We start from the raw sequence: 72,089 nt of genomic DNA, 5'->3' as shown, positions 1-72,089 counted from the left end.
TAGAGTCCAGTGTGTTGGTTAGAGTCCAGTGTGTTGGTTAGAGTCCAGTGTGTTTGGTAGAGTCCAGTGTGTGGGAAGAGTCCAGTGTGTTGGGTAGAGTCCAGTCTGTGGGTAGAGTCCAGTGTGTTGGTTAGAGTCCAGTGTGTTGGTTAGAGTCCAGTGTGTTGTGTAGAGTCCAGTGTATGGGAAGAGTCCAGTGTGTTGGGTAGAGTCCAGTCTGTGGGTAGAGTCCAGTGTGTTGGGTAGAGTCCAGTGTGTTGGGTAGAGTCCAGTGTGTTGGGTAGAGTCCAGTGTGTGGTTAGAGTCCAGTGTGTTGGTTAGAGTCCAGTGTCTTGGGTAGAGTCCAGTGTGTGGGAAGAGTCCAGTGTGTTGGGTAGAGTCCAGTCTGTGGGTAGAGTCCAGTGTGTTGGTTAGAGTCCAGTGTGTTGGTTAGAGTCCAGTGTGTTGTGTAGAGTCCAGTGTATGGGAAGAGTCCAGTGTGTTGGGTAGAGTCCAGTCTGTGGGTAGAGTCCAGTGTGTTGGGTAGAGTCCAGTGTGTTGGGTAGAGTCCAGTGTGTTGGTTAGAGTCCAGTGTGTGTGGGTAGAGTCCAGTGTGTTGGGTAGAGTACAGTGTGTTGTGTAGAGTCCAGTGTGTTGGGTAGAGTCCAGTGTGTTGGGTAGAGTCAAGTGTGTGAGTAGAGTCCAGTGTGTGTGTAGAGTCCAGTGTATGGGAAGAGTCCAGTGTGTTGGGTAGAGTCCAGTGTGTGGGTAGAGTCCAGTGTGTTGGGTAGAGTCCAGTGTGTTGGGTAGAGTCCAGTGTGTTGGTTAGAGTCCAGTGTGTGTGGGTAGAGTCCAGTGTGTTGGGTAGAGTACAGTGTGTTGTGTAGAGTCCAGTGTGTTGGGTAGAGTCCAGTGTGTTGGGTAGAGTCAAGTGTGTGAGTAGAGTCCAGTGTGTGTGTAGAGTCCAGTGTGTTGGGTAGAGTCCAGTGTGTGGGTAGATTCCAGTGTGTTGGTTAGAGTCCAGTGTGTTGGGTAGAGTCCAGTGTGTGAGTAGAGTCCAGTGTGTGGGTAGAGTCCAGTGTGTTGGGTAGAGTCCAGTGTGTGGGTAGAGTCCAGTGTGTTGGGTAGAGTCCAGTGTGTTGGGTAGAGTCCAGTCTCTGGGTACAGTCCAGTCTGTGGGTAGAGTCCAGTCTGTGGGTAGAGTCAAGAGAGTCAGAGCAAAAAGGATTCAATGCAGGTAGTCCGGTCAGCCATTTGCAATTTAGCAGTCTTGTTTAGCAGTCTTGTTTAGCAGTCTTGTTTAGTAGTCTTGTTTAGCAGTTCTTATTGCATGGGGATAGACGCTGTTCAGGGTCTTGTTGGTTCCAGACTTGATGCACCAGTACACCTTGCCTTGCGATAGCAGAGAGAACAGTCTATAACTCGGATGGCTGGAGTTTAAAACATTTTGGGTCTGACTCTGACACCGCCTGGTACAGAGGTCCTGGATGGCAGGGAGCTCAGCCCCAGTGATGTACTGGGCTGTACTCACCACCCTCTGTAGCGCCTTGCCGGTCGGGTACCTTGCAGTTGCCATACCAAGCGGTGATGCAGCCAGTCAAGACGCTCTCGATGGTGCATCTGTAGAACTTTTTGAGGATCTGAGGGCCGATGCCAAATCATTTCAACCTCCTGAGGGAGAAGAGGTGCTAAGGTGCCGTCTTCACAACTCAACCCTTAGGTTTTATAGGCACCTTGCTTACTGTATACTTGCAACATGGTTTCATTAGAATATATATACAAATATTGGTATTCGACCATCTAAGTATGTTTATATTTAGTGTCTCACACTATTGGCATAATGTACTAAGGGACAGACATGAACAGACTTTTGGAAATTATCTTCTATGTTGGCACTAAATGTTTTACTTAGCAAAGAGCATTATAATTGCCAGCAGCATACCACCCTGCATACCACCCTGCATACCACTGCTGGCTTGCATCTGAAGCTAAGCAGGGTTGGACCTGGTCAGTCCCTGGATGGGAGACCAGATGCTGCTGGAAGTGGTGTTGGAGGGCCAGAAGGAGGCACCCTTTCCTCTGATCTAAAAAAATATCCAAATACCCCAGGCCAGTGATTGGGGACACTGCCCTGTGTAGGGTGTCGTCTTTTGGACAGGATGTTAAACGGGTGTCCTGACTGAGGTCATTAAAGATCCCATGGCACTTATCGTAATAGTAGGGGTATTAACCCCGGTGTCCTGGCTAAATTCCCAATCTGGCCCTCAAACCATCACAGTCACCGAAGAATCCCCAGTTTACAATTGGCTCATTCATCCCCCCTCCTCTCCCCTGTAACTATTCCCCAGGTTGTTGCTGCAAGTGAGAATGTGTTCTCAGTCAATTTACCTGGTAAAATAACAGATAAATAATTTCCTTTCCCTTTGGAATGTTTTTGTCTGAGACCGTTCATTGCTGGTGAAACAACCGGGTCTCAGAGCATTTTGTATTATTCTGTAAGTAAATCTGAGACACTCCATTTAGTATGATATGTTACATTTCGTAAGGTATGTATTAATTTGTGGTTGTACATTCCATTTTCGTTTGATATTTTATGAATTACAATTCGTATTTTATGTTACGAATCTGCAAAACATATGATATGGTACCCATTTTCCAAACGTACAATATGTTACGAATTTTCCAAACGTAAAATATGTTACGAATTTACAAAACGCACAATATGTTACGAATTTACAAAACGTACAATATGTTACGAATTTACAAAACGTACAATATGTTACGAATTTACAAAACGTACAATATGTTACGAATTTACAAAATGGATTATATGTTATGAATTCTAGCTAGGTGGCTAAGCAGCTAACGTTAGCTGGCTCACTAATGCATTACCAGAGGCAAACTACCCGCCCTCCAGGACACCTACAGCACCCGATGTCACAGGAAGGCCAAAAAGATCATCAAGAACATCAACCACCCGAGCCACTGCCAGTTCACCTTGCTATCATCCAGAAGGCGAGGTCAGTACAGGTGCATCAAAGCTGGGACCGAGAGACTGAAAAACAGCTTCCAACTCAAGGCCATCAGACTGTTAAAACAGCCACCACGAGCACATTAGAGGCTGCTGCTTATAGGCATAGACTAGAAATTACTGGCCACTTTAAAGTATGGAACACTAGTCACATCAATAATGTCTGGCATTTTTCATCTCATATGTATACTGTGTTCTATACTATTATACGATATCTTAGTCACTTAATGTTTATATGTCTGGCATTACTCATCTCATATGTATACTGTATTCTATACTATTATACGGTATCTTAGTCACTTAATGTTTATATGTCTGGCATTATTCATCTCATATGTACAGTTGAAGTCTGAAGTTTACATACACTGAGGTTGGAGACAAACTCTTTTTCAACCACTCCACAAATTTCTTGTCAACAAACTATAGTTTTGGCAAGTCGGTTAGGACATCTACTTTGTGAATGACAGAGGTAGTTTTTACAACAATTGTTTACAGACAGATTATTTCACTTATAATTCACTGTATCACAATTCCAGTGGGTCAGAAGTTTACATACACTAAATTGACTGTGCCTTTAAACAGCTTGGAAAATTTCAGAAAATTATGTAATGGCTTTAGAATCTTCTGATAGGCTAATTGACATAATTTGAGTTAATTGGAGGTGTACCTGTGGATGTATTTCAAGGCCTACCTTTAAACTCAGTGCCTCTTTACTTGACATCATGTGAAAATCAAAAGAAATCAGCCAAGACCTCAGAAAAACTATTGTAGACCTCCACAATTCTGGTTCATCCTTGGGAGCAATTTACAAGTGCCTGAAGGTACCATGTTCATCTGTACAAACACTAGTACTCAAGAATAAACACCATGGGACCACGCAGCCGTCATACCGCTCAGGAAGGAGACGCATCTCCTAGAGATGAACGTACTTTGGTGCGAAAAGTGCAAATCAATCCCAGAACAACCGCAAAGGACCTTGTGAAGATGCTGGAGGAAACAGGTACAAAAGTATCTATATCCACAGTAAAACGAGGCCTATATCGACATAATCTGATAGGCCGCTCAGCAAGGAAGAAGCCACTGCTCCAAAACCGCCATAAAAAAGCCAGACTACGGTTTGCAACTGCACATGGGGACAAAGATCGTACTTCTTGGAGAAATGTCCTCTTTTCTGATTAAACAAAAATAGAACTGTTTGGCCATAATGACCATCGTTGTGTTTGGAGGAAAAAGGGGGTTGCTTGCAAGCCGAAGAACTCCATCCCAACCGTGAAGCACGGGGGTGGCAGCATCATGTTGTGGGTGTCCTTTGCTGCAGGGGGGACTGATGCACTTCACAAAATAGATGGCATCATGAGGTAGGAAAATTATGTGGATATATTGAAGCAACATCTCAAGACATCAGTCAGGACGTTAAAGCTTGGTCGCAAATGGGTCTTCCAAATGGACAATGACCCCAAGCATACTTCCAAAGTTGTGGTAAAAAGGCTTAAGGACAACAAAGTCAAGGTATTGGAGTGGCCAATACTACCAAATACTAATTGAGTGTATGTAAACTTCTGACCCAATGGGAATGTGATGAAAGAAATTAAAAACTGAAATAAATCATTCTCTCTCCAATTTTTCTGATATTTCACATTCTTAAAATTAAGTGGTTCTCCTAACCGACCTTAAACAGGGAGTTTTTTTACTAGGATTAAATGCCAGGATTTGTGAAATACCTACAGATTGAAGATCTACTCTCTCAGTAGGGTGTTTTTTGCAACTAGTTCTCACAGTCTCACATCAGAACTAGACGTTCATCCATGTCTCTCAAAACGTCCAAATTGGAAGTTGTTCCGAACATTACATTTCATGTTTAAGGTTAAAGTTCAGGCATTAACTCCAAATTCTAAAATGTTAAAGTTTGGGAAAAAAAAACTGAGTTTAAATGTACTTGGCTAGGGAGTATGTAAACTTCCGACTTCAACTGTATATACTGTATTCTATACTATTCTACTGTATCTTAGTCTGTTCTGTTCTGACATCTCTCATCCATATTTGTATATAGTCCTAATTCATTCCTACTTAGATTTGTGTGTATTTGGTATTTGTTGTGTAATTTGTTAGATATTTCTGTACTGTTGGAGCTACACAACACAAGCATTTCACCGCACCTGCAATAACATCTGCTAAATACGTGTATGTGACCAATAAAATTTGAATTGATTTGACTAATTGGAGTCTATCAGATTTACGTACAGAATTATACTAAATGTTCTGAGATCAGGTTTGGTGAAAAGACTAAAATAACTATTGTAATCGTATTTATCAGTGACTGGATTAGTGGCTGTTCACTCCGTGCTGCAGTGGTTATGCATCCTCTCTGCTATAACAGTGGTTATACATCCTCTCTGCTATAACAGTGGTTATACATCCTCTCTGCTATAACAGTGGTTATACATCCTCTCTGCTATAACAGTGGTTATACATCCTCTCTGCTATAACAGTGGTTATACATCCTCTCTGCTATAACAGTGGTTATACAGCCTCTCTGCTATAACAGTGGTCATACATCCTCTCTGCTATAACAGTGGTTATACATCCTCTCTGCTATAACAGTGGTCATACATCCTCTCTGCTATAACAGTGGTTATACATCCTCTCTGCTATAACAGTGGTCATACATCCTCTCTGCTATAACAGTGGTCATACATCCTCTATGCTATAACAGTGGTTATACATCCTCTCTGCTATAACAGTGGTTATACATCCTCTCTGCTATAACAGTGGTTATACATCCTCTCTGCTATAACAGTGGTTATACATCCTCTCTGCTATAACAGTGGTTATACATCCTCTCTGCTATAACAGTGGTTATACATCCTCTCTGCTATAACAGTGGTTATACATCCTCTCTGCTATAACAGTGGTTATACATCCTCTCTGCTATAACAGTGGTTATACATCCTCTCTGCTATAACAGTGGTCATACATCCTCTCTGCTATAACAGTGGTTATACATCCTCTCTGCTATAACAGTGGTTATACATCCTCTCTGCTATAACAGTGGTTATACATCCTCTCTGCTATAACAGTGGTTATACATCCTCTCTGCTATAACAGTGGTTATACATCCTCTCTGCTATAACAGTGGTTATACATCCTCTCTGCTATAACAGTGGTCATACATCCTCTCTGCTATAACAGTGGTTATACATCCTCTCTGCTATAACAGTGGTTATACATCCTCTCTGCTATAACAGTGGTTATACATCCTCTCTGCTATAACAGTGGTTATACATCCCCTCTGCTATAACAGTGGTTATACATCCTCTCTGCTATAACAGTGGTTATACATCCTCTCTGCTATAACAGTGGTTATACATCCTCTCTGCTATAACAGTGGTTATACATCCTCTCTGCTATAACAGTGGTCATACATCCTCTCTGCTATAACATTGGTTATACATCCTCTCTGCTACAACAGTGGTCATACATCCTCTCTGCTATAACAGTGGTTATACATCCTCTCTGCTATAACAGTGGTCATACATCCTCTCTGCTATAACAGTGGTTATACATCCTCTCTGCTATAACAGTGGTTATACATCCTCTCTGCTATAACAGTAGTTATACATCCTCTCTGCTATAACAGTGGTTATACATCCTCTCTGCTATAACAGTGGTTATACATCCCCTCTGCTATAACAGTGGTTATACATCCTCTCTGCTATAACAGTGGTTATACATCCTCTCTGCTATAACAGTGGTTATACATCCCCTCTGCTATAACAGTGGTTATACATCCTCTCTGCTATAACAGTGGTTATACATCCTCTCTGCTATAACAGTGGTTATACATCCTCTCTGCTATAACAGTGGTTATACATCCTCTCTGCTATAACAGTGGTTATACATCCTCTCTGCTATAACAGTGGTTATACATCCTCTCTGCTATAACAGTGGTTTTACATCCTCTCTGCTATAACAGTGGTTATACATCCTCTCTGCTATAACAGTGGTTATACATCCTCTCTGCTATAACAGTGGTTATACATCCTCTCTGCTATAACAGTGGTTATACATCCTCTCTGCTATAACAGTGGTTATACATCCTCTCTGCTATAACAGTGGTTATACATCCTCTCTGCTATAACAGTGGTTATACATCCTCTCTGCTATAACAGTGGTCATACATCCTCTCTGCTATAACAGTGGTTATACATCCTCTCTGCTATAACAGTGGTCATACATCCTCTCTGCTATAACAGTGGTCATACATCCTCTCTGCTATAACAGTGGTTATACATCCTCTCTGCTGTAACAGTGGTTATACATCCTCTCTGCTGTAACAGTGGTTATACATCCTCTCTGCTATAACAGTGGTTATACATCCTCTCAGTGATTGGAGAGGGAGGTAGTGTTAATGAGGGTCTTAGAGTAGAGCAGCCACACACACACACACACACACACACACACACACACACACACACACACACACACACACACACACACACACACACACACACACACACACACACACACACACACACGCTCCGTAAATAATGCCGTTGCTGACCCTGAGGGTGTTGGTTGATGATCCCAGTCCGCCACAGTCACCTCCCTCCATAAATCCTCCTCATTAACGTTGGTTTGTGACACCTTGTGAACTGAGCCAGCCAGGGGTTGAACTCATTATCAGGATGCCTCCCAAATGGCATTCAAAGTCCTATCGGCCTTGGTCAAAAGTAGTAAACTAAATAGGTAGTAGGGTGGCATTTGGGATGCGTAAACATCCTATTTTCTCCACCTGTGAGTGTTTAACTCGGGGCACCAATGACACACAGCTGAAAGACTATTGATTTTTTAGAATGGGTCTCTATAGAGTCTGACATTGGTTAGATGTTACAAGCAGTTCCCTCACCTGTAACACAGTTATTTCAATTTGAATTAAATTTTTGTTAAAGAGTCTTAGCTGAGTCCTAGCTGATACACATTGCTGATACCAGTAGTGATTCTAGCATGTAGATCTTGGTGGGAAGGAAAAAAAATACAAGTGGGATGCATGCCAGCAAGCCTCTACAGAATGCAGCAATAAGCAATACATGAATTGCACTATAACGTTGACAAACAGTGCCCACAAACTGTTAAAGCCAACAGCAGTCCCAACATCTTACCACTGTAACATTTGGTTATCAGCGGAGCCTTGTCTGGCAGCGAAACAGTTCATTCAGCCTTATTTTCTGCCTTAAAAAAACAAAGCTGATATGGCTGACTTGCTTAAACACATACGGTTTCTAAGGACAATTGAGATGGCATAAGGGAACGACAAGCGGCTCAGACGCAGTATGGCTCCTACTCCTACCTCGGAGGCATTCACCTCCAGGGTCGGATCAGGTTGGCGAAGGACAGGAGCTGAGGTGAAGAGGCGTTTCAAGTTTTTGAACGCAGTCAGGGCGGTATCAGCCCATTGAAGGGTCCGGGTCTTTTGGCTGGTAAGGGAAGACCCCCCCCCCCTGAAATGGACAAAAATGAATGGGAACTTATTGGCACCGTACGAAACATATACACGATGTACAATACCACTCAAATGGACGCCATTTCATTCAAAACTTATTGAAAATGTCATATAGCAAATGCCAAGTGTCACACAGCAAAAATCCAATAGATGGCGAGCGCGCTCCACAGTAAATTTTCATATTGCAAAAGCACATCAAGTCAAGACACAAGGGTCAAATTTTGAAAATGTGATTTTTTTTCTTCAAAAACTTAAAAAAGTGCATTTTGGACTGTTTTTCGAAATCCTTTAGATTTTTTGTTGTTGTAAATTATCCATGTATAAGAGCTGTATGAATATCATTTTGTCATATTTTATTGTCTTAAAAAAAACTTGTCCATAAGTTATATGTTTTGTCCATTTGCAATATGATTTCATAGGAAGTCAAAAGTCCAAGTCAAAAATCAGTGAACCATTACCAAATGCCATAAGAAATGTTCAAATGCAATATGAAAGTATTGAAAGTGCCAAATCAGGATGTTATGTTCATTTGCCATGTACAATCATAGGAAGTTGGTTTCCAAACCCAAAAGTCAGTGAACCATGTCCAAGTGGCATTTATACTGCTCAAATGATATATAGCACTATGTTAAAAGCCATGAATCAACCTAGATGGTCTAATTGTCATGTATGATGAGGGATGTATGATGTTGTTTTTAATGATTTTTAAATTCCAAAATGACCAGGTGCGCCCCCTATTGGATGGGCACGGGTGGAGGGTGCTCCATACTCAACCATAGACCCCTTACTCCACCCTAAAGGCATTAAAAAACCTTTTAAAAATGTGCTCCTGGTAACTCGTTCCAATCACCAGGCGCACGGCTGTCCATTTGCAATATGTTTCAATGGGCATTTACCATCATGAATTTGACATACTCAAAGGACGGGGTCCTTGAATGAGCTATCGGACAGAAACGTTAGGGTCCGTCACTATGGGCTGAGGCGGTTTCAATGCACCTATTCTTGCGACTCTGGGACTTTTCTAAATGTTGTCATTTTCGTGATGGTCAAAATGAATTGAAGTTATTGCAAATGTACTTGGCTGTTTCTCCATCTGAGAACCTTCTAGAGCCACATAACTCACCATGCACTATCGACTTGAGCTCTAGAACAGATTTTCAACGTTTCAGAGCTCTAGGTCTGACGGTTATTTGATTGTTCGAACAAAGGTAACTATTGCAGGGTCTGTGTGTCTCTAAGCCCCACACTGTGTCAGTCCATCCTTGCTGTGTGTGTGTGTGTGAGTTTTTCTTGTAAATATTTTGGAAGAAACCACTGAGGGTTGCCTAATTGCACATATACAATTTTGGAAAGAGCTGACCTTTTGACCCATCGAAACAGCCCCTATGACCCCAATTTAAGGCACTTCCGCTTGACACAGGAAGCTGAAAGTGAATACATATCCTCCTTGGGGTAGGCTCTTACAGAATTTTGAGGTTTACGACTTTACGTTAAGAACTGATTGATTTACAGAGGGTTGAATGAGTGTGTGTGATTTCAGAAAATCACAGAAATTCACAGAAATCTTGCAGAGCTCCGAAGCCTACCTTAACGGATTAGTCTGAACACACCGCAAATGGATCTGTAACTTTTTTGGAAAAAAACCTAATTTCTTTGAACATCACCAATTGTACATGGTACGATTTCTCTTAAATTACGATAGATAAATGGCTGGTTCTTTATTTCCTGACACCGCAGGTTCATGTAATTTGATCTGAAGTGATAAAATTAGCACTCTATTTTAGTTTTTTACCTTTAATCCCAGAAAAATGGCCTTAACTCAAAAGCGTTGAGGCCTCGACGCCATCTTGTTTCTAGGCTAACAGCCCATTAGTCCAAACCTAAGCTCACCAAGTTTCGTCTTCAAAGTCTTTTCCATTTAGGAGAAATGGCCATGTTGTGATTGGTGATGTTTTGTACATTTGCAATAAGATTCCATCAATTCGCCACCGACAAGAGCGGGGTGGGTTTAGACAACACTGTCTTCTCATATTTTCAAAATATGCTTTTGAACCATAGCAATAGCAATTCATTTGTGTAAGAGTATGCAAAGCTAGCTTAGCATTTTGAGTAGCATTTAGCACGCAACATTTTCACAAAAACCAGATAACCAAATAAATAAAATAATTTACCTTTGAAGAGATGTTTTCAATGAGGTAGACTCTCAGTTACATAGCAAATGTTCAGTTTTTCCTGAAAGAATCTTTGTGTAGGAGAAATCGCTCCGTTTTGTACATCACATTTGGCTACCGAAACGAACCGAAAATTCAGTCACCAACAACGTCAAACTTTTTCCGAATTAACTCCATAATATCGACCGAAACATGGCAAACGTTGTTTGGAATCAATCCTCAAGGTGTTTTTCACATATCTCTTCATTGATATATCGTTCGTGGAAGCCTGCTTTCTTCTCTGAATTCCATGGAAAAATACTTGCAGCTGACCTTTGCGCACCAATTTCGGCGCAGGACACCGGGCGGACACCTGGTAAATGTGGTCTCTTATGGTCAATCTTCCAATGATAAGCCTACAAATACGTCACAATGCTGCAGACACCTTGGGGAAACGACAGAAAGGGCAGGCTCATTCCTCTCGCATTCACAGCCATATAAGGAGACAATGGAAAACGGAGCCTCAAAAATCCTGCTGATTTCCTGGATGCCGTTTCATCTTGGTTTTGCCTATAGCTCACGTTCTAGGGCACGCACAGAGAATATCTTTGCAGTTCTGGAAACGTCAGAGTGTTTTCTTTCCAAAGCTATCAATTATATGCATAGTCGAGCATCTTTTTGTGACAAAATATCTTGTTTAAAACGGGAACGTTTTTTCATCCAAAAATGAAATAGCGCCCCCAGAGTTTCAAGAGGTTAATGGGGTTGTGCTCCATGTAGTTGCTGCATTGCATCAGAAATCCCTGACATTTCCCAGGTGAACCGTCATATTTCCCAGGCATGGATATGAATGGAGGAGGGCTATGGGTTACGATACCTGGCATCGGAGGAGTAGGGATAGGCTGGCGGAGAAAACTCTCCTCTTGCTGGGTCAGGCGCCGCTGTAGCTCTGCTGAATCCATTCTGTTTCAAGGTGAGGTATTCTGACAACTCAGGGAGAAAAAGGGGTAGAGTCACGCTCAGAGTGCGGAAGGTGTTTATTTCGCCCTCGCAGAAGGCAGGAATCGTGGACACAGGCAAGCAACACAGGTTGGCAAACAGGCAGGTGAATCAAAACTAGGACTGCAGGCTATAACTGGTTCTCACAAATGAACTAGGAAAAGGCTTAGTAGAGTCAAAACGAACAATACCTCACAAAGACAGAAACAGAAATGAACTGAACTAAATAAGGAGATGATGAGAACAGGTGAGTACCTAACACAGGTGAAATCAATGAACAAAAAATTAAAGACAGGGCTACATTCAAGAACAAAATAAAAACGGAGCTCCACTCAAAAACACAACGAAGCAGAACACAAGGTTGACTAGGTTTCTGCCTCGGAGTGTGGTGTCAGGAAAATAACCTCACACTCAACGTCAGCAAAACTAAGGAGATGATTGTGGACTTCAGGAAACAGCAGAGGGAACACCCCCCTATCCACATCGATAGAACAGTAGTGGAGAGGGTAGTAAGTTTTAATTTCCTCGGCATACACATCACAGACAAACTGAATTGGTCCACCCACACAGACAGCATCGTGAAGAAGGTGCAGCAGCGCCTCTTCAACCTCAGGAGGCTGAAGAAATTCGGCTTGTCACCAAAAGCACTCACAAACTTCTACATAGGCACAATCGAGAGCATCCTGGCGGGCTGTATCACCGCCTGGTACGGCAACTGCTCCGCCCTCAACCGTAAGGAGGGTAGTGAGGTCTGCACAACGCATCACCGGGGGCAAACATCCTGCCCTCCAAGACACCTACACCACCCGAAGTTACAGGAAGGCCATAAAGATCATCAAGGACAACAACCACCCTAGCCACTGCCTGTTCACCCCGCTATCATCCAGAAGGCGAGGTCAGTACAGGTGCATCAAAGCTGGGACCGAGAGACTGAAAAACAGCTTCTATCTCAAGGCCATCAGACTATTAAACAGCAACCCCTAACATTGAGTGGCTGCTGCCAACACACTGACACTGACTCAACTCCAGCCACTTTAATAATGGGATTTGATGGGAAATGATGTAAATATATCACTAGCCACTTTAAACAATGCTACCTAATATAATGTTTACATACCCTACATTATTCATCTCATATGTATACAAATATACTGTACTCTATATCATCTTTATGTAATACATGTATCACTAGCCACTTTAACTATGCCACTTTGTTTACATACTCATCTCATATGTATATACTGTACTCGACACCATCTACTGTATCTTGCCTATGCTGCTCTGTACCATCACTCATTCATATATCTTTATGTACATATTCTTTATCCCCTTACACTTGTGTATAAGACAGTAGTTTTGGAATTGTTAGTTAGATTACTTGTTGGTTATTACTGCATTGTCGGAACTAGATGTCACGCCCTGGCCATAGTTTACTTTGTTTGTTTCTATGTTTTGATTGGTCAGGGTGTGATCTGAGTGGGCATCCTATGTTGGATGTCTTGTTGGTCTATTTCTGTGTTTGGCCTGATATGGTTCTCAATCAGGGGCAGGTGTTAGTCATTGTCTCTGATTGGGAACCATATTTAGGTTGCCTGGGTTTCACTGTGTGTTTGTGGGTGATTGTTCCTGTCTCTGTGTTTTGCACCAGATAGGGCTGTTTTCGGTTTTCGTACGTTTGTTATTTTGTTAGTTTATCGTGTATAGTTTACGTATTTAATAAAATGAATCACAAATCCGCTGCATTTTGGTCCGCTAGTTCTAGTTATAGCTAGATTATAGTCGACAGAGTTATAGCCAGGTTATATTCGACAGAGTTATAGCTAGATTATAGTCGACAGAGTTATAGCTAGGTTATAGTCGACAGAGTTATAGCTAGGTTATAGTCGACAGAGTTACAGCTAGGTTATAGTCGACAGAGTTACAGCTAGGTTATAGTCGACAGAGTTACAGCTAGGCTATAGTCGACAGAGTTATAGCTAGATTATAGTCGACAGAGTTATAGCTAGGTTATAGTCGACAGAGTTATAGCTAGGTTATAGTCGACAGAGTTACAGCTAGGTTATAGTCGACAGAGTTATAGCTAGGTTATAGTCGACAGAGTTACAGCTAGGTTATAGTCGACAGAGTTACAGCTAGGTTATAGTCGACAGAGTTATAGCTAGATTATAGTCGACAGAGTTATAGCTAGGTTATAGTCGACAGAGTTATAGCTAGGTTATAGTCGACAGAGTTACAGCTAGGTTATAGTCGACAGAGTTACAGCTAGGTTATAGTCGACAGAGTTACAGCTAGGTTATAGTCGACAGAGTTACAGCTAGGCTATAGTCTACTTCATCAAACTGTCTTCCTCTCATATGGCCATTCTCACAGCCCACAGTTTAACATTTTTATTACATATATTTTTTACTCTAAAAAGCGGTGTTTCAGCTTTTTAATAATTGAGTTGAAAAACTAAATAGGCTGCTGCTAAATAATATTGCCTAAACCGTTTTTATAATTAATTAATTAGTTAATTAGAAGAAAGGTCTGCATCCTAAATTGCACCATATTCCCTATGTAGTGCACTACAAAAGTTGGATAGGGTGCATTCAGTCCACTTTTCTCCATATACCTGTTATTATGTAAACATGCCATTCAGCACACAATCGTTTTTATGTTGATCAGCCTGTTAATTGTTTCTACTATCTGCAGTGTGTAATTGCGTGTGTGTGTCTGGTTGTGTGTGTCTGGGTGTGTGTGTGTGTGTGTCTGTGTGTGTATTTGCGTGTCTGTGTCTGTGTGTGTCTCCGTGAGACTGTGTGTGTGTGCGTACGTGCGTTTATGCTTGCTCTGAATACTCTGAATGCGTGCTGTGTGTGTTATCTAGGGTGTTATCTAGTGTTCGGCGTAACATTTACCATTTCTTCCTGGGTAGTTTCATCATTGTAGAGCCTTTAATTGCCTTCCTGATAATTACTCTTGATAACAACAAATGAAGCAGTTTCTGTTTGTTATTTGGTTATTTTCTTCCAAAACTAACAAGCTAATCAATCGGAGAGGTGTTGAGGGCAAACTTCTATACTGATTGATTTAAAAATGGAACATTGTGCAGAATTTTTCCAGACGGACTAATATAGGAAGTTTTTAATCTAACTTTTGTAATTGGATTGTCTGAGAGAGTTTGTTGGATTTGGATTCCACCTGTTAGAGTTTGACCACCCAGATCAATGTACCACACTGTGAAGGCAAACTCCAATCAATACCAAGTTTCTCTGTTTCATTGTTGTTGCTTTTGTTTACCTTTGTTATTTGACAGTACTGACCATTATCCCAGCAGCATGAGGTAAAGCCTGTTTGTGTCTCAGGTCCCACTGGGAAGGAATTATAGATGTGGTAATGCAGCAGCAGATATAGAAATAGAATGAATAGAACAGTCTTGGAACCTCTAACCCTGGTAAATAGAATGATTAGAACCTCTAACCCTGGTAATATAACTGGTAAATAGAATGAATAGAACAGTCTTGGAACCTCTAACCCTGGTAATATGATTGGTAAATAGAATGAATAGAACCTCTAACCCTGGTAATATGACTGGTAAATAGAATGAATAGAACCTGTAACCCTGGTAATATGACTGGTAAAGAGAAAGAATAGAACCTGTAACCATGGTAATATGACTGGTAAAGAGAACGAATAGAACCTCTAACCCTGGAAATATGACTGGTAAATAGAATGAATAGAACCTGTAACCCTGGTAATATGACTGGTAAATAGAATGCATAGAACCTCTAACCCTGGTAATGTGACTGGTAAATAGAATGAATAGAACCTGTAACCCTGGTAATATGACTGGTAAATAGAATGAATAGAACCTGTAACCCTGGTAATATGACTGGTAAATAGAATGAATAGCACCTGTAACCCTGGTAATATGACTGGTAAATAGAATGAATAGAACCTCTAACCCTGGTAATATGACTGGTAAATAGAATGAATAGAACCTGTAACCCTGGTAATATGACTGGTAAATAGAATGAATAGAACCTCTAACCCTGGTAATATGACTGGTAAATAGAATGAATAGAACCTGTAACCCTGGTAATATGACTGGTAAATAGAATGAATAGAACCTCTAACCCTGGTAAATAGAATGAATAGAACCTGTAACCCTGGTAATATGACTGGTAAATAGAATGAATAGAACCTGTAACCCTGGTAATATGACTGGTAAATAGAATGAATATAACCTGTAACCCTGGTAATATGACTGGTAAATAGAATGAATAGAACCTCTAACCCTGGTAAATAGAATGAATAGAACCTGTAACCCTGGTAATATGACTGGTAAATAGAATGCATAGAACCTCTAACCCTGGTAATATGACTGGTAAATAGAATGAATAGAACCTCTAACCCTGGTAATATGACTGGTAAATAGAATGAATAGAACCTCAAACCCTGGTAAATAGAATGAATAGAACCTCAAACCCTGGTAAATAGAATGAATAGAACCTCTAACCCTGGTAAATAGAATGAATAGAACCTCAAACCCTGGTAAATAGAATGAATAGAACCTCTAACCCTGGTAAATAGAATGAATAGAACCTCTAACCCTGGTAATATGACTGGTAAATAGAATGAATAGAACCTGTAACCCTGGTAATATGACTGGTAAATAGAATGAATATAACCTGTAACCCTGGTAATATGACTGGTAAATAGAATGAATAGAACCTCTAACCCTGGTAAATAGAATGAATAGAACCTGTAACCCTGGTAATATGACTGGTAAATAGAATGCATAGAACCTCTAACCCTGGTAATATGACTGGTAAATAGAATGAATAGAACCTCTAACCCTGGTAATATGACTGGTAAATAGAATGAATAGAACCTCAAATCCTGGTAAATAGAATGAATAGAACCTCAAACCCTGGTAAATAGAATGAATAGAACCTCTAACCCTGGTAAATAGAATGAATAGAACCTCAAACCCTGGTAAATAGAATGAATAGAACCTCTAACCCTGGTAAATAGAATGAATAGAACCTCTAACCCTGGTAATATGACTGGTAAATAGAATGAATAGAACCTCTAACCCTGGTAATATGACTGGTAAATAGAATGAATAGAACCTGTAACCCTGGTAATATGACTGGTCAATCGAATGAATAGAACCTCTAACCCTGGTAATATGACTGGTAAATAGAATGAATAGAACCTCTAACCCTGGTAAATAGAATGAATAGAACCTGTAACCCTGGTAATATGACTGGTAAATAGAATGAATAGAACCTGTAACCATGGTAATATGACTGGTAAATAGAATGAATAGAACCTGTAACCCTGGTAATATGACTGGTAAATATAATGAATAGAACCTCTAACCCTGGTAATATGACTGGTAAATAGAATGAATAGAACCTCTAACCCTGGTAATATGACTGGTAAATAGAATGAATAGAACCTCTAACCCTGGTAATATGACTGGTAAAAAGAATGAATAGAACCTCAAACCCTGGTAAATAGAATGAATAGAACCTCTAACCCTGGTAATATGACTGGTAAATAGAATGAATAGAACCTGTAACCCTGGTAATATGACTGGTAAATAGAATGAATAGAACCTCTAACCCTGGTAATATGACTGGTAAATAGAATGAATAGAACCTCTAACCCTGGTAATATGACTGGTAAATAGAATGAATAGAACCTCTAACCCTAGTAATATGACTGGTAAATAGAATGAATAGAACCTGTAACCATGGTAATATGACTGGTAAATAGAATGAATAGAACCTCTAACCCTGGTAATATGACTGGTAAATAGAATGAATAGAACCTCTAACCCTGGTAATATGACTGGTAAATAGAATGAATAGAACCTCTAACCCTAGTAATATGACTGGTAAATAGAATGAATAGAACCTGTAACCATGGTAATATGACTGGTAAATAGAATGAATACATTTACATTTACATTTAAGTCATTTAGCAGACGCTCTTATCCAGAGCGACTTACGAATAGAACCTCTAACCCTGGTAATATGACTGGTAAATAGAATGAATAGAACCTCTAACCCTGGTAATATGACTGGTAAATAGAATGAATAGAACCTCTAACCCTAGTAATATGACTGGTAAATAGAATGAATAGAACCTGTAACCATGGTAATATGACTGGTAAATAGAATGAATAGAACCTCTAACCCTGGTAATATGACTGGTAAATAGAATGAATAGAACCTCTAACCCTGGTAATATGACTGGTAAATAGAATGAATAGAACCTCTAACCCTGGTAATATGACTGGTAAATAGAATGAATAGAACCTCTAACCCTGGTAATATGACTGGTAAAGAGAACGAATAGAACCTGTAACCCTGGTAATATGACTGGTAAATAGAATGAATAGAAACTCTAACCCTGGTAATATGACTGGTAAATAGAATGAATAGAACCTCTAACCCTGGTAATATGACTGGTAAATAGAACGAATAGAACCTCTAACCCTGGTAATATGACTGGTAAATAGAATGAATAGAACCTGTAACCCTGGTAATATGACTGGTAAATAGAATGAATAGAACCTGTAACCCTGGTAATATGACTGGTAAATAGAATGAATAGAACCTGTAACCCTGTTAATATGACTGGTAAATAGAACGAATAGAACCTCTAACCCTGGTAAATAGAATGAATAGAACCTCTAACCCTGGTAATATGACTGGTAAATAGAAACGAATAGAACCTCTAACCCTGGTAAATAGAATGAATAGAACCTCTAACCCTGGTAAATAGAATGAATAGAACCTGTAACCCTGGTAATATGACTGGTAAATAGAATGAATAGAACCTGTAACCCTGGTAATATGACTGGTAAATAGAATGAATAGAACCTGTAACCCTGGTAATATGACTGGTAAATAGAACGAATAGAACCTCTAACCCTGGTAAATAGAATGAATAGCACCTGTAACCCTGGTAATATGACTGGTAAATAGAATGAATAGAACCTCTAACCCTGGTAATATGACTGGTAAATAGAATGAATAGAACCTCTAACCCTGGTAATATAACTGGTAAATAGAACGAATAGAACCTCTAACCCTGGTAAATAGAATGAATAGCACCTGTAACCCTGGTAATATGACTGGTAAATAGAATGAATAGAACCTCTAACCCTGGTAATATGACTGGTAAATAGAACGAATATTACCTCTAACCCTGGTAAATAGAATGAATAGAACCTGTAACCCTGGTAATATGACTGGTAAATAGAATGAATAGAACCTCTAACCCTGGTAATATGACTGGTAAATAGAACGAATAGAACCTCTAACCCTGGTAATATGACTGGTAAATAGAATGAATAGAACCTGTAACCCTGGTAATATGACTGGTAAATAGAACGAATAGAACCTCTAACCCTGGTAATATGACTGGTAAATAGAATGAATAGAACCTGTAACCCTGGTAAATAGAACGAATAGAACCTGTAACCCTGGTAATATGACTGGTAAATAGAATGAATAGAACCTGTAACCCTGGTAAATATAATGAATAGAACCTCTAACCCTGGTAATATGACTGGTAAATAGAATGAATAGAACCTCTAACCCTGGTAATATGACTGGTAAATAGAATGAATAGAACCTGTAACCCTGGTAATATGACTGGTAAATAGAATGAATAGAACCTGTAACCCTGGTAATATGACTGGTAAATAGAATGAATAGAACCTGTAACCCTGGTAATATGACTGGTAAATAGAATGAATAGAACCTCTAACCCTGGTAATATGACTGGTAAATAGAATGAATAGAATCTCTAACCCTGGTAAAGGAGGGGGTTCATGTGGAGCTAGGCTCCCAGAGAGTGGAGGAGGTGCCCAGTACGAGTAACGAGGTACTGGAGGGGGTTCATGTGGAGCTAGGCTCCCAGAGAGTGGAGGAGGTGCCCAGTACGAGTAACGAGGTACTGGAGGGGGTTCATGTGGAGCTAGGCTCCCAGAGAGTGGAGGAGGTGCCCAGTACGAGTAACGAGGTACTGGAGGGGGTTCATGTGGAGCTAGGCTCCCAGAGAGTGGAGGAGGTGCCCAGTACGAGTAACGAGGTACTGGAGGGGGTTCATGTGGAGCTAGGCTCCCAGAGAGTGGAGGAGGTGCCCAGTACGAGTAACGAGGTACTGGAGGGGGTTCATGTGGAGCTAGGCTCCCAGGTAGTGGAGGAGGTGCCCAGTACGAGTAACGGGGTACTGGAGGGGGTTCATGTGGAGCTAGGCTACCAGAGAGTGGAGGAGATGCCTGGTATGAGTGATGAGGTGCAAGTGGGGAGTGTTGAAAGGGATGTGGTAGAGGGGAGTCAGTTGTCTGTGGTCTCAGCTGAGGATCAGGAGAATGATATGGAGATCTCTTCAGATATGACAGCTGCTGGTGATGACTCAGTTTATGATCTAGATGAGGTAAATGAGTTTCTGGATCAGACTTTTGAGAAATCTGTCAAATTGGCAGATTATTTTGATGTTGATAAGTTTGTGAGGTCAGCTGTGATGTTACAGAAGACGGTGGGGTTAGACCAGCTGAGTGAGAAGAAGCGGTTTCGCTTGAGGAAATTTATTACTGCTGTTGCAGCAGCAAAAGTTGGTGGGAAACGTGGTCAGGTTAAGAGAAGAAAAAAAAAATAATGATGATGATCATGCTTCATAGGGTGTATTTTTTCTCGTTGGTTTCTCTGTGGTTTCTTCTGCTTTTCTTTTCTCTTTTCTATATGGAAGTACTAAGGGTCGGTCTCTCAATATGAATGGGGGAAGGGACAGGCATAAGAGGGCGGGTCGGTCTCTCAATATGAATGGGGGAAGGGACAGGCATAAGAGGGCTTGGGTATTAGAAGTCATAAAACAGAAAAGGCTGATGAGGACAATGAGGAAAATGAGGTTGACTGGGGAATGTGGTGGGAGGGGCAGCATGTACTCAGTCATGGTACTAATTTCAGTGCTGGGGTGGCAATGTTGTTTTCCTCAGGTTTAGGGGTGACTGTGGTATCTACAACAGAGATTGTCAAGGGTCGGGTTTTATTGGTCAAGGTGGATGGTATGTTTTTTTAGTTAAAAAAAAAAGTTTATGCTCCTAATGAGGGTACAGAGCGTATTGCTGTATTTGATCAAATAAAGGAAACCTTAAGACAGTGTGACCAAGAGGGGTGTATGGTTTTAGGGGGGGGGACTGGAACTGTACAGTGGATTTTACTGTTGATCGCACTGCTGAAGAACCTCACCTGCGGTCAGCCACTTGCCTGTCTGGGCTATTAATTAACTGAGTTTGAGCTTTCTGATGTGTGGAGAGTAAGTAATGCAAAAGTTAGGCAGTGCACATGGTTAAACATTAATGAAGGTCATGTCAGTGCGTCAAGGTTAGACAGGTTGTATGTATCTGAGCAATACTGTAGTAGGGTTGGAAAGTGTGCCATTACTCCTGTGGGTTTCTCTGATCATCATATTGTTACTGTTGATATTCACTTGTCCACGAAGGTCATCACCTTACTGGTATTTTAATGTTAAATTGTTACGTGATGTCATGTTTTGTGAAAGGTTTTTGTTGTTTTGGGAAAAATGGAGGGTTACAAAAGGGAATTTTGAGTCCTTGAGACAATGGTGGGAGGTTGGGAAGGAACAAATACGATTATTTTGTCAACAGTATACTGCTCTGTCTCGTATTGAAGTTAAAGAGACTATCAAGGCCCTTGAACAGGACATCAAGTCTATTGAATTGAAGCTGCTCACTCAGAACGACCCTGGACTAGTCATGAACTTACAGGACAAGAGACATGAACTGAAGTTGTTTCTGCATGAAAGAGTGAAGGGTGCCTTGATTAGGTCTCGTTTCACTTCCCTCAAGGATATGGATGCTCCTAGCGCTTTTTTGAAAACTTAGGACAGTCGACATTGCAACGTAAACAGATGGTCTGCCTTCGTCTCCCTGATGGGAAGGTGACCACGGATGACATTGAAATGCGTCAACATGCCGTGGATTTCTACTCGTCTCTTTATAAGGCGGAGGATTGTGACTCTCTGTGTACTGAACAGTTGTTACACGGTCTTCCTCAATTGGGACCTGAGCAGAGAGTCGCATTGGACTCTGACATTACACTGCAAGAGCTGTCCACAGCAGTTATGCAGCTCTCAACAGGCCGAGCCCCTGGCATCGATGGTTTACCATCTGAGTTTTATAAGCACTTTTGGGGGTCTATTGGGGAGGATTTTTATGAAATGGTGTGTGAATCTTTTCATGAGGGTTCTCTTCCTGTATCCTGTCAACGTGAGGGTTCTCTTCCTGTATCCTGTCAACGTGAGGGTTCTCTTCCTGTATCCTGTCAACGTGAGGGTTCTCTTCCTGTATCCTGTCAACGTGAGGGTTCTCTTCCTGTTTCCTGTCAACGTGAGGGTTCTCTTCCTGTATCCTGTCAACGTGAGGGTTCTCTTCCTGTATCCTGTCAACGTGAGGGTTCTCTTCCTGTATCCTGTCAACGTGAGGGTTCTCTTCCTGTATCCTGTCAACGTGAGGGTTCTCTTCCTGTATCCTGTCAATGTGAGGGTTCTCTTCCTGTATCCTGTCAACGTGAGGGTTCTCTTCCTGTATCCTGTCAACGTGTGGTGCTTTCACTGTTGCCAAAAAAGGGGGATTTGACTCTCATAAAAAATTGGAGACCTGATGCTTTGCTGTGCGCTGAATACAAAATTGTTTCTAAGTGTCTCTCAAACAGGTTGAAAGAGTATCTGGGATTGCTGATCCACAAGGACCAGTCCTACTGTTTACTGTGTACCTGATCTCGCTATTGTTGACAACTTGTTTCTGATAAGAGATGTTTTAGACATTTGTAAACTGATGTAAATGTGGGTTTACTTTCTTTGGATCAGGAGGCTTTTGATCGTGTGGACCACCAGTACTTGTTTAAAGCAATGAAAGCCTTTGGGTTTGGGTATGTTTTTTTGTCTGTATGGTGAAGGTGGGGGGTGGTTTGAGTTGCCCCATCCCTGTCCAAAGGGGCATCAGGCAGGGATGCCCAATTTCAGGGCAGTTATATCGTCTGGCGATTGAACCAATGCTTTGTTTTTTAAGAGCGAATCTTACTGGTTTCTCTGTGCTAGGTGTAATGAAGGGTCCCACAATAGCACTGTCTGCGTATGCAGATGACGTGATAGGTTTTATTACAGGGTGTGAGGATGTTAAGGTTCTCTCAAACACTTTAAAGGTGTATGAGGGGGCCTCCTCAGCTAGAGTCAATTGGGGAAAGAGTGAAGTGCTGTGGGCAGGTCAGCTTCAGATGGGGTCCACTCCAAGGTTACCAGGGGGGCTTCAGTGGGGCAGAGATGGGATGAAGACTTTAGGGGTTTTTCTAGGCTCCGATGTCTTTCAGAAAAAGAACTGGGAGGGTGTAGTGGAGAAAGTGTGTGCCAGACTGTCAAGGTGGAAATGGGTGTTGCCCCAGCTGTCTTATAGGGGAAGGGTCCTCGTAGCTAATAATCTTGCTGCTTCTACCCTGTGGCACAGACTAATGATTTTACAGCCACCAAAGGGTCTGATACAAGAGCTTCAGAGGACCCTTGTCAAATTCTTCTGGTCTGGACAACACTGTATTAAAGCTGCAGCCCTGTACCTGCCACTGCATGAGGGTGGGCAAGGCCTAGTGGATATTTCCTCTAGAATCAAGCAGCCCAGAGATTGTTGTACAGAGACGGTTCTAGCTGGGTTGAAACAGCCTACATATTGATGAGGAGAGCGGGCTGTTTGGGCTTAGACAAGCACCTTTTCCTATTAAAGCTGGAGGGGGTGACTCTCTTCTCCATTTTATGAGTCTGTTATGCAGGCTTGGAGAGTCTTAGTCAAGTCCCGTAAGGCCTGCACGCCACCAGGGATGTGGCTTTTTGAAGAGCCTCTTTTTCACAACACTGCCATCCAACACTGCCGTCCCGTGTTCTGGGTTTAGCTAGCCTACGTTCATGCCTGTTAGGCGTGGGGTGTACCAATCTGGGTCATCTGATGCGGAGCAGGAGCAGATTGTTGGAGGAGCTGGGAGAAAGAGCGGGGATCAGATCATCTCGCCTACTGAGAAAGGTTGTCGCTGAGGTCTGCGACTCCTTGCCAGTGCTTCATCGGCAGTATGTGACTGACACTTCCAACTCTGATCGGTGGAAGGAGGGTCTGGATGACGTGTTCCCTGCACTGATTGTTAGTGCTGCGATGGGGGCATTTGAAGAGGACGTGGGGATGCTGCTTTCCTTCCATACCCCGGAGCTGGGGGAGTTCAGGGAAGGGGGAAAGAAGGCCATGTACAGAACATGTGTAAAGGTGTTCCATGCCTCTTCCCTGGAAGGGGTAAAATCGACAACGTGGGCGGGTGTGCTTGGTCCAGGTGCCTCTCCAAAAGGCTGTTGGCGATCATTATACACACTGCCTACTGATAAGAGGACAGCTGACCTCCAATGGAGGATAATACATGGAGCTATAGCCACCAACATGCATCTGCTACACCTGGATCCTCCTGTTGGGTAGGGGTGTCCATTCTGCATCTGGTACACCTGGATCCTCCTGTTGGGTAGGGGTGTCCATTCTGAATCTGCTACACCTGGATCCTACTGTTGGGGAGGGGTGTCCATTCTGCATCTGGTACACCTGGATCCTCCTGTTGGGTAGGGGTGTCCATTCTGCATCTGCTACACCTGGATCCTCCTGTTGGGTAGGGGTGTCCATTCTGCATCTGCTACACCTGGATCCTACTGTTGGGGAGGGGTGTCCATTCTGCATCTGGTACACCTGGATCCTCCTGTTGGGGAGGGGTGTCCATTCTGCATCTGGTACACCTGGATCCTACTGTTGGGGAGGGGTGTCCATTCTGTCTGAATCTCTGGCACATCTGTTTTTACTGTGTGCCAGGTTGGTCGGGATGATTGAACTGATCACTGATTGGTTCTCAACGTTGGGAGAGGTTTTCTCTTCCCAACTGTATATATTTGGGCCAAAGTACAGGTTCAGTCAAAAGGGTGTAGTTGTGTTGCTTCATGTTGTGTTAGGGGCAGCAAAATTAGCGATATGGAAGACCTGAAAGAACAGTATTCGGGAACAGGGGTCTGTGGAATGCTGGAGGGAATGTTGGCAGTGAGACTGAGGGTTGAGTTTGCCTATTATAAACTTGTCAGCAATATTGATCTGTTTTTGAGTATATGGGGTATTCAGAGGCTGTTGTGTTTAGTTACTGAATTGTGTTTTTAATTGATGTGTAACTGTGGTTTTGTATGAGTATTTATTGTGTGGTGGGCTCCCAGACCCAATAAAGATGATTTAAAACTCAAACTCTCTCTCTCTCTCTCTCTCTCTCTCTCTCTCTCTCTCTCTCTCTCAAATTCAAGCTGCTTTATTGGTATGAAAAAATTGTGTCAATATTGCCAAAGCAACAATGTATACAATATACATTGTAACAAAATTATAAATAAACAAAAATATAAAATGGTGGTAAATAATAATACAAAATTAAATACAAAAATAATAGCAATAAAAGGGTAACAGTCAATAGTAGAAATGTAATAAATATAAAATCAAATTATGAAAAATGAAACTATAACTAACTTATAACTAAATAACGGTCATCTTCTCCTTTATATCAGTACAACAACTACAATCATCATTACTACGACTACTACTACATTGATAAACATCAATAGTAATAGTAATAACAATAATAGCAATAATAAGTAAGTTACTGCTTACTATGCAGATGTTATTATTCAGTGTCCCTCAGGCTATGGCAGGAAAATACATATTTGGCTGCAAGAGGAGTCATTGCTCCTTCGCCCATGAGTATTCTTAGTTTTTCCTCTGGGTTCAATTTGTAAAAATTTGGAATATGTGTAGTCATTTCTGTGAATAATGAATCTCTTTGTGAGGAATATTTATCACAGTAAAGGAGAAAGTGCATCTCTGTCTCTACCTCCCCTGTTGTGCAGTGACCACATACACGCTCCTCTTTGGGTAGCCATGTCTTTTTATGTCTGCCGGTTTCTATTGCCAATCGGTGGTCACTCAGCCTGTACTTGGTAAGGATCTGTCTCTGCTTCGTATCTCTGACAGAGTAGAGATAATCAGCCAATTCATATTCTCTGTTTAGGGTCAGATAGCAATTTAGTCGGCTTTGGGATTTTGTTTCATTTTTCCAATGTTGTATATATGATTCCTTTGATTGGTTCATGATTTTGCTTATTGGAATTCTTTCTTTTGAAGAAGTGCTGGTGTCAGCTTGGTTGGTGAGGTCCAACACCAGCTGACTGAGAGGGCTCGTTTCTGGGCTCAGCTCTTGGGTTTGAAGTGATTTAAATTGCAGACTTGAATTTGGACTTGAATTCAGATGTAGCTAAAATTTTAATGATCTTTTCTGTATTTTCATTATTACTGGAAAACGACCCAATTCTGCCCTACATGCATTAGTTGGTGTACTTCTCTGGACTTGTAGGATTTTCCGACAGAATTCTGCATGTAGGGCTTCAATTGGATGTTTGTCCCACATTTTAAAGTCCAGTTTATTGAGTGGCCCCCAAACCTCACTTCCATAAAGAGCTATTGGTAGGATTACACTGTCAAATATTTTTGTCAAAATTCTAATTGGGATGTTGATTTTGAATAATTTCATTTTTATTGCATACATTGCTCTGCAGGCTTTTTCTTTGAGTGCATTCACTGCCATATTAAAGTTTCCCGATGCAGATATGGTCAGACCAAGATAGGTGTAATTTTTTGTGTGTTCAATTCAGGTGTTGTTCAGGGTGAATTTATATTTGTGTTTCTGACATCTGTTTTTTTGGGGAAAATCATGATTTTAGTTTTTTGGAAATTTACTGCCAGGGCCCAATTATGGCAATATTGCTCCAGAATATTAATGTTCTGTTGACGACCTTCTTTGGTTGGTGATAGAAGTACCAAGTCATCAGCATATAGCAGGTATTTCACCTCTGTGTCAAATAGTGTGAGTCCTGGGGCTGGAGATTGGTCCAACATGTCTGCTAATTCATTGATATAAATGTGGAAAAGATTTGGACTCAAACTGCAGCCTTGTCTCACACCCTGACATTGTGAAAAAAATGATGTTCTTTGGTTTTTGATTTTTATTGCACACTTGTTTTCTGTGTACATACATTTTATTAAGTCATATACCTTACCACCAAGCCCACTTTGTAGAATTTTGTAGAATAGCCCTTTGTGCCAAATCGAATCAAATGCTTTTTTAAAGTCAATAAAGCAAGCAAAGATTTTGCCCTCTTTTTTTTGGTGGACGTTTGTAAATGAGAACTTGTTCTCAACTAGCCTACCTGGTTAAATAAAGGTGAAATAAATAAAATAAAAAATATGGTCAGTAGTGAGATGGTGTTTATTAATTAGTGTGTGTAAGGTGTATATATGGTCAGTAGTGAGGTGGTGTTTATTAATTAGTGTGTGTAAGGTGTATATATGGTCAGTAGTGCGATGGTGTTTATTAATTAGTGTGTGTAAGGTGTATATATGGTCAGTAGTGCGATGGTGTTTATTAATTAGTGTGTGTAAGGTGTATATATGGTCAGTAGTGAGGTGGTGTTTATTAATTAGTGTGTGTAAGGTGTATATATCGTCAGTAGTGCGATGATTAGGGAGAAAGCCAATTTGACATTTACTTATTACATTTTTTTCTTTAAGAAAGGTTTGAAATCTTGAATTCAAAATGCTACAGAAAATCTTTCCCAAGTTACTGTTTACGCAAATTCCCCTGATTTGTCTCCACAAAAGGGGAAATGAGCCCCTGGTTCCAGACATCAGGGAAGCAGCCAGAAGTTAAAACCATGTTGAACAATTTAAGCACAGCATTTTGCAACTCAGGTGTGCTGTTTTTCAGCATTTCATTTCTGATGTTGTCAAGACCACAAGCCTTCTTTGATTTAATAGATTTTAGCTTTTCATTTAGTTCTTGTTGGGTTATTGGGTAATCTAATGGATTTTGTTTGTTTTTAATGACTGATTCAAGGATGTTCAATTTTTCTTTAATTTCTAATTGGTTCTGTTGTAAGTCTTTTTGTGGGATGTTTTTGTATAGATTATCTAAATAAGTTTTCCAAATTCCTACATCTTGTATTGCTAATTCTTGTGGCTTTGTTGTGCTTAAATTGTTCCACATGTCCCAGAACTGATTTTGGTCAATTGCGTTTTCAATTTCATCAAGTGTCCTGTTGGTATAATTCAGTTTCTTGCGTTTCAGTGTTTGTTTATACTGTTTCAGAGTTTCAGAGTTTCATATCGTAGCTCTGGGTTGTTTTGCTGCTTATGTTTTTTGTTTGACATTTGTCTCAGGTGTTTTCTAATGGTTTTACATTCATTATCAAACCATTTGTCAGAAACATTTTGATTTTTGCATCTGATGTTGCATTTCTTTGGTTTTCTCAAATTTGCTTTCGATGCTGCTTTTTGGAATATGCAGTTGATGTTTTGAGTTGATGTCTCTCTGTCTCTGTCTCTGTCTCTGTCTCTGTCTCTGTCTCTCTCTTTCTCTCTGCCTCTCTCTCTCTCTCTCTCTCTCTCTCTCTCTCTCTTACCTTTTTCTTTGCCCTTTCTGTCCTTTCGTCTCTCAGTTTGTCTGACAGTCTCTCTTTTATGTTCTCTGTCTTTTTCAGTCTCCTCTTCCTGTTGTTTCCCTCCCTCCCTCCATACCTGCTGTAATCTGGGTGACATTTCCTCAGTCACGCCTGTCATACTACACAGAGGGGACCCGGACACCCCAGCAGCAGGGGTCTCATTAATGTGCATGTGTGTGTTTTATTTGTTTGTGTGTGTGTGTTTGACACCAAAAAAGAGTGTGTGTGTGTGTGTGTCGAAGAGCAAGAGTGTGTGTGCATATAGAGATCTCATTAATGCACAACCCTTCACAGAGCAGAACTCCACACTCCACATCAATGCGAAGATGGTGTGTGTGTGTGTGTGTGTGTGTGTGTGTGTGCGTGAGCGTGTGCATGTGTGTGTGTGTGACACAAATCTAATTACATGGCAGATTTAATCTCTAGCTCCTTTTTACAGAACAGGGCCTCAGGTCTTCCTTAAAATGTAACCTTTTATCAACCCCATTCTATTCTCTCTCTCTCTCTCTCTCTCTCTCTCTCTCTCCCCTCTCTCCCCTCTCTCCCCTCTCTCCCACCTCTCCCCTCTCTCTCTCTCTCTTCTCTCTCCCACCTCTCCCACCTCTCCCACCTCTCTCCTCTCTCTCCTCTCTCCCCTCTCTCCCCTCTCTCCCACCTCTCTCCACTCTCTCCCACCTCTCTCATCTCTCCCCTCTCTCCCACCTCTCTCCTCTCTCTCCTCTCTCCACTCTCTCCCACCTCTCTCCTCTCTCTCCTCTCTCCCCTCTCTCCCACCTCTCTCCTCTCTCTCCTCTCCCCTCTCTCCCACCTCTCTCCTCTCTCCCCTCTCTCCCACCTCTCTCCTCTCTCTCCTCTCTCCCCTCTCTCCCCTCTCTCCCACCTCTCTCCTCTCTCTCCTATCTCCCTCTCTCCCACCTCTCCTCTCTCTCCTCTCTCCCCTCTCTCCCACCTCTCTCCTCTCTCTCCTTCTATCTTCTCTCTCCTCTCCCCCCTCTTTCTCCTCTCCCACCTCTCTCCTCTCTCTCCTCTGTCCCCTCTCTCCCACCTCTCCTCTCTCTCCTCTCCCACCTCTCTCCCACCTCTCTCCTCTCTCTCCTCTCTCCCACCTCTCTCCTCTCTCTCCTCTCTCCCCTCTCTCCTCTCTCCCCTCTCTCCCCTCTCTCCCACCTCTCTCCTTCTATCTTCTCTCTCCTCTTCCCCCCCTCTTTCTCCTCTCCCACCTCTCTCCTCTCTCTCCTCTGTCCCCTCTCTCCCACCTCTCCTCTCTCTCCTCTCTCCCCTCTCTCCCAACTCTCTCCTCTCTCTCCTCTCTCCCCTCTCTCCCACCTCTCTCCTCTCTCCCCTCTCTCCCACCTCTCTCCTCTCTCTCCCCTCTCTCCCACCTCTCTCCTCTCTCTCCTTCTATCTTCTCTCTCCCCCCTCTTTCTCCTCTCCCACCTCTCTCCTCTCTCTCCCACCTCTCTCCTCTCTCCTCACTTTCATCCCCTCCCTCTCCCCTCTATATGTGTGTCTATGCGGGTGTGTTTGTGCGTATATATGTGTGTGTTTGTGTGTTTGTGCGTGTGTGTTGAGCTTGTAAAATAAATAAATAAATATTTTATTTAATATTTAACCTTTATTTAACTGGGCAAGTCAGTTAAGAACAAATTCTTATTTAGAATGTCGGTCTACACCGGCCAAAGACGGACGACGCCGTTCCAATTGTGTGCCACCCAATGGGACCCCCGATCACGGCCGGTTGTGATAAAGCCTGGAATCAAACCAGGATGGCTGTAGCGTTGCCTCAAGAACTGAGATGCAGTGCCTTAGAACGCTGCGCAACTCGGGAGCCCTGTGTTTTTTGTACGTGTGTACTTGCAAGCGAGTCTGTTGAGTCTGTTGATGGATGTGCATTGCCAGGGCAGGCAGACAGGCAAACAGACAGGCAGGCAGGCAGACAGACAGACAGACACACAGCTCTAACCACTACCTGCTCTAACCACTAGGCTACCTGCTCTAACCACTACCTGCTCTAACCACTAGGCTACCTGCTCTAACCACTAACTGCTCTAACCACTAGGCTACCTGCTCTAACCACTAACTGCTCTAACCACTAGGCTACCTGCTCTAACCACTAGGCTACCTGCTCTAACCACTACCTGCTCTAACCACTACCTTCTCTAACCACTAGGCTACCTGCTCTAACCACTAGGCTACCTGCTCTAACCACTAGGCTACCTGCTCTAACCACTACCTGCTCTCACCACTACCTGCTCTAACCACTACCTGCTCTAACCATTACCTGCTCTAACCACTACCTGCTCTAACCACTAGGCTACCTGCTCTAACCACTAGGCTACCTGCTCTAATCACTAGGCTACCTGCTCTCACCACTAGGCTACCTGCTCTCACCACTAACTGCTCTAACCACTACCTGCTCTAACCACTACCTGCTAGGTATCTAGGTATCCCCCTTTCCTTTCCCTTTCATGTCATCTGAAACTGGGAGACACCTTAGGTATAATTAGTCTCTCTGAGTTCTATATTTGTATTTATCATTAGTTTGATGAATGCATCCAGGGATTAGACAGAACAGAACACCTGTCCACGTTGCAGGTACGGACACACAGATGCACACAGGTCCACGAATGCACACGCCAAACACACACACACACACACACACACACACACACACACACACACACACACACACACACACACACACACACACACACACACACACACACACACACACACACACACACACACACACACAGTCAGGCTGAATAGCTTCTCCATGTGAACGGAGCGGGCCAGACAAGGCAAACACACTGTCTGTTATAAAAATTGAACTGTCTGTTCGATCGTTCGTGTGTGTTCGTGTGTGTGTTTGCGTGTGTGTGTGTTTCTCTGTGAGTCAGAGTTAGCGCCCACACTATGTCCTTGTGTGTCTGCTTGTAGGAGAGTGTTTGTGTTAGATAGAGAGCTTTGAAGACTGTTTTCCCTGCCAGGCAGGCAGGTGTTCCAAGCTTATATAAAGAGTTGACTGCCACTGTTACTTCAGAGGTTAGAGATTCTCTCTTCATGGACGGGATCTCCGTCCCAAATGGCACCGTATTCCAACAAGATCTCATAGCTTCCATTCGAAAATTCGAACGTCTATATTTTAATGCATTAGTGACAGGGATAAAACAGAAACAACTCTGAAGGCAGTTTAGTTTTCATTCCGAGTGGTTAAGGCTATGATTTGGGGACGGCTTAAAAACAAAATAATTGGTATCATCAATATTCATATTATTCTGATGTCTTGCTGGAGCATCGGGAAAGGCCGCATCATAGTGGTCTAAGCATCATAATTGTTTAAAAAAAAAATGTTTGTGAGGAAGGTGTCATAATGTGGCTTCTCCCCTCTCTCCAACACCCAGGTTCTGTTATCTCAGGTCATAAATTCCTGGAGGAGGCTCTCTCCCCTCCTGGCCGTGCAGAAAGAGAGACACATAGAGAGAACAAAGGATTTCACGTGGCCGAACTCCTAAATGCCACTTGTGAGAAGGTGGGAGAAGGTGGTCAGGTATGACGAGTGTGTTTCATTTGGTGGTCATTCAGAGAGGACAGGAAACACACATAACTATATCTCTGAATGTGTACATTTCTCAATTATGGGGTTTGAATCTAATTCCTGTATAAAATGAATGAGTAAAGATGAAACTATCTGTGAAATTATGTAATGTGATGTTAAACCTTTCATGTGAAATGACTGTATTCCTTTTAAAGTTGAACTAAGTCATTGGCCAGCCCCCGTGAGCACAGATATGATCTGACGCCATGGAACAGCCTTTTTCTACTGTTACAAATAAAACCCCCTCCTGAGGAAATCCTCTTCAGACCACAAAACCCGCAGTGTCCACTAAGGTTGTAATGGATTGAATTCCTGACCACGTGGAGCGTTGGCTACGCGTCTGGAAATGGTTCAACTCTGAGACTATCGACCCCTACAGAATAAGAGCAAATCTTAGATACTAATTACTAGTCTGCAGCTAAAAATGATGTCAATCTGGGATGCGAAGACCGACAACCGCCGAAACATCTTTTCTATGAGAACATTTCTGAATGGTACACTGAAGTATCCATTTTAACCCAGGAAAGACTTGATCTTCAGAGAAGCAGAGAGAGAGACTTGGATAAACTCTCCAACAGAAGGACTGACGATTCCAACAGAGATCACGACAACACACTGGGCGTAAATATACAGTTGAAGTCGGAAGTTTACATACACCTTAGCCAAATACATTTAAACTCCGTTTTACACAATTCCTGAATTTGAATCCGAGTAAAAATTCCCTGTCTTAGGTCAGTTAGGATCACCACTTTATTTTTAAATTGTGAAATGTCAGAATAATAGTAGAGAGAATGATTTATTTCAGCTTTTATTTCTTTCATCACATTCCCAGTGGGTCAGAAGTTTACATACACTCAATTAGTATTTGGTAGCATTGCCTTTAAATTGTTTAACATGGGTCAAACGTTTCAGGTATCCTTCCACAAGCTTCCCACAATAAGTTGGGTGAATTTTGGCCCACTTTTCCTGACAGAGCTGGTGTAACTGAGTCAGGTTTGTAGGCCTCCTTGCTCACACATGCTTTTTTAGTCCTTCACACAGATTGAGGTCAGAGATTTGTGATGGCCACTCCAATACCTTGACTTTGTTGTCCTTAAGCCATTTTGCCACAACTTTGGAAGTATGCTTGGACTCATTGTTCATTTGGAAGACACATTTGTGACCAAGATTTAACTTCCTGACTGGTGTCTTGAGATGTTGCTTCAATATATCCAACTAATTTTCCTCCCTCATGATGCCATCTATTTTGTGAAGTGCACCAGTCCCTCCTGCAGCAAAGCACCCCCACAACATGATGCTACCACCCCCTTGCTTCACGGTTGGGATGGTGTTCTCCGGCTTGCAAGCCTCCCCCTTTTTCCTCCAAACATAACGATGGTCATTATGGCCCAACAGTTCTATATTTATTTCATCAGACCAGAGGACATTTCTCCAAAAAGCACGATCTTTGTCCCCATGTACAGTTGCAAACCATAGTCTGGCTTTTCTATGGTGGTTTTGGAGTAGTGGCTCTTCCTTGCTTAGCAGCCTTTTAGGTTATGTCAATATAGGACTTGTTTTACTGTGATATAAAGTTCCGGTTCCGGGTTGGAGCGAGCGGTCGCATCTACACTTCGCATTTACACTTCGGTCCGCAGGTAGTATAACTTTTCATTACATTTCATTATAGTACAACGGTTTGATTCGTCTAATCTTAGCAATTTCTTCTTAGCTAGCTACATAGCCGTCTTTGTATCAAAGATAATTGCGTAATTATCGTATTTCGTCGTCCTAACGTAGTCTACACTGCTATCTGCCCAGCAGCTGCCCAGCAGCTAGCTAACGTCCACTAGCACAGCAGCTAGCTAACGTCCACTAGCACTGTAGAAACTATTACACTCAACGACTCGATTAGTGTAGTGTTAGCTAGCTACATAGTTGTCTTTGCTGTCTTCGTATCCAAGGTAATTGTGTAGTTTAGAGTGTGTAGACTTAGAGTGATTATCTTAATTTACCGAGGATAGCTAGCCAGCTATTTGTCGTCCTTAACGTAGGAGTCACTGCTAGCTAGCTAGCCAACAGCTAGCCAACGTCTTCCGAATTGAACTTCAACAACCCGGTCAACATTCCGCCTCGCTCCACAGGTAGTATCACATTTTCATTTCACTTCATTACAGTACAACGGTTTGATTTGTTTGATCGTAGCTAGCTAGCTACATAGCCGTCTTTGTATCTAAGACAATTGTGTAGTCTGGAGCGATTTTCTAGGTTAGCTAGCCAGCTATTGTCGTTCTTTTAACGTAACGTTACGTAATCAACACTGCTAGCTAGCCAGCTAGCCCCCGAATAGCAGCACTGTAGAAACTATTACACTCGACGGAACGACTTGATTAGTGTAGTGTCAACAACGTAGCCACTGCCAGCTAGCCTACTCCAGCAGTACTGTATCATTTCAATCATTTTAGTCAATAAGATTCTTGCTACGTAAGCTTAACGTTCTGAACATTCGATAAGTGTAGTCCACTTGTCATTCCAATCTCCTTTGCATTAGCGTAGCCCCTTCTGTAGCCTGTCAACTATGTGTCTATCTATCCCTGTTCTCTCCTCTCTGCACAGACCATACAAACGCTCCACACCGCGTGGCCGCGGCCACCCTAATCTGGTGGTCCCAGCGCGCACGACCCACGTGGAACACCCACTGGAACTGCCGATCTGCGGCCAACAAGGCAGAGTTCATCTCAGCCTATGCCTCCCTCCAGTCCCTCGACTTCTTGGCACTGACGGAAACATGGATCACCACAGACAACACTGCTACTCCTACTGCTCTCTCTTCGTCCGCCCACGTGTTCTCGCACACCCCGAGAGCTTCTGGTCAGCGGGGTGGTGGCACCGGGATCCTCATCTCTCCCAAGTGGTCATTCTCTCTTTCTCCCCTTACCCATCTGTCTATCGCCTCCTTTGAATTCCATGCTGTCACAGTTACCAGCCCTTTCAAGCTTAACATCCTTATCATTTATCGCCCTCCAGGTTCCCTCGGAGAGTTCATCAATGAGCTTGATGCCTTGATAAGCTCCTTTCCTGAGGACGGCTCACCTCTCACAGTCCTGGGCGACTTTAACCTCCCCACGTCTACCTTTGACTCATTCCTCTCTGCCTCCTTCTTTCCACTCCTCTCCTCTTTTGACCTCACCCTCTCACCTTCCCCCCCTACTCACAAGGCAGGCAATACGCTCGACCTCATCTTTACTAGATGCTGTTCTTCCACTAACCTCATTGCAACTCCCCTCCAAGTCTCCGACCACTACCTTGTATCCTTTTCCCTCTCGCTCTCATCCAACACTTCCCACACTGCCCCTACTCGGGTGGTATCGCGCCGTCCCAACCTTCACTCTCTCTCCCCCGCTACTCTCTCCTCTTCCATCCTATCATCTCTTCCCTCTGCTCATACCTTCTCCAACCTATCTCCTGATTCTGCCTCCTCAACCCTCCTCTCTTCCCTTTCTGCATCCTTTGACTCTCTATGTCCCCTATCCTCCAGGCCGGCTCGGTCCTCCCCTCCCGCTCCGTGGCTCGACGACTCATTGCGAGCTCACAGAACAGTGCTCCGGGCAGCCGAGCGGAAATGGAGGAAAACTCGCCTCCCTGCGGACCTGGCATCCTTTCACTTCCTCCTCTCTACATTTTCCTCCTCTGTCTCTGCTGCTAAAGCCACTTTCTACCACTCTAAATTCCAAGCATCTGCCTCTAACCCTAGGAAGCTCTTTGCCACCTTCTCCTCCCTCCTGAATCCTCCTCCCCCCCCTCCTCCCTCTCTGCAGATGACTTCGTCAACCATTTTGAAAAGAAGGTCGACGACATCCGATCCTCGTTTGCTAAGTCAAACGACAACGCTGGTTCTGCTCACACTGCCCTACCCTGTGCTCTGACCTCTTTCTCCCCTCTCTCTCCAGATGAAATCTCGCTTCTTGTGACGGCCGGCCGCCCAACAACCTGCCCGCTTGACCCTATCCCCTCCTCTCTTCTCCAGACCATTTCCGGAGACCTTCTCCCTTACCTCACCTCGCTCATCAACTCATCCCTGACCGCTGGCTACGTCCCTTCCGTCTTCAAGAGAGCGAGAGTTGCACCCCTTCTGAAAAAACCTACACTCGATCCCTCCGATGTCAACAACTACAGACCAGTATCCCTTCTTTCTTTTCTCTCCAAAACTCTTGAACGTGCCGTCCTTGGCCAGCTCTCCCGCTATCTCTCTCAGAATGACCTTCTTGATCCAAATCAGTCAGGTTTCAAGACTAGTCATTCAACTGAGACTGCTCTTCTCTGTATCACGGAGGCGCTCCGCACTGCTAAAGCTAACTCTCTCTCCTCTGCTCTCATCCTTCTAGACCTATCGGCTGCCTTCGACACTGTGAACCATCAGATCCTCCTCTCCACCCTCTCCGAGTTGGGCATCTCCGGTGCGGCCCACGCTTGGATTGCGTCCTACCTGACAAGTCGCTCCTACCACGTGGCGTGGCGAGAATCTGTCTCCTCGCCACGCGCTCTCACCACTGGTGTCCCCCAGGGCTCTGTTCTAGGCCCTCTCCTATTCTCGCTATACACCAAGTCACTTGGCTCTGTCATAACCTCACATGGTCTCTCCTATCATTGCTATGCAGACGACACACAATTAATCTTCTCCTTTCCCCCTTCTGATGACCAGGTGGCGAATCGCATCTCTGCATGTCTGGCAGACATATCAGTGTGGATGACGGATCACCACCTCAAGCTGAACCTCGGCAAGATGGAGCTGCTCTTCCTCCCGGGAAGGACTGCCCGTTCCATGATCTCGCCATCACGGTTGACAACTCCATTGTTTCCTCCTCCCAGAGCGCTAAGAACCTTGGCGTGATCCTGGACAACACCCTGTCGTTCTCAACTAACATCAAGGCGGTGGCCCGTTCCTGTAGGTTCATGCTCTACAACATCCGCAGAGTACGCCCCTGCCTCACACAGGAAGCGGCGCAGGTCCTAATCCAGGCACTTGTCATCTCCCGTCTGGATTACTGCAACTCGTTGTTGGCTGGGCTCCCTGCCTGTGCCATTAACTTCTTGAAACTCCCCATCCCGGATCCGGGATCGTGACTAAAGCCTCAGGCTCATTAGCATAACGCAACGTTAACGATTTCTGAAAATTGCAAATAAAATTAAAATAATGCGTCTGCTCTCAAGCTTAGCCTTTTCTTAACAACACTGTCATCTCAGATTTTCAAAATATGCTTTTGAACCATAGAAATTGACTAATTTGTGTAAGAGTATGCAAAGCTAGCATAGCATTTTGTGTAGCATGTAGCACGCAACATTTTCACAAAAACCAGATAACCAAATAAATAAAATCATTTACCTTTGAAGAGCTTCTGATGTTTTCAATGAGGAGACTCTCAGTCACATACCAAATGCGCAGTGTTTCCTGAAAGCGTCTGTGTGTAGGAGAAATCTTTCCGTTTTCTACATTGCGTCTGGCTACCGAAACGAACCGAAAATGCAGTCACCTACAACGTAAAACTTTTTCCGGATTAACTACATAATATCGACCGAAACATGGCAAACGTTGTTTGGAATCAGTCCTCAAGGTGTTTTTTCACATGTCTCTTCATTGACATGCAGTTCGTGGAAGCTTGCTTTACTCTCTGTATCGTATGGAAAAATACTGGCAGGTGACTTTTGCGCACCAATTTCGGCGCAGGACACCGGGCGGACACGTGGTAAATGTGGTCTGTTATGGTCAATCTTCCAATGATCTGCCTACAAATACGTCACAATGCTGCAGACACCTTGGGGTAACTTCCAGAAAGGGCAGACTTACTCCTCTCGCGTTCACAGCCATATAAGGAGACCATGGAAAACAGAGCCTCAAAAATCCTTGTCATTTCCTGGATGCCATCTCATCTTGGTTTTGCCTGAAGCTCACGTTATAGGGCACGCACAGAGAAGATCTTTGTATTTCTGGACACGTCAGAGTGTTTTCTTTCGAACGGTAGCAATTATATGCATAGTCGAGCATCTTTTTGTGACAAAATATCTTGTTTAAAACGGGAACGTTTTTCATCCAAAAATGAAATAGCGCCCCCAGAGCATCAACAGGTTAAACCCCTACAACTCATCCAGAACGCCGCAGCCCGTCTGGTGTTCAACCTTCCCAAGTTCTCTCACGTCACCCCGCTCCTCCGCTCTCTCCACTGGCTTCCAGTTGAAGCTCGCATCCGCTACAAGACCATGGTGCTTGCCTACGGAGCTGTGAGGGGAACGGCACCGCAGTACCTCCAGGCTCTGATCAGGCCCTACACCCAAACAAGGGCACTGCGTTCATCCACCTCTGGCCTGCTCGCCTCCCTACCACTGATGAAGTACAGTTCCCGCTCAGCCCAGTCTAAACTGTTCGCTGCTCTGGCCCCCCAATGGTGGAACAAACTCCCTCACGACGCCAGGACAGCGGAGTCAATCACCACCTTCCGGAGACACCTGAAACCCCACCTCTTCAAGGAATACCTAGGATAGGATAAAGCAATCCTTCTCACCCCCCCTTAAATGATTTAGATGCACTATTGTAAAGTGGCTGTTCCACTGATGTCAGAAGGTGAATTCACCAATTTGTAAGTCGCTCTGGATAAGAGCGTCTGCTAAATGACTTAAATGTAAATGTAATATAGATACTTTTGAACCTGTTTCCTCCAACATCTTCACAAGGTCCTTTGCTGTTGTTCTGGGATTGATTTGCACTTTTGCACCAAAGTACGTTCATCTCTAGGAGACAGAACGCGTCTCCTTCCTGAGCGGTATGACGGCTGTGTTGTCCCATGGTGTTTATACCTGCGTACTATTGTTTGTACAGATGAACGTGGTACCTTCAGGCATTTGGAAAGTTCTCCCAAGGATGAACCAGACATGTGGAGGTCTACAATTTTTTTTCTGAGATCTTTGCTGATTTCTTTTGATTTTCCCATGATGTCAAGCAAAAGGGCACTGAGTTTGAAGGTAGGCCTTGAAATACATCCACAGGTACACCTCCAATTGACTCAAATTATGCCAATTAGCCTATCAGAATCTTCTAAAGCCATGACATAATTTCCTGGAATTTTCCAAGCTGTTTAAAGGCACAGTTTACTGAATGTAAACTTCTGACCCACTGGAATTGTAAAAATAAATGTTTAAATGTTTAAATGTATGTAAACTTTCGACTTCAACTAGGGTGATAATACCGTATATATATATATATATATATATATATATATATATATATATATATATATATATATATATATATATATGTGTATGTTTTCCTGAAGCCACAGACTCTGGCCAAACTCATGTATCCATAATGAATTCAATGCTGCTAAGCGTAATAAGGCATTTTTTCATTCAATTTGTATTTAATTCTAAGTAAGTCACAGCCTAAAGTTTAATTGTAATACCGTAATTGCGGAATCTACGTCCCTACCAGCTGAGTGTCGCTCTCCCAAGTGCTTCACAATGTATTTCTTTGTATATATATATATATGCTATAGCCTTGAAATTATGAAATAATATTTGCCTATAAATAATTCACTTAAAGCGATGAGTGCTTCTTTCAGTCACCTTTTCATGTTTATTAAAATTATTTTAATTCAAATCATATGGTTTTGTTTCAATACTTCAAAACCAAATGGTAGGTCTAGGTAGTCACAAAAAAACAGATGGTTAAACTGTGTTTTTAATTAATTGAGCGAATTCGGTGTTGGAAAGGATGTGGAGCGAAGGGCAAGGAACTCTCCATGAGCGATGAGAGTGATTTCCGACTGCTCAACTCAGCTCGCATACTCTGGTGTGTGTGTGAGTGTGTGTGTGCCTGTGCGAGTGTGTGTGGTGTGAATAATTAAGCTCCTCTGCAACGTAGACCCTCTCTCAGTAATGAGGAGACGCTTGCGAGGACAAGGTCAGAACTTAATTCGTCATCGTTAGCCACTAAGTGCAGATGGTGAAAAGGTGCGAAATGGGACCCTATTCCCTTTATAGACTCTATAGGCTCTGGTCTAGTAGTGCACCATATAGGGCCCTGGTCTAAAGTAGTGCACCATATAGGGCCCTGGTCTAAAGTAGTGCACCATATAGGGCCCTGGTCTAAAGTAGTGCACCATATAGGGCCCTGGTCTAAAGTAGTGCACCATATAGGGCCCTGGTCTAAAGTAGTGCACCATATAGGGCTCCGGTCTAAAGCAGTGCACCATATAGGACACTGGTCAAAAGTAGTGCACCATATAGGGCCCTGGTCTAAAGTAGTGCACCATATTGGGCCCTGGTCTAAAATAGTGCACCATATTGGGCCCTGGTCAAAAGCAGTGCACTGATCTCCTACAGTACCAGCCCTCCCTGTTACTGCATCTAGTCTAGTGCACTGAAACGGGAAAAGGGTGCCATTTGGAATGCATTGGATATTATCAGGCATCAGTGGCTAACCTTTTAATGACTATATCTCCTACAGTACCAGCCCTCCCTGGTACTACATCTAGTGTTATAGTCAGTACCAGCCCTCCCTGGTAGTACATCTAGTCTTATAGTCAGTACCAGCTCTCCCTGGTACTACATCTAGTCTTGTAGTACATCTATTATTACAGTCAGTACCAGCCCTCCCTGGTAGTACATCTAGTGTTATAGTCAGTACCAGCCCTCCATGGTACTACATCTAGTCTCACAGTCAGTACCAGCCCTCCCTGGTACTACATCTAGTCTCACAGTCAGTACCAGCCCTCCCTGGTACTACATCTAGTCTCACAGTCAGTACCAGCCCTCCCTGGTACTACATCTAGTCTCACAGTCAGTACCAGCCCTCCCTGGTACTACATCTAGTCTCACAGTCAGTACCAGCCCTCCCTGGTAGTACATCTAGTGTTATAGTCAGTACCAGCCCTCCCTGGTACTACGTCTAGTCTCACAGTCAGTACCAGCCCTCCCTGGTACTACATCTAGTCTCACAGTCAGTACCAGCCCTCCCTGGTACTACATCTAGTCTCACAGTCAGTACCAGCCCTCCCTGGTACTACATCTAGTCTCACAGTCAGTACCAGCCCTCCCTGGTACTACATCTAGTCTCACAGTCGGTACCAGCCCTCCCTGGTACTACATCTAGTCTTATAGTCACTACCTGCCCTCCCTGGTACTACATCTAGTCTCACAGTCAGTACCAGCCCTCCCTGGTACTACATCTAGTGTTATAGTCAGTACCAGCCCTCCCTGGTACTACATCTAGTGTTATAGTCAGTACCAGCCCTCCATGGTAGTACATCTAGTCTTATAGTCAGTACCAGCCCTCCCTGGTACTACATCTAGTCTTGTAGTACATCTATTATTACAGTCAGTACCAGCCCTCCCTGGTAGTACATCTAGTGTTATAGTCAGTACCAGCCCTCCCTGGTACTACATCTAGTCTTGTAGTACATCTATTATTACAGTCAGTACCAGCCCTCCCTGGTAGTACCTCTAGTGTTATAGTACATCTAGTCTCACAGTCAGTACCAGCCCTCCCTGGTAGTACATCTAGTCTCACAGTCAGTACCAGCCCTCCCTGGTACTACATCTAGTCTCACAGTCAGTACCAGCCCTCCCTGGTACTACATCTAGTCTCACAGTCGGTACCAGCCCTCCCTGGTACTACATCTAGTCTTATAGTCACTACCTGCCCTCCCTGGTACTACATCTAGTCTCACAGTCAGTACCAGCCCTCCCTGGTACTACATCTAGTGTTATAGTCAGTACCAGCCCTCCATGGTATTGCATCTAGTCTCACAGTCAGTACCAGCCCTCCCTGGTACTACATCTATTATTACAGTCAGTACCAGCCCTCCCTGGTAGTACATCTAGTGTTATAGTCAGTACCAGCCCTCCCTGGTACTACATCTAGTCTCACAGTCAGTACCAGCCCTCCCTGGTACTACATCTAGTCTCACAGTCAGTACCAGCCCTCCCTGGTACTACATCAAGTCTCACAGTCAGTACCAGCCCTCCCTGGTACTACATCTAGTCTCACAGTCAGTACCAGCCCTCCCTGGTACTACATCTAGTCTCACAGTCAGTACCAGCCCTCCCTGGTACTACATCTAGTCTCACAGTCAGTACCAGCCCTCCCTGGTACTACATCTAGTCTCACAGTCAGTACCAGCCCTCCCTGGTACTACATCTAGTCTCACAGTCAGTACCAGCCCTCCCTGGTACTACATCTAGTCTCACAGTCAGTACCAGCCCTCCCTGGTACTACATCTAGTCTCACAGTCAGTACCAGCCCTCCCTGGTACTACATCTAGTCTCACAGTCAGTACCAGCCCTCCCTGGTACTACATCTAGTCTTATAGTCAGTACCTGCCCTCCCTGGTACTACATCTAGTCTCACAGTCAGTACCAGCCCTCCCTGGTACTACATCTAGTCTCACAGTCAGTACCAGCCCTCCCTGGTACTACATCTAGTGTTATAGTCAGTACCAGCCCTCCCTGGTACTACATCTAGTCTCACAGTCAGTACCAGCCCTCCCTGGTACTACATCTAGTGTTATAGTCAGTACCTGCCCTCCCTGGTACTACATCTAGTCTCACAGTCAGTACCAGCCCTCCCTGGTACTACATCTAGTGTTATAGTCAGTACCAGCCCTCCCTGGTACTACATCTAGTCTCACAGTCAGTACCAGCCCTCCCTGGTAGTACATCTAGTGTTATAGTCAGTACCAGCCCTCCCTGGTACTACGTCTAGTCTCACAGTCAGTACCAGCCCTCCCTGGTACTACATCTAGTCTCACAGTCAGTACCAGCCCTCCCTGGTACTACGTCTAGTCTCACAGTCAGTACCAGCCCTCCCTGGTACTACATCTAGTCTCACAGTCAGTACCAGCCCTCCCTGGTACTACATCTAGTCTCACAGTCAGTACCAGCCCTCCCTGGTACTACATCTAGTCTCACAGTCAGTACCAGCCCTCCCTGGTACTACATCTAGTCTCACAGTCAGTACCAGCCCTCCCTGGTACTACATCTAGTCTCACAGTCAGTACCAGCCCTCCCTGGTACTACATCTAGTCTCACAGTCAGTACCAGCCCTCCCTGGTACTACATCTAGTCTCACAGTCAGTACCAGCCCTCCCTGGTACTACATCTAGTCTCACAGTCAGTACCAGCCCTCCCTGGTACTACATCTAGTCTCACAGTCAGTACCAGCCCTCCCTGGTACTACATCTAGTCTCACAGTCAGTACCAGCCCTCCCTGGTACTACATCTAGTCTCACAGTCAGTACCAGCCCTCCCTGGTACTACATCTAGTCTCACAGTCAGTACCAGCCCTCCCTGGTACTACGTCTAGTCTCACAGTCAGTACCAGCCCTCCCTGGTACTATGTCTAGTCTCACAGTCAGTACCAGCCCTCCCTGGTACTACATCTAGTCTCACAGTCAGTACCAGCCCTCCCTGGTACTACATCTAGTCTCACAGTCAGTACCAGCCCTCCCTGGTACTACATCTAGTCTCACAGTCAGTACCAGCCCTCCCTGGTACTACATCTAGTCTCACAGTCAGTACCAGCCCTCCCTGGTACTACATCTAGTCTCACAGTCAGTACCAGCCCTCCATGGTACTACATCTAGTCTTATAGTCAGTACCAGCCCTCCCTGGTACTACATCTAGTCTTGTAGTACATCTATTATTACAGTCAGTACCAGCCCTCCCTGGTAGTACATCTAGTCTTGTAGTACATCTATTATTACAGTCAGTACCAGCCCTCCCTGGTACTACATCTAGTCTTGTAGTACATCTATTATTACAGTCAGTACCAGCCCTCCCTGGTAGTACATCTAGTCTTGTAGTACATCTATTATTACAGTCAGTACCAGCCCTCCCTGGTAGTACATCTAGTCTTGTAGTACATCTATTATTACAGTCAGTACCAGCCCTCCCTGGTACTAGATCTAGTCTTGTAGTACATCTATTATTACAGTCAGTACCAGCCCTCCCTGGTAGTACATCTAGTGTTTAATGAGGACAGTTTAATGAGGACAGTATGGCTCCTACTGAAGGACAGTTTAATGAGGACAGTATGGCTCCTACTGAAGGACAGTGTAATGAGGACAGTATGGCTCCAACTGAAGGACAGTTTAATGAGGACAGTATGGCTCCAACTGAAGGACAGTTTAATGAGGACAGTATGGCTCCTACTGAAGGACAGTTTAACGAGGACAGTATGGCTCCTACTGAAGGACAGTGTAATGAGGACAGTATGGCTCCTACTGAAGGACAGTTTAACGAGGACAGTATGGCTCCTACTGAAGGACAGTTTAATGAGGACAGTATGGCTCCTACTGAAGGACAGTTTAACGAGGACAGTAAGGTTCCTACTGAAGGACAGTTTAACGAGGACAGTATGGCTCCTACTGAAGGACAGTGTAATGAGGACAGTATGGCTCCAACTGAAGGACAGTTTAATGAGGACAGTATGGCTCCTACTGAAGGACAGTTTAATGAGGACAGTATGGCTCCTACTGAAGGACAGTTTAATGAGGACAGTATGGCTCCTACTGAAGGACAGTGTAATGAGGACAGTATGGCTCCAACTGAAGGACAGTTTAATGAGGACAGTATGGCTCCTACTGAAGGACAGTTTAATGAGGACAGTATGGCTCCTACTGAAGGACAGTGTAATGAGGACAGTATGGCTCCAACTGAAGGACAGTGTAATGAGGACAGTATGGCTCCTACTGAAGGACAGTTTAATGAGGACAGTAAGACTCCTACTGAAGGACAGTTTAATGAGGACAGTATGGCTCCTACTGAAGGACAGTTTAATGAGGACAGTATGGCTCCTACTGAAGGACAGTTTAATGAGGACAGTATGGCTCCTACTGAAGGACAGTTTAATGAGGACAGTAAGACTCCTACTGAAGGACAGTTTAATGAGGACAGTATGGCTCCTACTGAAGGACAGTTTAATGAGGACAGTAAGACTCCTACTGAAGGACAGTTTAATGAGGACAGTATGGCTCCTACTGAAGGACAGTTTAATGACAGTATGGCTCCTACTGAAGGACAGTTTAATGAGGACAGTATGGCTCCTACTGAAGGACAGTTTAATGAGGACAGTAAGACTCCTACTGAAGGACAGTTTAATGAGGACAGTATGGCTCCTACTGAAGGACAGTTTAATGAGGACAGTAAGACTCCTACTGAAGGACAGTTTAATGAGGACAGTATGGCTCCTACTGAAGGACAGTTTAATGAGGACAGTATGGCTCCTACTGAAGGACAGTTTAATGAGGACAGTAAGACTCCTACTGAAGGACAGTTTAATGAGGACAGTATGGCTCCTACTGAAGGACAGTTTAATGAGGACAGTAAGACTCCTACTGAAGGACAGTTTAATGAGGACAGTATGGCTCCTACTGAAGGACAGTTTAATGAGGACAGTAAGACTCCTACTGAAGGACAGTGTAATGAGGACAGTATGGCTCCTACTGAAGGACAGTTTAATGAGGACAGTAAGACTCCTACTGAAGGACAGTTTAATGAGGACAGTATGGCTCCTACTGAAGGACAGTTTAATGACAGTATGGCTCCTACTGAAGGACAGTTTAATGAGGACAGTATGGCTCCTACTGAAGGACAGTTTAATGAGGACAGTAAGACTCCTACTGAAGGACAGTGTAATGAGGACAGTATGGCTCCTACTGAAGGACAGTTTAATGAGGACAGTAAGACTCCTACTGAAGGACAGTTTAATGAGGACAGTATGGCTCCTACTGAAGGACAGTGTAATGAGGACAGTATGGCTCCTACTGAAGGACAGTTTAATGAGGACAGTATGGCTCCTACTGAAGGACAGTTTAATGAGGACAGTATGGCTCCTACTGAAGGACAGTTTAATGAGGACAGTATGGCTCCTACTGAAGGACAGTTTAATGAGGACAGTATGGCTCCTACTGAAGGACAGTTTAATGAGGACAGTAAGACTCCTACTGAAGGACAGTTTAATGAGGACAGTATGGCTCCTTCTTGCGCTAATGTATATTCCTCCCAATGCCACACTTTCAACCTTCAATTCCATAATGGTTTTGCTTTGTATTTCCTACTGGCCTTTTCTACCAGTCTGCCGTTGAACACGAGTCTCTTCTGATTGGTCTGATTGTTACCGTAGTCTAAAAGCAGGAGCATTGGCCTCTATCTGTGCTGGTGTTTACTCCTTCTGTCGACTAATGGCTACACAGACTGCACCCTATGGTCAATATAGTTCTGTATGTCCTATATTGACCTAGCCTACCAATCCTCTCACTACTGAACTTGTCTCTTCAAGTTTCTCTCATTCTTACAAAAGCTTCAGGATAGTAATTACTACGGGTATATACTGAAACTCCTCCTAAGGCGTCTTTAGGAATGTGTTGCTTGTCTCTTTTGGGGCCTGTAGGAATGTGTTGCTTGTCTCTTTTGGGGTCTGTAGGAATGTGTTGCTTGTCTCTTTTGGGGCCTGTAGGAATGTGTTGCTTGTCTCTTTTGGGGTCTGTAGGAATGTGTTGCTTGTCTCTTTTGGGGTCTGTAGGAATGTGTTGCTTGTCTCTTTTGGGGTCTGTAGGAATATGTGTTGCTTGTCTCTTTTGGAGTCTGTAGGAATGTGTTGCTTGTCTCTTTTGGGGTCTGTAGGAATATGTGTTGTTTGTCTCTTTTGGGGTCTGTAGGAATATGTGTTGCTTGTCTCTTTTGGGGTCTGTAGGAATGCATTGCTTGTCTCTTTTGGGGTCTGTAGGAATGTGTTGCTTGTCTCTTTTGGGGTCTGTAGGAATATGTGTTGCTTGTCTCTTTTGGGGTCTGTAGGAATATGTGTTGCTTGTCTCTTTTGGGGTCTGTAGGAATATGTGTTGCTTGTCTCTTTTGGGGTCTGTAGGAATATGTGTTACTTGTCTCTTTTGGGGTCTGTAGGAATGCATTGCTTGTCTCTTTTGGGGTCTGTAGGAATGTGTTGCTTATCTAGGATGGTGTCTGTAGGAATGTGTTGCTTGTTTCTTTTGGGTTCTGTAGGAATGTGTTGCTTGTCTCTTTAGTGTTCTGTAGGAATGTGTTGCTTGTCTCTTTTGGGGTCTTTAGGAATGTGTTGCTTGTCTCTTTTGGCGTCTGTAGGAATGTGTTGCTTGTCTCTTTTGGGGCCTGTAGGAATGTGTTGCTTGTCTCTTTTGGCGTCTGTAGGAATGTGTTGCTTATCTAGGATGGCGTCTGTAGGAATGTGTTGCTTGTCTCTTTTGGCGTCTGTAGGAATGTGTTGCTTGTCTCTTTTGGGTTCTGTAGGAATGTGTTGCTTATTTTGTTGGAAAACCAGGTCTCTCATTCTCTCAAGCAATTAGTTGTCCCCACAGGAGCCAGACTGTTATGTGTTTAACAAATGTCTATCCTCAGTGGCTGTTAGTGTCGTATCAGTACCCTGGTGATTGCAGCTAATGAAGACAATAAGTCCAGGCTAACAGGAGTCATTTGCAGCTATCATAATGCAGTGGATGATACAGAGGCTGCAGACTTCATCTCTGGGGTCTAGACAAATAAACAAGGTTACATTTGATGAGTGTTGTTTTCTTGTTTTCTATCTCTCTTTGGTGCAAATGTGCCTGGTTTTTGGTTTGAAGCCTGACAATGAAAAACAACAGTTATAGATCGTAAAAGAGAGAGAAAGTAAAAAAGAGAGAAGAGAGTGAGAGAGACAAAGTGAAAGAGAGAGAAGAGAGTGAGAGAGAAGTCAAAGAGAGAGAAGAGTGAGAGAGAGAAAGTGACAGAAAGAAGAAGAGTGAGAGAGAGATGAAGAGAGTGAGAGAGAGAGAAAGTGAAAGAGAGAGGAGAGAGAGAGAAAGTGACAGAAAGAAGAAGAGAGTGAGAGATAGAAAGTGAAAGAGAGAGATGAAGAGAGTGAGAGAGAGAGAAAGTGAAAGAGAGAGAAGAGAGAGAGAGAAAGTGACAGAAAAAAGAAGAGAGTGAGAGAGAGAAAGTGAAAGAGAGAGAAGAGTGAGAGAAAGTAAAAGAGAGAGAAGAGAGTGAGAGAGAAAGTGAAAGAGAGAGAAGAGAAGAGATGAGAAAGAGAAGAAGTTTGATTGTCAAGCCAGGTCACACGCGATACAATTCAGTATTTGACGTCCATTCATGTCTGAAGACATCGGGAGATGATGTGGAAACCGGCCACTAGGGGGCAACAGTCAGCACTGTTACCGTTTTAGTTTTTGCTAGAACGTTGTGGACGGGGATGGTCGGATGAACAGAAGCATCTGACCTTAAACACTTTGGAAGTGGACATTTGGAACAATTTGACGTGTGAGAAACATGGATGAACGTATAATTGTGACTTGAGACTGAGAGAGCTGGTAGTAATTTTCAGTGTTCCAGAAAGTTATCCTCTCTAATTAGTGTTGCTAGGTGTTGCTAGGTGTTGCTAGGTACTTTAATACAACAGGATATACTATGTATAAAGGATGAAAGATGAGACAGACAGAGAAATGATTAGCTTTCTTAAACATTGTTTACACATAAAGCAGTCCTTTGATAATGGATAGGGGTGTTTTTAATGGCGTAGATCAAAGGAAATCACATACTCAGTGGTCCACTGTTTAACCTGACTGTATTAAATAAATCACATCCCCAGTGTTTAACCTGACTGTATTAAATAAATCACATCCCCAGTGTTTAACCTGACTGTATTAAATACATCACATCCTCAGTGGTCCACTGTTTAACCTGACTGTATTAAATACATCACATCCCCAGTGGTCCACTGTTTAAAATGACTGTATTAAATAAATCACATCCCCAGTGTTTAACTTGACTGTATTAAATACATCACATCCTCAGTGGTCCACTGTTTAACCTGACTGTATTAAATACATCACATCCCCAGTGGTCCACTGTTTAAAATGACTGTATTAAATACATCACATCCTCAGTGTTTAACCTGACTGTATTAAATAAATCACATCCTCAGTGGTCCACTGTTTAACCTGACTGTATTAAATACATCACATCCTCAGTGGTCCACTGTTTAACCTGACTGTATTAAATACATCACATCCTCAGTGGTCCACTGTTTAACCTGACTGTATTAAATACATCACATCCTCAGTGGTCCACTGTTTAACCTGACTGTATTAAATACATCACATCCTCAGTGGTCCACTGTTTAACCTGACTGTATTAAATACATCACATCCTCAGTGGTCCACTGTTTAACCTGACTGTATTAAATAAATCACATCCCCAGTGGTCCACTGTTTAACTTGACTGTATTAAATAAATCACATCCCCACTGTTTAACCTGACCGTATTAAATAAATCATTAACAAAACACAGTGAAAGTAGAGGCCTCGGGCTTCATCCCTGCAGAGAGACAAGAAAATATCAGACTTCTGTGTGTGTGTGTGTGTGTGTGTGTGTGTGTGTGTGTGTGTGTGTGTGTGTGTGTGTGTGTGTGTGTGTGTATGTCAGCCTGTGTGTATGTGTGTGTGTCAGCCTGTGTGTGTGTGTGTGTGTGTCAGCCTTTGTGTGTGTGTGTGTGTGTGTGTGTGTGTATGTCAGCCTGTGTGTATGTGTGTGTGTCAGCCTGTGTGTGTGTGTGTGTCAGCCTGTGTGTGTGTGTGTGTGTGTCAGCCTGTGTGTGTGTGTGTGTGTGCCAGCCTGTGTGTATGTGTGTGTGTCAGCCTGTGTGTGTGTGCCAGCCTGTGTGTGTGTGTGTGTGTCAGCCTGTGTGTGTCAACCTGTGTGTGTGTGTGCCAGCCTGTGGGTGTGTGTGTGTCAGCATGTGTGTGTGTGTAAGCCTGTGTGTGTATGTGTGTGTGTGTGTCAGCCTGTGTGTGTGTGTGTGTGTGTGTCAGCCTGTGTGTGTGTGTGTGTGTGTGTGTCAGCCTGTGTGTGTGTGTGTGTCAGCCTGTGTGTGTGTGTGTGTGTCAGCCTGTGTGTGTATGTGTGTGTGTGTGTGTGTCAGCCTGTGTGTGTGTGTGTGTGTGTCAGCCTGTGTGTGTGTGTGTGTCAGCCTGTGTGTGTATGTGTGTGTGTGTGTGTCAGCCTGTGTGTGTGTATGTGTGTGTGTGTCAGCCTGTGTGTGTGTGTGTCAGCCTGTGTATGTGTGTGTGTCAGCCTGTGTGTGTGTGTGTGTCAGCCTGTGTGTGTGTGTGTCAGCCTGTGTGTGTGTGTGTGTGTGTCAGCCTGTGTGTGTGTGTGTGTGTGTGTGTGTGTGTGTCAGCCTGTGTGTGTGTGTGTGTGTCAGCCTGTGTGTGTGTGTGTATCAGCCTGTGTGTGTGTGTGTGTGTCAGCCTGTGTGTGTATGTGTGTATCAGCCTGTGTGTGTGTGTGCCAGCCTGTGTGTGTGTGTGTGTGTATCAGCCTGTGTGTGTGTGTGCCAGCCTGTGTGTGTGTGTATAAGACTGCTCATAGTGTTAATTAGTTGTTCTATAGTTTCTGTGGTGTGTTATGCCTCTCTGTCAATATAAATACTTCATGTTAACATTAACATTACGGTGATGAGAGTCAAGTGGTGTTTTACGGAGGTGGGGAGGGGGGAGGGGGGAGGGGGGGGGGGGGGGGAGGGGGGAGAGCGACACAACATGGTAGCAGAACAACATGACAACAACACATAGCGACACAACATGGTAGCAGAACAACATGACAACAACACATAGCGGCACAACGTGGCAGCAGAACAACACATAGCGACACAACGTGGCAGCAGAACAACATGACAACAACACATAGCGACACAACATGGTAGCAGAACAACACATAGCGACACAACATGGTAGCAGAACAACACATAGTGACACAACGTGGTAGCAGAACAACACATAGCGACACAACATGGTAGCAGAACAACATGACAACACACAGCGACACAACGTGGTAGCAGAACAATATGACAACAACACATAACGACACAACATGGTAGCAGAACAATATGATAACAACACATAGCGACACAACATGGTAGCAGAACAACATGACAACAACACATAGCGACACAACATGGTAGCAGAACAACATGACAACAACACATAGCGACACAACGTGGCAGCAGAACAACACATAGCGACACAACATGGTAGCAGAACAACATGACAACAACACACAGCGACACAACGTGGTAGCAGAACAACACATAGCGACACAACATGGCAGCAGAACAATATGACAACAACACATAGCGACACAACGTGGTAGCAGAACAGTATGACAACAACACATAGTGACACAACGTGGTAGCAGAACAACACATAGCGACACAACGTGGTAGCAGCACAACATGACAACAACACATAGCGACACAACATGGTAGCAGAACAACACATTGCGACACAACGTGGTAGCAGCACAACATGACAACAACACATAGCGACACAACATGGTAGCAGAACAACACATTGCGGCACAACGTGGTAGCAGCATAACATGACAACAACACGGAAGTGACACAATGTGGCTGCAGCACAAGCATGGTATAAACATTGTTAGTTTACAAGACAGGGTTTACTTTTTCTCCTACATAAAATCCCTGTTGAATTGAACAGAAACCCCTGTTAAACAGAAACCCTTATTGAACAGAAACCCCTATTGAACAGAAACCCCTTATTGAACAGAAACCCCTATTGAACAGAAACCCCTATTGAACAGAAACCCCTATTGAACAGAAACCCCTATTGAACAGAAACCCCTTATTGAACAGAAACCCCTTATTGAACAGAAACCCTTATTGAACAGAAACCCCTATTGAACAGAAACCCCTATTGAACAGAAACCCCTTATTGAACAGAAACCCCTTATTGAACAGAAACCCTTATTGAACAGAAACCCCTATTGAACAGAAACACCTATTGAACAGAAACCCCTTATTGAACAGAAACCCCTTATTGAACAGAAACCCCTATTGAACAGAAACCCCTTATTGAACAGAAACCCCTTATTGAACAGAAACCCTTATTGAACAGAAACCCCTATTGAACAGAAACACCTATTGAACAGAAACCCCTTATTGAACAGAAACCCCTTATTGAACAGAAACCCCTATTGAACAGAAACCCCTTATTGAACAGAAACCCTTATTGAACAGAAACCCCTATTGAACAGAAACACCTATTGAACAGAAACCCCTTATTGAACAGAAACCCCTACTGAACAGAAACCCCTATTGAACAGAAACCCCTTATTGAACAGAAACCCCTATTGAACAGAAACCCCTTATTGAACAGAAACCCCTTATTGAACAGAAACCCCTTATTGAACAGAAACCCCTACTGAACAGAAACCCCTATTGAACAGAAACCCCTTATTGAACAGAAACCCCTTATTGAACAGAAACCCTTATTGAACAGAAACCCCTATTGAACAGAAACCCCTATTGAACAGAAACCCCTTATTGAACAGAAACCCCTTATTGAACAGAAACCCTTATTGAACAGAAACCCCTATTGAACAGAAACCCCTGTTAAACAGAAACCCCTTATTGAACAGAAACACCTGTTAAACAGAAACCCCTTATTGAACAGAAACCCCTTATTGAACAGAAACCCTTATTGAACAGAAACCCCTATTGAACAGAAACCCCTATTGAACAGAAACCCCTATTGAACAGAAACCCTTATTGAACAGAAACCCCTTATTGAACAGAAACCCCTATTGAACAGAAACCCCTATTGAACAGAAACCCCTATTGAACAGAAACCCCTATTGAACAGAAACCTTCTTCTTCTTCTTCTTCTCTATTCTCTCACCTTTTTTCTTCTTTTTCTTCTTCTTCTTCTTCTTTTCTCTTTTCTGTCTTCTTTATTCTCACCTTCTTCTTCTTCTTCTTCTTCTTCTTCTTCTTCTTCTTCTTCTTCTTCTTCTCTATTCTCTCTCCTTCTTCCTCCTCTCTACTCTGTCTGTTTCACTGGTCTAACAGGGGCTGTTGAGGGAGGTACGGGAGATAAGACCCAGTCACAGGCGAAAGACTCCCCACAGACTTTAATCTCTCTTTCCATCCTCTTTCTGTCAGTCTGACAGTGTTCTTTCTCCTCTAGTCCTTCTCTCTCTCTCTGTGTGTGTGTGTGTGTGTGTGTGTGTGTGTGTGTGTGTGTGTGTGTGTGTGTGTGTGTGTGTACAGTGAGAGGAGAATCTGGGGACTTACATCCAATTAGGAAGACAGAACCATCTTTACATTCAACCTATATGTGATATTGAGACACGTGTTCACAGACCAAATATAAATGTGATATGGAGCTGCTGCCAGGTAGTGGGGAGATTTTTTACATGGGTTCTCCAGAAAATGTCAGTTCTGCCCGCTTGTATTTCACACCAAGGACCTGGTGGTAGTTTATTTTACAGTAGGAATATCAGAAAGTCATATTTACTCCCTAACTGGTCTCTGGGGTAAATACACGACATGAACAAAAGTATGTGGACACCTGCTTGTCAAACTTCTCATTAGAATATCATGGGCAACAATATGGAGTTTGTCCTCCCTTTGCTGCTATGACAGCCTCCAGTCTTCTGGGAAGGCGGTCCACTAGATGTTGGAACATTGTTGCGGGGACTTGCTTCCATTCAGCCACAAGAGCATTAGTGAGGTCGGGAACTGACATTAGGACGATTAGGCCTGGTTTGCAGTTGGCGTTCCAATTCATCCCAAATGTGTTCGATGAGGTTTGAGGTCAGGGCTCTGTGCAGGCCAGTCAAGTTCTTCCACACCGATGTCGACAAATCATTTCTGTACGGTGCTTCGTGCACGGGGACATTGTCATGCTGAAACAGAAGCAGAAAGGGGCCTTCCTCAAACTGTTGCCACAAAGTTGGGAAGCACAGAATCATCTAGAATGTCATTGAATGCTGTAGCGTTAAGATTTCCCTTCACTGGAAGTAAGGGGCCAGACCGAACCATGAAAAACAGCCCCAGAACATTATTCCTCCAGCAAACTTGTATTTGGTGTTCTTCTGACATTCTGACATCTGCCGAACCCAGATTCACCCGTTGGACTGCCAGATGTTGAAGAATGATTCATCACTCCAGAGAACGCGTTTCCACTTCTCCAGAGTCCAGTGGCGGTGAGATTTACACCACTCCAGCCAACGCTTGACGTTGCGCATGGTGATCTTACGCTTGTGTGCGGCTTCTCGGCCACGGAAACCCATTTCATGAAGCTCCTGACGAACGGTTCTTGTTATGACGTTGCTTCCAGAGGCAGTTTGGAACTTGGTAGTGAGTGTTGCAACAAAGGACAGATGATTTTTACGCACTACGCGCTTCAGCACTCAGCTTTCCCATTCTGTGAGTTTGTGTGGCCTACCACTTCGAGGCTGAGTCGTTGTTGCTCCTAGATGTTTCCACTTTACAATAACAGCACTTACAGTTGACCGGGGCAGCTCTCAGCCCATCCCACCTCAGCCCATCCCATCTATCACCATAGACCTCAGCTCTTTAATCCCGCCCCTCAGCCACTCTCAGCCCATCCCTCCTATCACCATAGACCTCAGCTCTTTAATCCCACCCCCTCAGCCACTCTCAGCCCATCCCACCTATCACCATAGACCTCAGCTCTTCTATCCCACCCCCTCAGCCACTCTCAGCCCATCCCACCTATCACCATAGACCAGCCTCATTTTATTTCCATGTGTCATATATTTTTCAATTGTGCTGTGATGTTATACATTTGAACCTTTCTAATCTTCTAGTATCCACAGATTGTGAGCTAAAGATGAAGACCTTTCCTACGAGTGTTAATATATAATTGATTGACGATATATTCCCTTGCCAGTAGTAACTTGTAGTTACTCTACGTAGATGATTGACAACAAGTCATTTCTAGTTCATATTTCTTTGTTGATAACATTTGAATGAGACGGGTTTTTTTTTAAATGGTGAGTCAACATTTCCTCATACAGAATGGCCATAAAGAATGACAGATCAGCAGCTGTCAGAGACTGACAACTACTCTGTTCCAGCTTAAGGCTACGTTCCAAATGGAACCCATAGGGTCCTGGTCAAAAATTCTGCACTAGGGAGTAGGGTGCCATTTTCTTTCCAGCAACCTTAGATTAATCCAACAGCTGATGCGACGTTCCTCCTTCTACGCCCCCCAGAGAGAATCTCAGAGAGAGTTTTTCCTCTCCTGAATTCTATTAGCAAGGGCCAACCGGCTGCTGACTTCAAAAGGTCAGACTGAATATCCAGTGGGAGGATAATTAGTGAAGATTTTGTGTACTCCAAGGCTTTATTACCACAAACGATCAGTCACATTTACCTCATGTTTAGTGTGTGTGTGTGTGTGTCACTTTATGTTTAGAGCTAGAGTAACATCAGATGGTATCAGTATCAGTATCAGTTAGTATCAGTATCAGTCAGTATCAGTTAGTATCAGTTAGTATCAGTTAGTATCAGTCATTATCAGTTAGTATCAGTCAGTATCAGTCAGTATCAGTCAGTATCAGTCAGTATCAGTTAGTATCAGTTAGTATCAGTCAGTATCAGTCATTATCAGTTAGTATCAGTATCAGTCAGTATCAGTTAGTATCAGTCAGTATCAGTTAGTATCAGTATCAGTTAGTATCAGTTAGTATCAGTCAGTATCAGTCAGTATCAGTCATTATCAGTTAGTAATCAGTATCAGTTAGTATCAGTCAGTATCAGTTAGTATCAGTTAGTATCAGTCAGTATCAGTCAGTATCAGTCAGTATCAGTCAGTATCAGTTAGTATCAGTCAGTATCAGTTAGTATCAGTCAGTAATCAGTCAGTATCAGTTAGTATCAGTATCAGTCAGTATCAGTCAGTATCAGTCAGTATCAGTTAGTATCAGTCAGTATCAGTTAGTATCAGTCAGTATCAGTCATTATCAGTTAGTATCAGTATCAGTCAGTATCAGTTAGTATCAGTCAGTATCAGTTAGTATCAGTATCAGTTAGTATCAGTTAGTATCAGTCAGTATCAGTCAGTATCAGTCATTATCAGTTAGTATCAGTCAGTATCAGTTAGTATCAGTCAGTATCAGTCAGTATCAGTCATTATCAGTTAGTAATCAGTATCAGTTAGTATCAGTTAGTATCAGTCAGTATCAGTTAGTATCAGTCAGTATCAGTTAGTATCAGTCAGTATCAGTTAGTATCAGTATCAGTTAGTATCAGTTAGTATCAGTCAGTATCAGTTAGTATCAGTCAGTATCAGTTAGTATCAGTCAGTATCAGTTAGTATCAGTATCAGTTAGTATCAGTTAGTATCAGTCAGTATCAGTTAGTATCAGTCAGTATCAGTTAGTATCAGTCAGTATCAGTTAGTATCAGTCAGTATCAGTCAGTATCAGTCAGTATCAGTCATTATCAGTTAGTAATCAGTATCAGTTAGTATCAGTTAGTATCAGTCAGTATCAGTTAGTATCAGTCAGTATCAGTTAGTATCAGTCAGTATCAGTTAGTATCAGTATCAGTTAGTATCAGTTAGTATCAGTCAGTATCAGTTAGTATCAGTCAGTATCAGTTAGTATCAGTATCAGTTAGTATCAGTTAGTATCAGTATCAGTCAGTATCAGTCAGTATCAGTCAGTATCAGTTAGTATCAGTTAGTATCAGTATCAGTTAGTATCAGTTAGTATCAGTATCAGTTAGTATCAGTTAGTATCAGTTAGTATCAGTTAGTATCAGTTAGTATCAGTTAGTATCAGTTAGTATCAGTATCAGTTAGTATCAGTTAGTATCAGTATCAGTTAGTATCAGTTAGTATCAGTCAGTATCAGTCAGTATCAGTCAGTATCAGTCATTATCAGTTAGTAATCAGTATCAGTTAGTATCAGTTAGTATCAGTCAGTATCAGTTAGTATCAGTCAGTATCAGTTAGTATCAGTCAGTATCAGTTAGTATCAGTATCAGTTAGTATCAGTTAGTATCAGTCAGTATCAGTTAGTATCAGTCAGTATCAGTTAGTATCAGTATCAGTTAGTATCAGTTAGTATCAGTATCAGTTAGTATCAGTATCAGTCAGTATCAGTTAGTATCAGTATCAGTTAGTATCAGTTAGTATCAGTATCAGTTAGTATCAGTATCAGTCAGTATCAGTTAGTATCAGTATCAGTTAGTATCAGTATCAGTCAGTATCAGTTAGTATCAGTATCAGTTAGTATCAGTTAGTATCAGTATCAGTTAGTATCAGTATCAGTCAGTATCAGTTAGTATCAGTATCAGTTAGTATCAGTATCAGTCAGTATCAGTTAGTATCAGTATCAGTTAGTATCAGTTAGTATCAGTATCAGTTAGTATCAGTATCAGTCAGTATCAGTTAGTATCAGTATCAGTTAGTATCAGTTAGTATCAGTATCAGTTAGTATCAGTATCAGTCAGTATCAGTTAGTATCAGTTAGTATCAGTATCAGTTAGTATCAGTCAGTATCAGTTAGTATCAGTATCAGTTAGTATCAGTCAGTATCAGTTAGTATCAGTTAGTATCAGTCAGTAATCAGTCATTATCAGTTAGTATCAGTATCAGTTAGTATCAGTATCAGTTAGTATCAGTCAGTAATCAGTCATTATCAGTTAGTATCAGTATCAGTTAGTATCAGTCAGTATCAGTCATTATCAGTTAGTATCAGTTAGTATCAGTTAGTATCAGTTAGTATCAGTTAGTATCAGTTAGTATCAGTTAGTATCAGTCAGTATCAGTCAGTATCAGTTAGTATCAGTCAGTATCAGTCAGTATCAGTCAGTATCAGTCAGTATCAGTTAGTATCAGTCAGTATCAGTCAGTATCAGTTAGTATCAGTCAGTATCAGTCATTATCAGTTAGTATCAGTCAGTATCAGTTAGTATCAGTTAGTATCAGTCAGTATCAGTTAGTATCAGTCAGTATCAGTCAGTATCAGTTAGTATCAGTCAGTATCAGTCATTATCAGTTAGTATCAGTCAGTATCAGTCAGTATCAGTCAGTATCAGTCAGTATCAGTTAGTATCAGTTAGTATCAGTCAGTATCAGTTAGTATCAGTCAGTATCAGTCAGTATCAGTTAGTATCAGTCAGTATCAGTCATTATCAGTTAGTATCAGTCAGTATCAGTTAGTATCAGTTAGTATCAGTATCAGTCAGTATCAGTCAGTATCAGTTAGTATCAGTATCAGTCAGTATCAGTCAGTATCAGTTTGTATCAGTATCAGTCAGTATCAGTCAGTATCAGTCAGTATCAGTTAGTATCAGTCAGTATCAGTCATTATCAGTTAGTATCAGTCAGTATCAGTTAGTATCAGTTAGTATCAGTATCAGTCAGTATCAGTCAGTATCAGTTAGTATCAGTATCAGTCAGTATCAGTCAGTATCAGTTTGTATCAGTATCAGTTAGTATCAGTCAGTATCAGTCAGTATCAGTTAGTATCAGTCAGTATCAGTCAGTATCAGTCAGTATCAGTTAGTATCAGTATCAGTCAGTATCAGTCAGTAATCAGTCATTATCAGTTAGTATCAGTATCAGTTAGTATCAGTCAGTATCAGTCATTATCAGTTAGTATCAGTTAGTATCAGTCAGTATCAGTCAGTATCAGTCAGTATCAGTCAGTATCAGTTAGTATCAGTATCAGTGAGTATCAGTCAGTATCAGTTAGTATCAGTTAGTATCAGTCAGTATCAGTCAGTATCAGTTAGTAATCAGTATCAGTCAGTATCAGTTAGTATCAGTCAGTATCAGTCAGTATCAGTTAGTATCAGTCATTATCAGTTAGTATCAGTCAGTATCAGTTAGTAATCAGTATCAGTTAGTATCAGTCAGTATCAGTCAGTATCAGTCAGTATCAGTCATTATCAGTTAGTATCAGTATCAGTCATTATCAGTCAGTATCAGTCAGTATCAGTCAGTATCAGTTAGTATCAGTCATTATCAGTTAGTATCAGTCAGTATCAGTCAGTATCAGTCATTATCAGTCAGTATCAGTCATTATCAGTTAGTATCAGTCAGTATCAGTCAGTATCAGTCATTATCAGTTAGTATCAGTATCAGTCATTATCAGTCAGTATCAGTCAGTATCAGTCAGTATCAGTTAGTATCATTTAGTATCAGTCATTATCAGTTAGTATCAGTCAGTATCAGTCAGTATCAGTCATTATCAGTCAGTATCAGTCATTATCAGTTAGTATCAGTCAGTATCAGTCAGTATCAGTCAGTATCAGACATTATCAGTTAGTATCAGTATCAGTCATTATCAGTCAGTATCAGTCAGTATCAGTCAGTATCAGTCAGTATCAGTTAGTATCAGTATCAGTCAGTATCAGTCAGTATCAGTCAGCATCAGTTAGTAATAAGTCAGTATCAGTTAGTATCAGTATCAGTTAGTAATCAGTCAGTATCAGTTAGTATCAGTATCAGTCAGTATCAGTCAGTATCAGTTAGTATCAGTATCAGTTAGTAATCAGTCAGTATCAGTTAGTAATCAGTCAGTATCAGTTAGTAATCAGTCAGTATCAGTTAGTATCAGTATCAGTTAGTATCAGTATCAGTCAGTATCAGTCAGTATCAGTTAGTAATCAGTCAGTATCAGTTAGTAATCAGTCAGTATCAGTTAGTAATAAGTCAGTATCAGTTGGTATCAGTATCAGTTAGTATCAGTATCAGTCAGTATCAGTCAGTATCAGTTAGTAATCAGTCAGTATCAGTTAGTATCAGTATCAGTTAGTAATCAGTCAGTATCAGTTAGTAATCAGTCAGTATCAGTTAGTAATCAGTCAGTATCAGTTAGTATCAGTATCAGTTAGTATCAGTATCAGTCAGTATCAGTCAGTATCAGTTAGTAATCAGTCAGTATCAGTTAGTAATAAGTCAGTATCAGTTAGTAATTAGTCAGTATCAGTTAGTATCAGTATCAGTTAGTAATCAGTCAGTATCAGTTAGTAATCATTTAGTATCAGTCAGTATCAGTGTCAGTTAGTAATCAGTCAGTATCAGTTAGTAATTAGTCAGTATCAGTTAGTATCAGTTAGTAATCAGTCAGTATCAGTCAGTATCAGTGTCAGTTAGTAATCAGTCAGTATCAGTGTCAGTTAGTAATCAGTCAGTATCAGTTAGTAATTAGTCAGTATCAGTTAGTATCAGTTAGTAATCAGTCAGTATCAGTTAGTAATCAGTCAGTATCAGTTAGTAATCAGTCAGTATCAGTTAGTATCAGTATCAGTTAGTAATCAGTCAGTATCAGTTAGTAATCAGTCAGTATCAGTTAGTAATCAGTCAGTATCAGTCAGTATCAGTGTCAGTTAGTAATCAGTCAGTATCAGTTAGTAATTAGTCAGTATCAGTTAGTATCAGTTAGTAATCAGTCAGTATCAGTCAGTATCAGTGTCAGTTAGTAATCAGTCAGTATCAGTTAGTAATTAGTCAGTATCAGTTAGTATCAGTTAGTAATCAGTCAGTATCAGTTAGTAATCAGTCAGTATCAGTTAGTAATCAGTCAGTATCAGTTAGTAATCAGTATCAGTTAGTATCAGTTAGAATCAGTATCAGTTTGTAATCAGTCAGCATCAGTTAGTAATCAGTATCAGTTAGAATCAGTATCAGTTAGTAATCAGTCAGCATCAGTTAGTATCAGTATCAGTTAGTAATCAGTCAGCATCAGTTAGTATCAGTATCAGTTAGTAATCAGTCAGTATCAGTTAGTAATCAGTCAGTATCAGTTAGTAATCAGTCATTATCAGCCAGTATCAGTCTGTATCAGTTAGTAATCAGTCAGCATCAGTTAGTATCAGTCAGTATCAGTTAGTAATCAGTCAGTATCAGTTAGTAATAAGTCAGTATCAGTTAGTAATCAGTCAGTATCAGTTAGTAATAAGTCAGTATCAGTTAGTATCAGTATCAGTTAGTATCAGTATCAGTCAGTATCAGTCAGTATCAGTTAGTAATCAGTCACTATCAGTGTCAGTTAGTAATCAGTCAGTATCAGTTAGTAATTAGTCAGTATCAGTTAGTATCAGTTAGTAATCAGTCAGTATCAGTTAGTAATCAGTCAGTATCAGTTAGTAATCAGTCAGTATCAGTTAGTATCAGTATCAGTTAGTAATCAGTCAGTATCAGTCAGTATCAGTGTCAGTTAGTAATCAGTCAGTATCAGTTAGTAATTAGTCAGTATCAGTTAGTATCAGTAACAGTTAGTAATCAGTCAGTATCAGTTAGTAATCAGTCAGTATCAGTAACAGTTAGTAATCAGTCAGTATCAGTTAGTAATCAGTCAGTATCAGTGTCAGTTAGTAATCAGTCAGTATCAGTTAGTAATTAGTCAGTATCAGTTAGTATCAGTAACAGTTAGTAATCAGTCAGTATCAGTTAGTAATCAGTTAGTATCAGTAACAGTTAGTAATCAGTTAGTATCAGTTAGTAATCAGTCAGTATCAGTTAGTAATTAGTCAGTATCAGTTAGTATCAGTTAGTAATCAGTCAGTATCAGTTAGTAATCAGTCAGTATCAGTTAGTATCAGTCAGTATCAGTTAGAATCAGTATCAGTTTGTAATCAGTCAGCATCAGTTAGAATCAGTATCAGTTTGTAATCAGTCAGCATCAGTTAGAATCAGTATCAGTTAGAATCAGTGTCAGTTAGTAATCAGTCAGCATCAGTTAGTATCAGAATCAGTTAGTAATCAGTCAGTATCAGTTAGTAATCAGTCAGTATCAGTTAGTAATCAGTCAGTATCAGTTAGTAATCAGTCATTATCATCCAGTATCAGTCAGTATCAGTTAGTAATCAGTCAGCATCAGTTAGTAATCAGTCAGTATCAGTTAGTAATCAGTCAGTATCAGTTAGTAATAAGTCAGTATCAGTTAGTAATCAGTCAGTATCAGTTAGTAATAAGTCAGTATCAGTTAGTATCAGTATCAGTCAGTATCAGTCAGTATCAGTTAGTAATCAGTCAGTATCAGTTAGTATCAGTATCAGTTAGTAATCAGTCAGTATCAGTTAGTAATCAGTCAGTATCAGTTAGTAATCAGTCAGTATCAGTTAGTAATAAGTCAGTATCAGTTAGTATCAGTATCAGTTAGTATCAGTATCAGTCAGTATCAGTCAGTATCAGTTAGTAATCAGTCAGTATCAGTTAGTAATAAGTCAGTATCAGTTAGTAATTAGTCAGTATCAGTTAGTATCAGTATCAGTTAGTAATCAGTCAGTATCAGTTAGTAATCATTTAGTATCAGTCAGTATCAGTGTCAGTTAGTAATCAGTCAGTATCAGTTAGTAATTAGTCAGTATCAGTTAGTATCAGTTAGTAATCAGTCAGTATCAGTCAGTATCAGTGTCAGTTAGTAATCAGTCAGTATCAGTGTCAGTTAGTAATCAGTCAGTATCAGTTAGTAATTAGTCAGTATCAGTTAGTATCAGTTAGTAATCAGTCAGTATCAGTTAGTAATCAGTCAGTATCAGTTAGTAATCAGTCAGTATCAGTTAGTATCAGTATCAGTTAGTAATCAGTCAGTATCAGTTAGTAATCAGTCAGTATCAGTTAGTAATCAGTCAGTATCAGTCAGTATCAGTGTCAGTTAGTAATCAGTCAGTATCAGTTAGTAATTAGTCAGTATCAGTTAGTATCAGTTAGTAATCAGTCAGTATCAGTCAGTATCAGTGTCAGTTAGTAATCAGTCAGTATCAGTTAGTAATTAGTCAGTATCAGTTAGTATCAGTTAGTAATCAGTCAGTATCAGTTAGTAATCAGTCAGTATCAGTTAGTAATCAGTCAGTATCAGTTAGTAATCAGTATCAGTTAGTATCAGTTAGAATCAGTATCAGTTTGTAATCAGTCAGCATCAGTTAGTAATCAGTATCAGTTAGAATCAGTATCAGTTTGTAATCAGTCAGCATCAGTTAGAATCAGTATCAGTTAGAATCAGTATCAGTTAGTAATCAGTCAGCATCAGTTAGTATCAGTATCAGTTAGTAATCAGTCAGCATCAGTTAGTATCAGTATCATTTAGTAATCAGTCAGTATCAGTTAGTAATCAGTCAGTATCAGTTAGTAATCAGTCATTATCAGCCAGTATCAGTCAGTATCAGTTAGTAATCAGTCAGCATCAGTTAGTAATCAGTCAGTATCAGTTAGTAATCAGTCAGTATCAGTTAGTAGTAAGTCAGTATCAGTTAGTAATCAGTCAGTATCAGTTAGTAATAAGTCAGTATCAGTTAGTATCAGTATCAGTTAGTAATCAGTCAGTATCAGTTAGTAATCAGTCAGTATCAGTTAGTAATCAGTCAGTATCAGTTAGTAATAAGTCAGTATCAGTTAGTATCAGTCAGTATCAGTTAGTAATCAGTCAGTATCAGTTAGTAATCAGTCAGTATCAGTTAGTAATAAGTCAGTATCAGTTAGTATCAGTATCAGTTAGTAATCAGTCAGTATCAGTTAGTAATCAGTCAGTATCAGTCAGTATCAGTGTCAGTTAGTAATCAGTCAGTATCAGTTAGTAATCAGTCAGTATCAGTTATTATCAGTATCAGTTAGTATCAGTATCAGTTAGTAATCAGTCAGTATCAGTTAGTAATCAGTCAGTATCAGTCAGTATCAGTGTCAGTTAGTAATCAGTCAGTATCAGTTAGTAATCAGTCAGTATCAGTTATTATCAGTATCAGTTAGTAATCAGTCAGTATCAGTTAGTATCAGTATCAGTTAGTAATCAGTCAGTATCAGTTAGTATCAGTATCAGTTAGTAATCAGTCAGTATCAGTTAGTATCAGTATCAGTTAGTAATCAGTCAGTATCAGTTAGAATCAGTATCAGTTAGTAATCAGTCAGTATCAGTTAGTATCAGTCAGTATCAGTTAGTATCAGTATCAGTTAGTAATCAGTCAGCATCAGTTAGTAATCAGTATCAGTTAGTAATCAGTCAGTATCAGTTGGTATCAGTCAGTATCAGTTAGTAATCAGTCAGTATCAGTTAGTAATCAGTCAGTATCAGTTAGTATCAGTCAGTATCAGTTAGTATCAGTCAGTATCAGTTAGTATCAGTATCAGTTAGTATCAGTATCAGTTTGTAATCAGTCAGCATCAGTTAGTAATCAGTCATTATCAGTCAGCATCAGTTAGTAATCAGTCAGTATTAGTATCAGTCAGTATCAGTTAGTATCAGTCAGTATCAGTTAGTATCAGTATCAGTTAGTATCAGTTAGTAATCAGTCAGTATTAGTATCAGTCAGTATCAGTTAGTATCAGTCAGTATCAGTTAGTATCAGTATCAGTTAGTATCAGTATCAGTTTGTAATCAGCCAGCATCAGTCAGTATTAGTATCAGTCAGTATCAGTTAGTATCAGTCAGTATCAGTTAGTATCAGTATCAGTTAGTATCAGTATCAGTTTGTAATCAGCCAGCATCAGTCAGTATTAGTATCAGTCAGTATCAGTTAGTATCAGTCAGTATCAGTTAGTATCAGTATCAGTTAGTATCAGTATCAGTTTGTAATCAGCCAGTATCAGTTAGTATCAGTATCATTTAGTATCAGTCAGTATCAGTATCAGTTAGTGTCAGTATCAGTTAGTATCAGTATCATTTAGTATCAGTCAGTATCAGTATCAGTTAGTATCAGTTAGTATCAGTTTGTAATCAGTCAGCATCAGTTTGTGGCTCTGTAAGATTGAACATGTGTGCACCCTGAGAACTGTATTTGTGCGTTGTAGAAATACCAATCCGTTACATGTATTCATGCTGTGAACTGAGAGAGAGAGAGAGAGAGAGAGAGAGAGAGAGAGGGAGAGAGAGAGGGAGAGAAAGTGTGCGTGTGTTTGTGCACGCCAGCGTGCTAGCTTGCAAATCAAATTAATCAAATTAAATGATATTTGTCACATGCACCGAATACAACGGGTTCAGACATGACATGCTTGCTTATGAACCCTTCCCAAAGTTGCAGAGTTTATAATTCAACTCAATTAATAGTAACACAATATTAATTCCACTCTTCCCCTAAGGGGGATTTGAATGTTCCAGAACAGAGGGAAGCAAACCAAATACTTCAAAACAACTTTTTATTGTATCTGTTGACAGTTGTAGAGGAGAGGAGAGGAGTGGAGTGGAGTGGAATGGAGTGGAGAGGAGAGGAGAGGAGTGGAGTGGAGTGGAATGGAGTGGAGAGGAGAGGAGAGGAGTGGAGTGGAGTGGAATGGAGTGGAGTGGAGAGGAGAGGAGAGGAGAGGAGAGGAGAGGAGAGGAGAGGAGAGGAGAGCCGAGCCACTTGGCACCTGAAATACTTTGGCTCATGTCCAAAAAGGGCACTCTATTCCCTACACAGGGCCCATGGGCTATAAGGACACTCCTGACCTGTAAAACTAAGCAAAATGTAAAAGTGACCCTTAATTAACCCTAACCCTTAACCCTTAACCCTAACCTAACCCTTAACCCTAACCTAACCCTCAACCCTTAACCCTAACCTAACCCTTAACCCTTAACCCTAACCTAACCCTTAACCCTAACCTAACCCTCAACCCTTAACCCTAACCAAACCCTTAACCCTAACCAAACCCTTAACCCTTAACCCTAACCTAACCCTTAACCCTAACCAAACCCTTAACCCTTAACCCTAACCAAACCCTTAACACTTAACCCTAACCAAACCCTCAACCCTTAACCCTAACCTAACCCTTAACCCTAACCTAACCCTTAACCCTTAACCCTAACCTAACCCTTAACCCTAACCAAACCCTCAACCCTTAACCCTAACCAAACCCTTAACCCTTAACCCTAACCTAACCCTTAACCCTTAACCCTTAACCCTAACCAAACCCTCAACCCTTAACCCTAACCTAACCCTTAACCCTAACCAAACCCTCAACCCTTAACCCTAACCTAACCCTTAACCCTAACCAAACCCTCAACCCTTAACCCTAACCTAACCCTTAACCCTAACCAAACCCTTAACCCTTAACCCTAACCAAACCCTCAACCCTTAACCCTAACCTAACCCTTAACCCTAACCAAACCCTTAACCCTTAACCCTAACCAAATCCTTAACCCTTAACCCTTAACCCTAACCTAACCCTTAACCCTTAACCCTTAACCCTAACCAAACCCTTAACACTTAACCCTAACCAAACCCTTAAACCTTAACCCTAACCAAACCCTTAACCCTTAAACCTTAACCCTAACCAAACCCTTAAACCTTAACCCTTAACCCTAACCTAACCCTTAACCCTAACCAAACCCTTAACCCTTAACCCTAACCTAACCCTTAACCCTAACCAAACCCTTAACCCTTAACCCTAACCTAACCCTTAACCCTTAACCCTAACCAAACCCTTAATGTTATGAACTTGAGTGAAGACCCAAACGCGGTTTTAACAGAAAACAGAGTTCTTTAATAAAAAACAGGAATGGCATAAATCCTCTTCCAACGTAGTCAATGGAACAAAAGAACGTAGTATAATGCAGGTTGCACCTGCCATGCAGACTCCGACAGGACAGGACAAGGTGGAAGCAAACGAGACGACAGCTTGCTTCTGGCATCAAAAAACACAAACAAGAATCAGACACTGAAAGTAGCAGGAACAGAGAAAGAAATAGAGACCTAATCAGAGGGGGAAGAGAGAACAGGTGGGGAAAGAGAGAATGAGCTAGTTAGGGGAAATGTAGAACAGCTGAGGGATGAGAGACAGAGAAGGTAACCTAAAAAGACCAGCAGAGAGAGAGAATGAAGAGAAAGGACAGGAACAGACATAACAAGACATGACAGTACCCCCCCACTCACCGAGCGCCTCCTGGCGCACTCGAGGAGGAAACCTGGCGGCAACGGAGGAAATCATCGATCAGCGAACGGTCCAGCACGTCCCGAGAGGGAACCCAACTCCTCTCCTCAGGACCGTACCCCTCCCAATCCACTAGGTACTGATGACCACGGCCCCGAGGGCGCATGTCCAAAATCTTACGAACCCTGTAGATGGGTGCGCCCTCGACAAGGATGGGGGGAGGGACGAGCGGGGGCGCGAAGAACGGGCTTAACACAGGAGACATGGAAGACCGGGTGAACGCGACGAAGATAGCGCGGGAGAAGAAGTCGCACTGCGACAGGATTAATGACCTGGGAAATACGGAACGGACCAATGAACCGCGGGGCCAACTTGCGAGAAGCTGTCTTAAGGGGAAGGTTCTGAGTGGAGAGCCATACTCTCTGACCGCAACAATATCTAGGACTCTTGGTCCTACGCTTATTAGCGGCCCTCACAGTCTGCGCCCTATTACGGCAAAGTGCCGACCTGACCCCCTTCCAGGTGCGCTCGCAACGCTGGACAAAAGCCTGAGCGGAGGGGACGCAGGACTCGGCGAGCTGAGATGAGATCAGCGGAGGCTGGTACCCGAGGCTACACTGAAAAGGGGATAGACCGGTAGCAGACGAGGGAAGCGAGTTGTGGGCGTACTCTGCCCAGGGGAGCTGTTCTGACCAAGACGCAGGGTTACGAAAAGAAAGACTGCGTAAAATGCGACCAACAGTCTGATTGGCCCGTTCGGCTTGACCGTTAGACTGGGGATGAAAGCCGGACGAGAGACTGACGGAAGCCCCAATCAAACGGCAAAACTCCCTCCAAAATTGAGACGTGAACTGCGGGCCTCTGTCGGAAACGACGTCAGACGGAAGGCCATGAATTCGGAAAACATTCTCGATAATGATCTGAGCCGTCTCCTTAGCAGAAGGGAGCTTATCGAGAGGAGTGAAATGAGCCGCCTTAGAGAATCTATCGACAACCGTAAGAATAACTGTCTTCCCCGCTGATGAAGGCAGTCCGGTGATAAAATCTAAAGCGATGTGAGACCACGGTCGAGAGGGAATGGGAAGCGGTCTGAGACGGCCGGCAGGAGGAGAGTTCCCAGATTTAGTCTGCGCGCAGACCGAACAAGCGGCGACAAATCGACGCGCGTCACGTTCCCGAGTGGGCCACCAGAAACGCTGGCGAATGGAAGCGAGCGTACCCCGAAGACCGGGGTGGCCGGCTAACTTGGCAGAGTGGGCCCACTGAAGAACGGCCGGACGAGTAGGAACGGGAACGAACAGAAGGTTCCTAGGACAAGCTCGCGGCGACGGAGTGTGAGCGAGTGCTTGCTTTACCTGCCTCTCAATTCCCCAGACAGTCAACCCGACAACACGCCCTCAGGGAGAATCCCATCGGGGTCGGTGGAGACCTCAGAAGAACTGAAGAGACGAGATAAAGCATCAGGTTTGGTGTTTTTTGAGCCCGGACGATAAGAAATAACAAACTCGAAACGAGCGAAAAACAGAGCCCAACGAGCCTGACGCGCATTAAGTCGTTTGGCTGAACGGATGTACTCAAGGTTCCTATGGTCAGTCCAAACGACAAAAGGAACGGTCGCCCCCTCCAACCACTGTCGCCATTCGCCTAGGGCTAAGCGGATGGCGAGCAGTTCGCGATTACCAACATCATAGTTACGTTCTGACGGCGATAAGCGATGAGAGAAAAACGCGCAAGGATGGACCTTGCCGTCAGAGAGAGAGCGCTGAGAAAGAATGGCTCCCACGCCCACCTCTGACGCGTCAACCTCAACAACAAACTGTCTAGAGATGTCAGGTGTAACAAGAATAGGTGCGGATGTAAAACGATTCTTAAGAAGATCAAAAGCTCCCTGGGCGGAAACGGACCACTTAAAGCACGTCTTAACAGAAGTAAGGGCTGTGAGAGGAGCTGCCACCTGACCGAAATTACGGATGAAACGACGGTAGAAATTAGCGAAGCCCAGAAAGCGCTGCAGCTCGACGCGTGACTTAGGAACGGGCCAATCAATGACAGCCTGGACCTTAGCGGGATCCATCTTAATGCCCTCAGCGGAAATAACGGAACCGAGAAAAGGGACAGAGGCGGCATGAAAAGTGCACTTCTCAGCCTTCACATAAAGACAGTTCTCCAAAAGGCGCTGGAGGACGCGTCGCACGTGCTGAACATGAATCGAGAGAGACGGTGAAAAAATCAGGATATCATCCATGTAAACGAAAACAAAAATGTTCAGCATGTCTCTCAGGACGTCGTTAACTAGTGCCTGAAAGACAGCTGGAGCGTTAACGAGGCCGAAAGGAAGAACCCGGTATTCAAAGTGCCCTAACGGAGTGTTAAACGCCGTCTTCCACTCGTCCCCCTCCCTGATGCGCACGAGATGGTAGGCGTTACGAAGGTCCAATTTGGTGAAAAACCTGGCTCCCTGCAGGATCTCGAAGGCTGAAGACATAAGAGGAAGCGGATAACGATTCTTAACTGTTATGTCATTCAGCCCTCGATAATCCACGCATGGGCGCAGGGACCCGTCCTTCTTCTGAACAAAAAGAACCCGCGCCGGCGGGGGAGGAGGAGGAGACTATGGTACCGGCGTCGAGCGAAACCGACAAATAATCCTCGAGAGCCTTACGTTCGGGAGCCGACAGAGAGTATAATCTACCCCGGGGGAGTAGTTCCCGGAAGGAGATCAATACTACAGTCATACGACCGGTGTGGAGGGAGAGAAGTGGCCTTGGAACGACTGAACACCGTGCGCAGATCGTGATACTCCTCCGGCACCCCTGTCAAATCGCCAGGCTCCTCCTGTGAAGAAGAGACAGAGGAAACAGGAGGGATAGCAGACATTAAACAGGTTACATGACAAGAAACATTCCAGGATAGGATAGTATTACTAGACCAATTAATAGAAGGGTTATGGCGCACTAGCCAGGGATGACCCAAAACAACAGGTGTAAAAGGTGAACGAAAAATTAAAAAAGAAATGGTTTCGCTATGATTACCAGAGACAGTGAGGGTTAAAGGCAGCGTCTCACGCTGAATCTTGGGGAGAGAACTACCATCTAAAGCGAACAAGGCCCTGGGCTCCCTAACTGTCTGAGAGGAATGTCATGTTCCCGAGCCCAGGTCTCGTCCATAAAACAGCCCTCCGCCCCAGAGTCTATCAAGGCACTGCAGGAAGCAGATGAACCGGGCCAGCGGAGATGGACCGGAAAGGTAGTGCGTGATCCAGAAGGAGAGGCCTGAGTAGTTGCGCTCACCAGTAGCCCTCCTCTTACTGATGAGCTCTGGCTTTTACTGGACATGAGGTGACAAAATGACCAGCGGAGCCGCAGTAGAGACAGAGGCGATTGGTGATTCTCCGTTCCCTCTCCTTGGCCGAGATGCGAATACCCCCCAGCTGCATAGGCTCAGCATCCGAGCCGGCGGGGGAGGGTGGCAGTGATGCGGCAGGTGGCAGTGATGTGGAGAGGGGAGCAACGGAGAACGTGAGCTCCTTTCCACGAGCTCGGCGACGAAGATCAAACCGTCGCTCTATGCGAATAGCGAGAGCTATTAAGGAGTCCAGACTGGAAGGAACCTCCCGGGAGAGGATCTCATCCTTAACCTCGACGTGGAGACCCTCCAGAAAACGAGCGAGCAAAGCCGGCTCGTTCCAGTCACTAGAGGCAGCGAGAGTGCGAAACTCAATAGAATAATCCGTTATGGATCTATTCCCCTGACATAGGGAAGACAGGGCCCTGGAAGCCTCCTCGCCAAAAACAGAACGGTCAAAAACCCGTATCATCTCCTCCTTAAAGTCCTGATACTGGTTAATACACTCAGCCCTCGCCTCCCAGACTGCCGTGCCCCACTCACGCGCCCGTCCGGTAAGGAGAGAAATGACGTAGGCGATGCGGGCTGCGCTCCTGGAGTAAGTGTTGGGCTGGAGAGAGAACACCACATCACACTGAGTGAGGAATGAGCGGCACTCAGTGGGCTCCCCAGAGTAACACGGCGGGTTGTTGATCCTGGGCTCCGGAGACTCGGAAACCCTGGAAGTGGGCGGTGGATCGAGGTGGAGTTGGTGAACCCGTCTTGTGAGGTCGGAGACTTGGACGGCCAGGGTCTCAACGGCATGTTGAGCAGCAGACAATTCCTCCTCGTGTCTGCCTAGCATCGCTCCCTGGATCTCGACGGCGGAGTGAAAAGGGTCCGGAGCCGCTGGGTCCATTCTTGGTCTGATTCTTCTGTTATGAACTTGAGTGAAGACCCAAACGCGGTTTTAACAGAAAACAGAGTTCTTTAATAAAAAACAGGAATGGCATAAATCCTCTTCCAACGTAGTCAATGGAACAAAAGAACGTAGTATAATGCAGGTTGCACCTGCCATGCAGACTCCGACAGGACAGGACAAGGTGGAAGCAAACGAGACGACAGCTTGCTTCTGGCATCAAAAAACACAAACAAGAATCAGACACTGAAAGTAGCAGGAACAGAGAAAGAAATAGAGACCTAATCAGAGGGGGAAGAGAGAACAGGTGGGGAAAGAGAGAATGAGCTAGTTAGGGGAAATGTAGAACAGCTGAGGGATGAGAGACAGAGAAGGTAACCTAAAAAGACCAGCAGAGAGAGAGAATGAAGAGAAAGGACAGGAACAGACATAACAAGACATGACACCTTAACCCTTAACCCTAACCAAACCCTCAACCCTTAACCCTAACCTAACCCTTAACCCTAACCAAACCCTTAACCCTTAACCCTAACCTAACCCTTAACCCTTAACCCTAACCAAACCCTTAACACTTAACCCTAACCAAACCCTTAAACCTTAACCATAACCAAACCCCTAACCCTTAAACCTTAACCCTAACCAAACCCTTAAACCTTAACCTTAACCCTAACCCTAACCAAACCCTTAACCCTTAACTCTTAAACCTTAACCCTAACCAAACCCTTAACCCTTAACCCTAACCTTAATTCATATCAGAATTGGTTAAATGAGGTTATCGTTTTGCTGGCCAGGAGTGTCCGAACAGTGTTCCCCCCACCGCCTTATCTTTTGAAAAACAAACAGGGAGAATTGTTAGTGAATGATATAGTTTGGGGAGATCACAGTGTTATCTTTCTATGTTATTCATCCTTGGGGAAATTAGCAGTAGGAGAATAGCATTAGGCGACATTAGTTACTGGCCAAATAGACTGACACTAACCTGGCCTGCAGAGAGAGAAAGAAGATCAGATCACAGCCGGTTCATTGTCTGCTATAATATCATTCCAATGTGGTTCTATTTACGGTTTGTGACTCTGAGTTTTGATTCCTGTTTTTTTTTGCTCACAGAGATAGTAGATAGCTTTCAACACAACAAGCAAATTCAGTGTCTTTATAATGCGATCAGAGCTTCCAACATCGTAACCACTCCGATTGTGATATTTAGAGCCCATGAAGGAGAGCCTGTCGTAAGACATTTGAAATCATGCAATGTCCAGTGGCTCGCTGGTTCTCTTCAGGTAAAATTGGCCTCTTAGAAACAGA

At 42.9% G+C, this 72,089-nt stretch overlaps 1 protein-coding gene across 1 annotated transcript; it reads left to right on the top strand.

Moving 5' to 3' along the window:
• Positions 1-43,905: 43,905 nt before the first annotated feature.
• On the top strand, positions 43,906-46,011 carry LOC135549002 (cysteine-rich, acidic integral membrane protein-like). Its single transcript, XM_064979074.1, has one exon. The coding sequence runs from the start codon at positions 43,906-43,908 to the stop codon at positions 46,009-46,011; it is 2,106 nt and encodes a 701-aa protein (XP_064835146.1).
• Positions 46,012-72,089: the final 26,078 nt, after the last annotated feature.

The sequence above is a fragment of the Oncorhynchus masou genome, chromosome 12 (genome assembly GCF_036934945.1).
Source record: "Oncorhynchus masou masou isolate Uvic2021 chromosome 12, UVic_Omas_1.1, whole genome shotgun sequence".
Taxonomy (NCBI): Eukaryota; Metazoa; Chordata; class Actinopteri; order Salmoniformes; family Salmonidae; genus Oncorhynchus; species Oncorhynchus masou.
Note: the sequence above shows the minus strand (reverse complement) of the source record. Positions and strands in the feature narration are given on the sequence as shown.

What these genes read in the sequence shown, in the direction of transcription:
- LOC135549002 (XM_064979074.1), top strand. Translation starts at nt 43,906, where the DNA reads ATGGCTCCTACTGAAGGACAGTTTAATGAGGACAGTATGGCTCCTACT.